Here is a 72,089-nt window from a genome sequence, read left to right as displayed (position 1 = left end):
TTGATCAACTTGCTACATTATGGTGCAATGAGAAATAGCTCCCTAGTCTTAGTGGCTTACAACAGTGAAAGTTCATTTATTGTTCATTTTCCATGTCAGTTGTAAGTAGACTGTGATCTTCTGCCATTTGATTCTTGGATCCAGCCTGAAGGAGGAGGTCTTATCTGGAAATGCCAGTCTTATGACTGAGAAAAAGGAATAATGGCTGAAATATTAATACATGATTTGTATTAATATTCTCAAATATTTGCTAGTGTTTTAATTCATGTTTCCCTTAAAATATTTTTGAATTAGAGGATAATTATTTTACAATATTGTGATGGTTTCTGCCATACATCAACATGAATTGGTTATAGGTATACATATGTCCCCTCCCTCTTGAACCTGCCTCCCACCTTCCTCCCTAATGTTTTAATACATTTTTTTGAAGAATCTGATAGAATAATCAGAAAAACAATAGAATAGTATGTTATACAACAGGTTACTGCAAAGAATATGCAGCATGGAACCATGTGAGTAAAATATCTATGCATAGGAGAAAAAAACTTACGGCAATATCCTATATAAAATTATATTTTGTCATTGTTCAGTCACTAAGTCATGTTTGACTCTTTGCGACCCCATGAATTGCAGCACCCCAGGCTTCATTGTCCTTCACTGTCTCCTGGAGTTTGATAAAACTCATGTCTGTTGAGTTAGTGATGCTATCTAACCATCTTATCCTGTTCTGTCTTCCTGCCCCCAATCTTTCCCAACATCAGGGTCTGTTTCAGTGAGCTGGCTCTTTTCATGAGGTGGGCAAACTTCAGATTTAACATCAGTCCTTCCAGTGAATATTCAGGGTTGATTTCCTTTAGGGCTGACTGGTTTGGTCTCCTTGCTGTCCAAGGGACTCTAAAGTCTTCACCAGCACCACATTGTGAAAGCATCTTTCAGTTCAGTTCAGTTCAGCTCATTTCAGTCGCTCAGTCGTGTCAACTCTTTGTGACCCCATGAATCACAGTACGCCAGGCCTCCCTGTTCATCACCAACTCCCGGAATTCACTCAAACTCATGTCCATCAAGTTGGTGATGGCATCCAGCCATCTCATCCTCTGTCATCCCCTTCTCCTCCTGCCACCAATCCCTCCTAGCATCAGAGTCTTTTCCAATGAGTCAACTCTTCGTGTCTTTCAGTTCAGTTCAGTTGCTCAGTCGTGTCCGACTCTTTGCGACCTCATGAATCGCAGCACGCCAGGCCTCCCTGTCCATCACCAACTCCCGGAGTTCACTCAGACTCACGTCCATTGAGTCCGTGATGCCATCCAGCCATCTCATCCTCTGTCATCCCCTTCTCCTCCTGCTCCCAATCCCTCCCAGCATCAGAGTCTTTTCCCATGAGTCAGCTCTTCGCATGAGGTGGCCAAAGTACTGGAGTTTCAGCTTTAGCATTATTCCCTCCAAAGAAATCCCAGGGCTGATCTCCTTCAGAATGGACTGGTTGGATCTTCTTGCACTCCAAGGCACTCTCAAGAGTCTTCTCCAACACCACAGTTCAAAAGCATCAATTCATCGGCACTCAGCTTTCTTCACAGTCCAACTCTCACTTTCATACATGACCACTGGAAAAACCATAGTCTTTCCTAGACAGACCTTTGTTGGCAAAGTAATGTCTCTGCTTTTGAATATGCTATCTAGGTTGGTCATAACTTTCCTTCAAAGGAGTAAGCATCTTTTAATTTCATGGCTGCAGTCACCATCTGCAGTGATTTTGGAGCTCAAAAAAATAAAGTCTGACACTGTTTCCACTGTTTCCCCATCTATTTCCATCTTTAGGGGTAGGTAAAATTATACTTTTTATGTTACAAAATTTTTAGAAATTAAGATGCCTCACTATTTAAATGGAGGTATAAAAATTAGTCTTTAGTTATTTAATTTCATTCTCTAATATATTTACACTGAGTCTATTCAAGTGTGAATGGGCTTCCCTTGTAGCACAGCTGGTAAAGAATCTGCCTGCAGTTCTTCAATTCCACATTCTTCAATGTGGGAGACCTGGGTTAAATCCCTGGTTCGGGAAGATCCCCTGGAGAAGGGAAAGACTACCACTCCAGGATTCTGACCTGGAGAATTCCATGGATTTTATAATACATGGGGTCACAAAGAGTTGGACATGACTGAGTGACTTTCACTTTCACTTTCATTCAAGTGTGAATGGATGTATGGTGATGATTACCAAGGAAAAAATAGAGATAGGGAACATTTCTCCCAACTTCCAAACAGGAAGGCACAAGAGAAGGTATTATTTTCTTTTTGAATTGAAGTATAGTTGATTTGGGCTTCCCTGGTGGCTCAGATGGTAAAGAATCTGCCTACAATGCAGGAGACCTATGTTCAATCCCTGGGTTGGGAAGATCCCCAGGAGGAGGGTATGGCAATCCACTCCAGTATTCTTTCCTGGAGAATCCCCATGGACAGAGGAGCCTGGTGGGCTACAGTCTATGGGGTCACAAAGAGTCGGACATGACTGAGTGACTAAGCACAGCACACAGTTGATTTACAACGTTGTGTTTGTTTCAGGTATACAACAAACTGATTCAGTTATATGTATGTAGGTATAAGTCTATTCTTTTTCAGATTCTTTTCTTTTATATGTTACTATAAGATATTGAATACAGTTCCCCGTGCTATAAGTAGGCCCCTGTTGGGTATCTATTTTATATATAGTAGTGGGCATACATTGATTCCAAGATCTATATTTATTTTTTTCCCCTGACCTTTACCCTTTGGTAGAGATAAGTTTATCTTCTGTGTCTGTGAGTCTATTTCTGTTTTGTAAATATGCTTATTTGTATAATTTTTTGGATTCCACTATCAGTGATATCATATAATATTTGTCTTTGTGTGACTTACTTCAATTAGTATGGTACCTCCTAAGCTTCTGCTCAAAAGTGACACACATCTCCTTGCTCGCATCCTACTGGCCAAAAAAGTCCTATTCTTAAGCCTGATGGCCAAAGGGCAGGAAGTATTTTCCTCCCACAGAAAACTAATGCAGGTTACATGGTGGTCGGGATGGACATGCATTCCTTCTACAGTGAGAGGAGCAAATAAAGGGGGAAATAATATAACCTAGTGGCACTGGAACCAATGGGGTACATGCAATCAACATGAAACCCAGTACCTGTGAGTGATGTGGTACATGGACACAGTAAACCGTCAAGGTAAGGTAAGCAATAAAGTGGTATTTATTCACATGTGGTACATGTAGGCAACAAGTATCTGCGGCCAACACTTTGAAAATCAAGTCGCTAGTCAATACTCTGAAAAAGCTGGCTTAAAACTCAACATTCAAAAAACTAAGATCATGGCATCTGGTCCCATCACTTCATGGCAAATAGATGGGGAAACAATGGAAACAGTGACAGACTTTATTTTCCTGGGCTTGAAAATCACTGCAGATGGTGACTGCAGCCATGAAATTAAAAGATGCTTGCTCCTTGGAAGAAAAGCTACAACCAACCTTGACAGTATTATTAAAAGGCAGAGACATTACTTTGCCACCAAAGGTTCATCTAGTCAAACCTATGATTTTTCCAGTAGTCATGTATGAATGTGAGTGTTGAACCAAAAAGAAAGCTGAGCACTGAAGAACTGATGCTTTTGAACTGTGGTGTTGGAAAAGACTCTTGAGAGTCCCTTGGACTGCAAGGAGATCATACCAGTCCATCCTAAAGGAAATCAGTCCTGAATATTCATGGGAAGGACTGATGCTGAAGCTGAAGCTCCAATATTTTGGCCACCTGATGTGAAGAACTGACTCACTGGAAAAGACCCTGATGCTGGGAAAGATTGAAGGCAGGAGGAGAAGGGGATGGCAGACAGTGAGATGGTTGAATGGCATCACCGACGTAAAGGACACGAGTTTGAGCAAGCTCTGGGAGTTGGTGATGGACAGGGAAGCCTGACATGCTGCAGTCCATTGGGTGGCAAAGAGTCGGACATGACTGAGCGACTGAACTGAACTGAATCAATACTCTGTAATGGTCTTTATGAGAAAAGTTTCTAAAAAACAGTAGATACATTTATATGTATAACTGATTCACTTTACTATGTACCTGAGACTAACACATTATAAATCAATTATACTCAGATAAAAATTTATATTTAAAAAAAGGAAAATTAAGCCAGTGGTATATGAGACCAAAGTAACCCATGGGTTGGACTTGGTGCATGGATCCAATACAGTTCATGGGGCTGACATGATATATGCATCATCTTGTGGAAGGACACAGAACTTGGCATTAATTGACCTGGGTTCTAGTCCCAACCTTGCTAACTTCTTTTGTTACTTAAGGCAACAAACTTCCTTTCTCTGGATCTCACTTTACGGAACACCTTAAGTCGAAAGGTCTTTAAGACATCTGTGTCTCTAAAATTCTGTCACAGTAGGTGGAGTGACGTGAATTTTCTGTGAATTCACTTATGAATCTTGTGTGATTCTTCTCACAAGAAAAACTTGTGAATCTTCTGTGAACCCTAAAATATATTAGAAAAGCATAGAAGAATAAATGTTATTGCTTGGGTGCAGCCCACTTGGGGCTCTGAGCCGCAGACTTAGCATGGGCATCCAACTTTCTTTCATGCATCATTGGTGACCCAGATTTTGGGATGAGTCAATTTCAGTATTTCTTGAGCATTCATTTAGGGGGATCCAACCGGTACCAGGCCCCATGGAAACCAAGACAGATACATAGAGTGGTTTACAGTCATGAAATTATAATATCACAACTAATGAAGGTGCTGCAGTGACCTGTGGAGACTGATGGCCTCATAGGAGGGAGACTCTCAGTGGGTGCCAGACACTAGGAACCAGGCTACACCTCACCCCACCCCCATCACCACTGCACATCTCTGCACTTTGTGCTCTCCCCAGAGCTTAACATCAGGGAGAGAGGAAGCAAAACCTGAGAAGTCTCTTTTTCTCCCTCAGCAGCTAACCCTGGTTACCCCTTTAAAAAAATTGGAATATAATTGCTCTGAAATGTCATGCCAGTTTCTTTTATTTCTCCAACCAGTGGAATAATAGGTCAAAATAGAAATTAAGCTTAGCTACTGAAAAATGAAGTTGTAGACCTCTTAGGAAACAAATAGTGTTCTATGGATATAGAGAAAATGGAGGAGGGAAACCTACTTACCAATAGCTGACATCTAAGGTCTTGGTCAGGAATTCAGATGTAGCATACTTGAGGATGAGTGTCACCCAAAGAGAGCCAGGAGAAGGGCATTTCTGGCAAGAGGACTCCAGGTACAAAGGCCCCAAGTCTGGAAAGGACTTTGCATTGTCTGCAGCTCTGGAAGAAGGCTCATGTGGTCACAGGCAAGTGAGCAGGAGAGGCAGAGATAACATTGAGAGGTAGGCGAAGGACAGTCTTATAGATCTATATGAGAAGTGTTTCCTAATTTAAAGTGCAGTGGGAATGCTTAGATTCTTACTGGGGGAGTGAAGCAGATTTATGGGTGATCAGCTCTGCTGTGAGTGCGACTTGAGGTGCCTGGAAAGTGGGTGGGAGAAAAGGTCATTGGGTATGAGGTGGTGGTTAGTCGCTAAGTTGTGTCCAACTCTTGCGACCCCATGGACTGTAGCCCACCAGGCTCCTCTGTCCATGGGATTTTCCAGGCAAGAATACTGGAGTGGATTGCCATTTCCTTATCCAGGGGATTTTCCCAACCCAGGAAACAAACCTGGGTCTCTTGCATTGCAGGCAGATTCTTTACCTTCTGAGCTATGAGGGAAGCCCTAAGAGAATGTTTGGGAACTCATAGGTCAGGAGTGAGGAAAAAGAACTTCCTTCTTGGAGAGCTGTAGGGCATGCAGTATCCCAGGGAGAATTCTAGGAAGAGGATGTTGAGAGAGGTGATTGCTGATGGTGGGGTTGATGTTGAGAAGACAGAGAAAACTGGGGAAAGGCAGAAGTAGGGATTTGGGCAGGTGAGGGATGAGTAAAGGTTTTAATGACATGTGGGCATCTAGGAATAATGAATGACTAGAGAGCTGTGAACTTTTGGTGGGATTGAAATTTTGCCTCTAGCACTTAGGCACAAATTTGTGTGGTAGTATGGTTCCAAAGCACTTACTGAGAGCTATAACAGGGCTGGGCTGGGTGTTGATTTGAACGGAAGCCTTCTGCTGCGTCAATGGTGTGGCAAAGTTCCAGACAGCAGTTCCAGAGGGTTTCAGGCAGAAAGTGAAGGGTCCCGTGGGCTGCTGGTGTTCCCTCCATCTGGGGAAAGGATAGGGAGCTATGTGGCTGGTGGAAGGGACTTCCAACTATTGAAAGTTTCCTGCTTTATCTTTGTGGAGAAGGCAGCTGCCTGGATAATGGGGAGGAGGTCTTCCTGGTTTTTGGAGTTCCTTCCAGAAGGTGCAAAGTCTACCTGGTCCCAGGGACCAGGGTAGTGGGGAGATGAGTCTTGTGGCTAAAGTGTGATGAGGTTTTATTTTTCTTTCACTTAGGACAGAGAGTAAGAGAGTTTGTAATTCAGGATGATAGATTTTATCTTAAATAGAAGCAACCTTTATTTTTAAGAATGAGGGATAAGGAACGGAGTAAACAAGAGAGGGTAATACAGTATTTGTAGAGTACCAATGAGGGGGTTGGATTGAAGAGGAACACTCAGTAGAGGAGAGCTAGGCATAATTTCTGAAGGTGCTAGACTTGATGGGGCAGTGAGTGTGGAGATGCTGAAAGATGTTTTGAGGAAAGAAGTAAGAGCATGTGATGGCTTGGCTTGTAGGTGGAAAGAGGAGAAATCAAGGAAGTTATCAACATTTTAAACTACCTGTACCACTGTCTTTGCTTGCAGTCCACTGATGGGTACCATTGATTGTCAACTGTTGTCACCGATCCCTGGCACTGGTGACAGGAAGTTACAGCCCTTGTCCTCATGGAATTTACAGTCCACAAACCAGCCGTTCTTGGGAAGTGTATAGATACTTGGGAGTATATAGTGTATAGAGACTTAAGGTTAAAAATGTTATTAATTAATTCTCTGTTAACTTGGACTTTATGAGAGTTGTTGGCTTTTGTTTTATTTTTATTTTTTACTTTTCCCCCTGTTCCCTTGAACAAAGGAAACAGCAAAGTGGGTCATAACACCATTCTGTCTGGTGGGACTCAGGTCCTCTCTTTGGGGGAAATACTTTGCTGATAAACTGAAATGTCAGCCTCTCCAATTCTTTGCACCTTTGACCCATTTCTACACCAATGATCTCAAGGTTTCTGACATCATTTAATTGGTTGGTAGATTGGTAAATGGGCAGACTGGTAAACTACCACTTTTTTGCTGTCTTTTGCTGTGCAAGAAACTTAAGTCCCACAAATCTGCTTTCTCTGTTTGCTGATCCCTATGCAAATAAAATTGCAGACTAGATGAAATGAACAATTTCTTAGGGAAATGTAGATTACCAAAATTGAAACTTTTAAAGAACAGAATGTTTAAACCAGCTAATTTGCATAGGAAAATAAGAAAACAAGAGAAAGCTATTAAGTAACTACCCCATAACAAGATTCAGACATTGGTGGCGAGAAAGTCTGGGGAGAGGGCAGACGTATGTGGATGAACTTCCAAGTGGACATCAGCTGTGTGTGTTCCCTGTGACTGTTCATGAAGGGGATCAGCTACAGAGGAGATAAATCAGGTGGAAAAAATGACACGCTCTCTGGATGTCATTCAGGCTTTCTCCCCGGACATTTACTGGGTAGGCATGTGAGCCAAATGTCCGTGAAGGCAAGGATGGAAGCTGTCCACGTGAGCTCAGTGCATAGACTTCCCTTTTCTGTGGCTGACTTGGCTACCACTGCTGCTGAGTGCTTCTTCTGCAAATAGCAGAGGTCAGCTCTACGGCACCATTCCCCAGGAGAGCAGGCCGCCACCTGATTATATTGGATCTCTTTCATCATGGAGGGGGCAATGATCTGTCTTCATAAGAACAGGTAGATTCTAGATATGCTTTCCTTCCCCTGATTATAGAACTTTTGCTAGCATCATTATCTATGAAGTCAAAGTGCCCAATCCACTATCAAGGAACCCCCACAGCATTGCATCTGGTCAAAGAACTCATTTTACAGCTTTGGCCTCATAATTATAGACTCAATGGCCTTATGTAACTTCTAACACTTAGAACAAACTGCCCTAACTAAAAGGTGGAATGGCTTATTAAGATTCAGTTATTGCTGTTCATGGCTAACAATGCCTTGAAGGAACAGGCCCCTATCTTACATGCTCCTTTAAAGTGAGCATGGGACTTCCATGGTGGTGCAGTGGGTAAGAATTAGCCTGCCAATGCAGGGGACATAAGTTTGATACCTGGTCTGGGAATTTTCCACATGCCATGATGGGGCAACTAAGCCCGTGAGCCACAACTACCGACCGAGGCCTGCTCTAGAGCCCATGAGCTGCAACTTCTGAGCCTGCATCCCCAACTACTGACACCTGCCAAGCTCTAGGGTCCGAGAGTCACAACTAATGAGCCCCCGTGCTGCAACTGCTGGAGACTGCTCCATGACAGGAGAAGCCTCTGCAATGAAGAGACCATGCACTGCAGTTAGAGGGTAGCCCCTGCTTTCTGCAACTAGAGAAAGCCTGTGCAACAACGAAGACCCGATGCAGCCAGAAATAATATAAATTTAAAAAAGAAGAGTGAGAAATAAAGTGATGAAGTTTATACTTTCAGTCAGTGACTATATGACACTGGTTCTCCCATAGCTAGAATTCATGGACCTGGAAATCAAACAGTGAAATGGGAGTGGATTCTCTTAGTCTTACATCCAATAACTCACAGAATATTTGTTCGCTTTCCCAGGAACTCTGACCTCTGCTAACTTGGAGATCTTCGTACCCTAGTAGAGAGTGTTTCCGCTGATGGACAAAACAATGATCTCATTGAATTGCAATTTGACGTCATCTTGAGACATTTGAATATTAAATGGATTACTGTAAGTAAATCATATAAGAAACAGGACCTGTACGGTTCTGCTAGTATTATTATGGGTTCCCAGGTGGCCCAGAGTGTGAAGAGTCCGCCTGCCAATGAAGGAGATGCAAGAGACACAGGTTAGATCCCTGGGTGAGGAAGATCCCCTGGAGGAGGAAATGGCAACCCACTCCACTATTCTTGCCTGGGGAATTCCATGGACAGAGGAGCCTGGAGGGCTACAGTCCAGGGGATCACAAACAGCCAGACACAACTGAGCATGAATCATTATTATTATAATTATGATCATCATTTTTTGTTGTTGTTCTTATCATTATTATTACTATCCTACTTGCTTGTCTGACCAACATGTACTCTCAGTGGCTAACACAAGATTTATAGTCTTGGGGGATGCAAACCCCAGGAATGAAGATGCTGAGGGCAGGCATGCATGATAAGATGCCTACATTAACTCATTACTGGACAGATGGGCAGGTCTTTCTTAAATTCCTAGAGAGCAAAGGAGAGGAAGGAGCATGGGCTAATGGAATGAGTCCATGGCTGGGAGGCAGGACTTCTAGGTTCTGATTGCCTAAGTTACTCATGCAGGCTGATGACTTTGCTTCTCTGAGCTTTAATTTTCACAGCTGTAAAAGAGAGTAAGGAACTGGACATGTTGACCTTGAAGCCCTTTTATGACTTAGAGAGCAGTGAAATGACCAAAACCAACATCAATGACTCCTTCAGGACTTGGCCCATGGCAAGTCTTCAGTAAGAGTTTGTCATCATCACCATCGTCTGTAAAATGGGGACCATTACGCCTCCCTCCCAGGTGTACTGAGAAGACCTGGTGAGAAAAGGCCTGGTCAGAAAAGCTTTTTCACACATAAAACAAAAAGCTCTGTGTGTGAAGATGTCCCAAAGGACCACTAAGACGCTTTTGATCATTACCACCTCCTGCCATTTCCCTCAGCTCCTGCTGCAGACTTAAATCCAAAGAAGTTTCTGGGGCACTTGTCTTAGCAAAGGAAACTAATTTTCACAGAGTCCCTCCCAGAGGCACTCTCAGCCTGGGGCTAATTACAGAGAGTCCCTGGATATTAGGATTGCCACAGCCCTAGCTTTTCCTCTCTTGCCAGCCCACCCTGGCTCACCTGGCTCAAAATTCAGCAAACAGAGTTTCGTCTTCTCCCTCATTCCAACCCCCAGCTGGCCCAATGCCACCTGTAATCACAACAAACTCTGGGACAGCAGGAAGAATTTCAGTTAGAGTTCAGGTGGAGCCATAGACTCAAGCACTAAAGTCTGTGATATTGTGGTCACAGCCCCAACCCAACAGGCTCACACCGGGCCTGTTCCTGGCTCTCCCATTAGAAAAAAAAGAGGAATGAATTTTCTTTCTTTTTCCTGAGAACAAAGAAGATAAAGAGACCAGTGAGCAAGCCTGAACATTCTTAGATTTTTATTTAACTGCTTCCAACTCTGCATGTCTGTAACTAAGTCTTCGTTTCTGCCCTTCTAACTCCACAGGAGCTGCGTTTCTCACCGATTATCCTTTGACTGCTAAATACCTCCTGTATCTGGTGCTCAGCTTATAGCATCCTTCCTCTTATTTGTTATTGTTCAGTCGCTCAGTTGTGTCTGACTCTTTGTGACCCCATGGGCTGCAGCAGGCCAGCCCTCCCTGTCCTTCACTATCTCCTTTGAAGTGAAAGTCACTCAGTTGTGTCTGACTTCTTGCAACCCCACGGATTATACAGTCCGTGGAATTTTCCAGATCAGAATACTGGGGTGGGTAGCCTTTTCCCTTCTCCAGGGGATCTTCCTAACCCAGGGATCAAACCCAGGTCTCTGGCATTGCTGCTGCTACTTCTAAGTCGCTTTAGTCGTGTCCAACCCTGTGCGACCCCATAGACGGCAGGCCACCAGGCTCCCCCGTCCCTGGGATTCTCCAGGCAAGAACACTGGAGTGGGTTGCCATTTCATTCTCCAGTGCATGAAAGTGAAAAGTGAAAGTGAAGTCGCTCAGTCATGTCCAACTCTTAGTGACCCCATGGACTACAGCCTACCAGGCTCCTCTGTCCATGGGATTTTCCAGGCAAGAGTGGGTTGCCATTGGCATTGCAGGTGGAATCTTTACCAGCTGAGCCACAAGGGAAGCCCAAGCATACTGAGTGGGTAGCCTATCCCTTCTCCAGGGGATCTTCCCATCCTAGGAATCGAACCAGGGTCTCCTGCATTGCAGGCAGATTCTTTACCAACTGAGCTATCAGGCAAGCCCTCACTATCTCCTGGAGTTTGCTCAGATTCATGTCTTTTGAGATGATGATGTCACCCAACCATCTCAAACTCTGTTGTCCCCTTCTCCTCCTGCCCTCAATCTTTCCCAGCATCAGGATTTTTCCCAGGGAGTTGGGTCTTTGCATCAGGTGACCAAACTATTGGAGCTTTAGCTTCAGCATCAGTCCTTCCAATGAATATTCAGGGTTGATTTCCTTTAGAATTAGCTGGTTTGATCTCCTTGCTGTCCAAGGGACTCTCAAGAGTCTTCTCCAGCACCACAGTTGGACAGCCACAATTCTTTGGCACTCAAACTTCCTTATGGTCCAACTCTCACATCTGTACATGAGTACTGTAAAAAACCATAGCGTTGACTATACAGACCTTCGTTGTTAAAGTGATGTCTCTGTATTTTTAATATGCTGTCTAGGTTTGTCATTGCTTCCCTTCCAAGGAGCAAGCATCTTTTAATTTCATGGCTGCAGTCACCATCTAAAAATCTGTCACCTTTTCCATTTTTCCCCCATCTATTTCCTATGAAGTGATGGGACTGGATGCCATGATTTTTGTTTTTTGAATGTTGAGTTTTAAGCCAGCTATTTCACTTTTCTCTTTCACCTTCAACAAGAGGCTCTTTAGTTCCTCTTCACTTTCTGTCTTTAGGGTGGTATCATCTGCATATCTGAGGTTATTGGTATTTCTCCTAGTAATCTTGATTCTGGCTTGCGAATCATCCAGCCAGGCATTTCACATGATGTGCTTTGCATATAAGTTAAATAAGCAGGGTGACAATATACAGCCTTGACGTTTTTCTTTTTAACATGTCAGAAAGGAGGCGACCAGACTGCCAGACTCAATTACTGGGTTACTGTGCCAGCCTATGACTGTTTTTGAAACAATACAAGAAGAAGAAGACAAGACCCTCACACCCCTCTTCCTCATCATTAACTCCTGACTGCAAACTTTTCTCTTATGTAAGCCCTTAGATTTTTTATTGGAGGGGAGTCTTACAAGCAGGAGCCTACTGTGTTCCCCTCTCTGCTGGATGAGAACTAAAACCACCTTTCTATTTCCTCCAATCCCTGTCTCTGTATTTTTTTATTCGGCTTTGGAAGACAAAGCCAAGATTTTGGCCAGAAACATTATCTAGTTGCATGGTTTTAGTCAAATCCCTCATTTCTTCTGCTGGAGAGGAGACTGGCTACCCTCTCTAGTATTCTTCCCAAGTGGCTTAGCTGATAAAGAATCTACCTGCATTGTGGGAGACCTGGGTTTGATCCCTGGGTTGGGAAGTTCCCCTGGAGAAGGGAATGGCTACCCACTTCAGTATTCTGGCCTGGAGAATTCCGTGGACTGCACAGTCCATGGCGTTGCAAAGAGTTGGACATGACTGAGCGACTTTCGCTTTCACTTTCATTTCTTCCAGGTCACATCACTTTACTGGGATATGGAAGGTAGGATGAAGCTTGGCAGTCTTTAAGTAATTCTGTCATTTAAGGAGACAGGATGGCCTGAGTTTCATCTTATCTATGATCTTGGATTGCTTCTGACTTTGGGCAAGTCACTGTACCTCCCTGGACCTCAGTTTCTTCATCCATCCAATGGACAGATAGGTCCTGCCTGGATTACCTCTTCAGAGCTGAAGTGAGGGTCAGTGACATGGGGGAAGAGGAGTTAGGGCATTGGCTCAGGGAAGAGTTGGTTATCATTGCCATTCCTGTTCTGGAGAGAATGATTGACAGGGCAAGTTTTCATCTGTCCTGAGCCCTGGACCCAAATCCCTCTCCTCCCTGAATCTCTGGGCCCATCAGGCTGGAAGATGTATGTGTATGTAGGGGTAGAGGGAGTTGGGGTACAGGAGAAGACTCCCACAGTTTAGTCCTCTGAGACTGTAGCTGAGTCTGAGAAAGAGCTGAGGATTGCAGGGAGCCCTGGGAGCAGGGTCCGACCCTGCCCGGCCCCCGCCCCCCCGCCCATGGAACCTGAAGTACCCGGATGGAATCCTCAGGTACTCCTAACCCCAGGGAGAGTTCATGGGCACACAGTGGATTCAGCTCAGGGATGCCATGAAGGAGGGAATGTGTCCCCTCCCTGTAAGGTGTGGTTCCAGGAAGAAGGAATGGGAAGGGGGATCAGGAAGTAGACACAGGGAGGGGATTAACTTTCATGAAGTGGTTATTCTGTGCTGAGCATCGGGCTCACGTGGGCCATCATTGGAGCTGCATCATCACCTGTGAGAGAAAAAAAGAGTCTTCCGCATTTTAGAGAAATGGAGACTGAATCCTGCTTCAGCAGACAGAGCCAAGCGGGGTAGCAATGGCCTCCATGTGCTTCTGGGCTCCTCCTGTTATCAACCTTTCTGATCTTGTTTGGAGAAGTTCCTTACCCTTTCTGACAGTTTTCTCAACTGTCAAATCCTTGCCTCTCAAGGCCTGTGCAAAGTAGGCTCTGAGTGCGCTTGGCCTTCATCCCTAAAGGTAGGAGCCAGTGGGGCCTGGGAGCTCCCTGAGTGCAGAGCTGGTCTTCCACGTGCTCTGCATAAGAAGGCCTCGACCATGGTCGGCCCTGCTGAGGGCTGTGAGGAGGCTGGCGAGGGTCCAGAGGACCGTGCCAGGCTGTGTCTTGTTGTCTGGGCGCCTCTGTCAGGGCCAGACAAGAGGACTGGGCTGAGAGGGTCTGAGCTGCTGGGCTGGGCTCCTCCTGGATGAGGGTTGCTCATTGCCGGCTCCCCCAACCCCTGCCAATAGCAGAGTGGGAAGCCTCCAGCACTAGGTCACCCTGAGACATCTGGCTTCTTAGGACTCAGGACTGGAAGCAGCAGTGTGCTGGGAAGCATCTAGCAATAAATTCTGGGAGGCGGGGAGGAGTTCTGACTGGTACTGTTTTCTGGTTTCTGTGTTGAGTAGATACACCCCTCATGGTCAGATTTCAAGCAAGCATGATGTCACTGAACTCAGATCTAGGGAGAGATGTTCAGAGCACTCCATGATTAGATTATTTCCAGTGTACAAATCCAGTAGAATCAAACAAGTTTTTGAACACAGAGAACAGATATCTGCATTGTGGTAGAATAATTAGGATGTGAAGAGTTTTCAGTTTATTTTCTTTAAAATTATTTTTCCATATGGACAATTTTTAAAGTCTTTATTGAATTTATTACAATATTGCTTCTTTTTTTTTTTTAGCTTTTTGCCCACAAGACATATCTTATCTCTTCAACCAGTGATCAAACCCAAACCCCATCCATATATTCAAAGGCAAGGTGTTAACCACTGAACCACTGGAGAAGTCCTCCAGCTTTTGTTTCTAACCTCTGGGTTTTTTTTTCCTATAAATTGAATTTCATTTTCTTTTTGCACCCCAAATTATCGAGATTTAATTGACATATAATATTCTGTAAGTTTAAGGTGTACAATGTGATGAACTGATACGTGTATATATTGTGAAACTGTTACCACAATAAAGTTAGTTTATGCATTACTTTGGGCTTTCCTGGTGGCTCAGATGGTGAAGAATCTACCTGCAATGTGGAAGACCTGTGTTTGATCCCTGAGTTGGGACGATCCCCTGGAGGAGGGCATGGCAATGCACTCCAGTGTTCTTGCCAGGAGAATCCCCATGGACAGAGGAGCCTGGAGGGCTACAGTTCATGGGGTTGCAAAGAGTTGGACACAAGTGAGCAACTAAGCATAGCACAGGCATTACCTTACCGCACCACTACCATTTCATTGCTCTTATAGTGAGGACGTTAAAGCTTTATTCTCATAGCAACTTTCCAGTATACAGTACAGTATTGTTAACGATAGTCACCATATTGAGGGTTAGATCCCCAGAACTTATTATCTTATAACTGAGAATTTGTCCCATTTGACCAGCCTCTCTCCAATTTCCTGCCCCCAGCCCCAGGCCACCACACTCTACTCTCTGTTTCTAAGAGTTCCATGTTTTCAGATTCCATGTATAAGTGAGATCATACAATGTTTGTCTTTCTCTGCCTGACTTACTTCACACTGCATTGTGCTTTCAAGGTTCATTGAAGTTTATTTTTAACATACTTGATTTAATTATTGTTTATGTAATTTAGCTTTAATAATGACCTCATTTAATACCATTCCACACACTTCTGAAAAGTCAGTGATTGACTCTGGTGACCTGTGGTTGACTGAGCAGGACCTCTGTATCCAACCTTCTCTTCCTGAATAAATGGAGAACCGAGGCCCAGACAGAAGGCAAGACAGGAGCTCGGTCATGGGAGGCATGGGCAAGGCCTATGCAGGGCTTTCAACATGTTATCTCATTAAATTCTCCTGCAACCCCAGAATGTTAGGGTTATTATGATATTGTTATCATTTTTAGATGTACAAACAGGTTCAGAATAACAGCAGTTTATTAGAATGGGCACTAGGACATGACGGATCCTGACTCAGATTCTGTTTCTGCCCTCAGAAGACGTGAATCCCTGGGCAGCTTCCCGCCTGCACTGGACTCCAACTTCGTTGTATGTAACATGTGACTGATGATACTTTTCAGATGCTGTCTTCCAGGACCTGGTTCAAGATCTGTATAGTTCTTCATGGTCAACTCATAAGTATCATCATGTCCAAGGTGTTGTTCTGGTGGGGAATGGAGGAAGATTTGTTCAAGGTAGTTCAGTAATAAGAGTGTGACTCAGACATGGGCTAATTGACAAGTTGGGACACAGGGGTTTGGGTGAGAAGAGAGAAATCTGCATGAAGCCTTCAGTTCTTGGGATCTCTACAAGTGGACAAGGTACTTGAAAAATATAAAGACAGGTCACTATGCCTCCCCAACCAGGATGTGGTTTTCTCCTGCTCTGTCCCCAAGGGCCTCTTCCTTGTAGGGTTCTCGTTGACAGCATTCAGAGAATTCCATCTTGGCATCCCCACAAGGGATAGGGTGTGTGGTGGCAGGAGGCAGGGGGTGGCCTCCCCTTGCTCTCCCCAGAAAGCCTGGTAAGGAGGCATAAAGCCTCAGCAGCTTGGCCCATTGGGAAGAACTTGGGCTGGCTGGGGCTCCCTCTACATGCACCTGAGGACCCGGCAGGGAAGGCCTTCAGGAGCCAGGGCTGGCCAGGTCAAGTGCAAAGAGCTGAGCAATGGAGAGAAGACAGGGGATTCAGCCTTCCATCTCTCAGAAGCCTAGTGCTTTTCTGGAGACTGGGTTGCTCGGAATCCTGGCTCACTGGACTCAGTTGCCCTGGGCACTTCCTGTTCAGTCTCTTTCCCTTAAGAACAAGTGACAGTCTCTCTGTGACCTGTGAATGCCTGAGGGGTGAGGTGGTCCCTGTGCTTGGGGCTAGGGGTGCGATCCAGGCATCTGTGGGGGCTGGAGGTCAGCGGTAGCCAGGTCATCCAGCCACTGGATCCTCTCTGTGCTTCTGCCCCAACAGCCCTCCAGGCACCTCCCTCATTTCTTACTCTTCTTTCTTCCCCACCTCACATCCCATCCTTTCTTCCTAGACCTCCTTCTTTCTTCCATTTGTTCATGTAGTAAGTATGTATGGATGGTTGGTCTGTTCCAAACCACATTCTAGGAGCTAGAAACAGAAAATGAATAATTTCCTGAGCTTCAGGTCTCCAAGTTCAGCTAAGAGACATTATGAAAGGACAATGATGGTTATGCTGGGAGAAGCCTGCAACAGTGACATCAGGACCACAATGATTAGTTCCCACTCCCCTGTCCCCTAGAGATCTGGGCTGTTGTGAATTAGGACAGAGACTGTTGGCTTAATGGAATCTTAGGAGACTTTTTTTTTTTTTTCACTAGATGTTCCCCTTCCCATGGAAATCAAGGTTGACTAATAAAAATGAGGCTTTTTACAAAGATTTACTAAGTTCTAGTATGGTACTTCATTCCCAAGTCTCTTGCTATGGATGCCTTCTGCGTTCAGTGCGACCCCATAGCTTTCCACATCCAAGTGATGGGAGCAGATGGAGAAAACTTTATCATGAGAGACAGTCTGTGGCTGCACTTTAGCACTTTATCCTAGGAGGGGTCTTATCCTATCTTATCTGGTGGCTGTAACACATAGGCCATGATTCTATAGTATCTCGTTCCAAACCTCAAGAAGCTCAAATTGAGGAGCAATGGGGGCAGTTTGCATTCTTTACCCTTCCCACTTAGAGAGTGTTCACCTGAACCAGGAGAAGATTCCGGTTAAGAGTTGGCTCTGAAACCAAACTGCCTTGATTCAAATCCTGGGTTCATCATACAAATCATATAATTAGGAGTGAATCACTTAGTTTCTCTATGATTTAGTTTTCTTTTCTCTGTAAAAGTGGAGGTACTAGTACTTACCTCAAAGAGTTGGGAGAATTTGATAAAGTTAGTGTAGCAATGCCTGGCACATAGAAAGTGCTCATTAAACATTAGGTATTATTATTACTGAAAGGCACATTATAAACTCACCCCATTATCCATACCTTATTATAGATATTCCAACTCAATGAGTAGGAGTGAAGTTAACATGAAAGGGAGAAATTTTTTCCAAGATATTAGACCTCTAACTTTATATCAGAACCTTCTAGGATTACTAGGGTTATAACTTGCCAATAATCACAATGGATTCTGAGAAATAGAGAAAGCATCCAACCAAGGTTTGGGAGTGGGAGACGGAGTGGGTCTGGGAAGGCTTCTTGGTGGGATGATAAGTGAGTTGAGTCCTAATATGGGAATAAACATTGTGTGTGTAACAGAGTATGTGTGGGCGGCAAGGATGCAGGGGTTGGTGTTCTTCCATGCTTTATAAAGACCTAGGCCAGGGTCTGAAGATGTGATAGAGGTAGAGACATACATGACTCTGGGCATGCTTGTATGGAAAAGATGGGATGAGGGACAGAGTTGGGTGCTGAGGCTAAAGAAGTCTGAAGGGTGTAGGTCATTTAGGAAGGGTTCTACATGGGTGTCAAACATTATCTGGCATTGGGAACCCTTAAAGGGTTTTAAACAGGAGACAGCTAGGTCAGTGTTATATTTTGAACAATAACTTGTAGTAGTCCATATGGAGAATGTACTAAAAGAAAAGAGTCCAGAGGCATGGAGACTAAGGATGGACTTCTGCAGGATTATGGGTGAGAAATGCTGGGCTCCTAATCCAGGGCAAAGGAAGGGATGGCTTTGAGGGATATGTAGGTGGTCCATTGGTCAGGTGAGGAGCTGGGCCTGGGGATAGTGAAGACTGAGGATGGCCTGATGTCTCCTGTGAGGTTTTATCCTCCCAAAAAGTAACCTCTATAGAAACATACTACAGTGCTTTTATCCATTATACTGTTGATTGAAACTTGGTAGTTCCCTATTGGGGGCCTTTTTTCTAGTGTTTTGAACATTTCTGTACATGTCTTCCCAAGAACATGAGCTTCCCTGGTGGGTCAGATGGTAAAGAATCTTCCTGCAATGCAGGAGACCCAAGTTCAATCCCTGGGTTGGGATGATCCCCTGGTGAAGCGAATGGCTACCCACTCCAGCATTCTTGCCTGGAGAATTCCATGGACAGAGGAGCCCAGTGGGCTACAGTCCGTGGGGTTGCAAAGAGTCAGACACAACTAAGGGACTAACAGCTAATGTTTTCCTAGAATATATATGTGTATCTATAAGTATGGAGAAGTATAGTTAGAAATAGAATTGCTAAGCAATACGGAATGCATATGTTCAATTTTAAGAGATACCATCAGATGTTTCCCAGAGGAATAATACAAAGGTAATCTCTCATCAGCAGTGTAAGAAAATTCTGGTTACTGTTGCCAACGCCATGTATTTTTCATCTTAGCCATTCTAGTAGGTGTGTAGTGGTGTTGTGCTGTGGTCTTAATTTTCAGTTCCTGGATGACTAATGATGTTGAGTTTCATTTGATTACTGTCTGTTTAGATAGCCTCATTTGTGAAGTGCCTTTTAAAATATTTTGCTCATTATTATATTTGGTAGCCTTTGTTTATTTTAAAGAATTTTTTATTCTGGATATAAATTTTAAGTTCATTTTAATATAATCTGTGTGTATAATTTATGTAATCATATATATGCAATTATATGTAATTATATATAATGTGGGTATGGTTTCAGTGTGTCTGCCCTCTGATGCCCTCTTGCAACACCTACCATCTTACTTGGGTTTCTCTTACCTTGAGTGTGGGGTATCTCTTCACGGCTGCTCCAGCAAAGTGCAGCTGCTGCTCCTTACCTTGGACGAAGGATATCTCCTCACCGCGACCCTTCATGACCTTCAACGTGGGATAGCTCCTCTAGGCCCTCGGGCGCCCACACAGCCACTGCTCCTTGGACTCGGGGTAGCTCTTCTCGGCCGCCACCCCTGGCCTCAGACGCGGGGTAGCTCCTCTCGGCTGTTCCTGCGCCGTTGCAGCCTGGCACTCTCAGCCACTGCCAATGACCTCGGACGTGGGGTAACTTCTCTTGGCCACCGCCCTTCAGGCATGGGGGTCCTCCTGGCTTCTGCCCCTGACCTCAGATGTGGGGTAGCTTCTCTCGGCCGCGCTTAGTGCACCGGTCGCAGCCACCCGTGCTCTAATCACACTAGGACCACAGCCTTGTCTAACTCAATGAAACTAAGCAATGCCTGTGGGGCAACCCAAGATGGGTGGGTCATGGTGGAGAGGTCTGACAGAATGTGGTCCATTGGAGAAGGGAATGGCAAACCACTTCAGTATTCTTGCCTTGAGAACCCCATGAACAGTATGAAAAGGCAAAATGATAAGATACTGAAAGAAGAACTCCCCAGGTCAGTAGGTGCCCAATATGCTACTGAAGATCAGTGGAGAATAATTCCAGAAAGAATGAAGGGATGGAGCAAAAGCAAAAACAATACCCAGCTGTGGATGTGACTGGTGATAGAAGCAAGGTCCAATGCTGTAAAGAGCAATATTGCATAGGAACCTGGAATGTCAGGTCCATGAATCAAGGCAAATTGGAAGTGGTCAAACAAGAAATGGCAAGAGTGAATGTCGACATTCTAGGAATCAGAGAACTAAAATGGACTGGAATGGGTGAATTTAACTCAGATGACCATTATACCTACTACTGTGGGCAGGAATCCCTCAGAAGAAATGGAGTAGCCATCATGGTCAACAAAAGAGTCCGAAATGCAGTACTTGGATGCAGTCTCAACAACGACAGAATGATCTCTGTTTCCAAGGCAAACCATTCAATATTACAGTAATCCAAGTCTATGCTCCAACCAGTAATGCTGAAGCTGAAGTTGAATGGTTCTATGAAGACCTACAAGACCTTTTAGAACTAACATCCAAAAAAGATGTCCTTTTCATTCTAGGGGACTGGAGTGCAAAAGTAGGAAGTCAAGAAACACCTGGAGTAACAGGCAAATTTGGCCCTAGAATGCAGAATGAAGCAGGGCAAAGACTAATAGAGTTTTGCCAAGAAAATGCACTGGTCATAGCAAACACCCTCTTTCAACAACACAAGGGAAGACTCTACACATGGACATCACCAGATGGTCAACACTGAAATCAGATTGATTATATTCTTTGTAGCCAAAGATGGAGAAGCTCTACACAGTCAACAAAAACAAGACCAGGAGCTGACTGTGGCTCAGATCATGAACTCCTTATTACCAAATTCAGACTCAAATTGAAGAAAGCAGGGAAAACTGCTAGACCATTCAGGTATGACCTAAATCAAATCCCTTATGATTATACAGTGGAAGTGAGAAATAGATTTAAGGGCCTAGATCTGATAGATAGAGTGCCTGATGAACTATGGAATGAGGTTCGTGACATTGTACAGGAGACAAGGATCAAGACCATCCCCATGGAAAAGAAATGCAAAAAAGCAAAATGGCTGTCTGGGGAGGCCTTACAAATAGTTATGAAAAGAAGAGAGGTGAAAAACAAAGGAGAAAAGGAAAGATACAAGCATCTGAATGCAGAGTTCCAAAGAATAGCAAGAAGAGATAAGAAAGCCTTCTTCAGCAATCAATGCAAAGAAATAGAGGAAAACAACAGAATGGGAAAGACTAGAGATCTCTTCAAGAAAATTAGAGATACCAAGGGAACATTTCACGCAAAGATGGGCTTGATAAAGGACAGAAATGGTATGGACCTAACAGAAGCAGAAGATATTAAGAAGAGGTGGCAAGAATACATGGAAGAACTGTACAAAAAAGATCTTCATGACCAAGATAATTATGATGGTGTGATCACTCACCTAGAGCCTGGCATCCTGGAATGTGAAGTCAAGTGGGCCTTAGAAAGCATCACTACGAGCAAAGCTAGTGGAGGTGATGGAATTCCAGTTGAGCTGTTTCAAATCCTGAAAGATGATGCTGTGAAAGTGCTACACTCAATATGCCAACAAATTTTGAAAACTCAGTAGTGGCCACAGGACTGGAAAAGGTCAGTTTTCATTCCAATCCCAAAGAAAGGCAATGCCAAAGAATGCTCAAACTACTGCACAATTGCACTCATCTCACATGTTAGTAAAGTAATGCTCAAAATTCTCCAAGCCAGGCTTCAGCAATATATGAACCGTGAACTCCCTGACATTCAAGCTGGTTTTAGAAAAGGCAGAGGAACCAGAGATCAAATTGCCAACATCTGCTGGATGATGGAAAAAGCAAGAGAGTTCCAGAAAAACATCTATTTCTGCTTTATTGACTATGTCAAAGCCTTTGACTGTGTGGATCACAGTAAACTGTGGAAAATTCTTCAAGAGATGGGAATACCAGACCACCTGACCTGCCTCTTGAGAAATCTGTATGCAGGTCAGGAAGCAGCAGTTAGAACCGGACATGGAACAACAGACTGGTTTCAAATAGGAAAAGGAGTACGTCAAGGCTGTATACTGTCACCCTGCTTACTTAACTTCTATGCAGAGTACATCATGAGAAACGCTGGGCTGGAAGAAGCACAAGCTGGAATCAAGATTGCCAGGAGAAATATCGATCACTCAGATATGCAGATGACACCACCCTTATGGCAGAAAGTGAAGAGGAACTAAAAAGCCTCTTGATGAAAGGAAAAGAGGAGAGTGAAAAAGTTGGCTTAAAGCTCAACATTCAGAAAACAAAGATCATGGCATCCGGTCCCATCACTTCGTGGGTAATAGATGGGGAAACAGTGGAAATAGATGGGGAAACAGTGGAAACAGTGTCAGACTTTATTTTGGGGGGCTCCAAAATCACTGCAGATGGTGACTGCAGCCATGAAATTAAAAGACGCTTACTCCTTGGAAGGAAAGTCATAACCAGCATATTCAAAAGCAGAGACATTACTTTTCCAACTAAGGCCCATCTAGTCAAGGCTATGGTTTTTCCAGTGGTCATGTATGGATGTGACAGTTGGACTGTGAAGAAGGCTGAGCGCCAAAGAATTGATGCTTTTGAACTGTGGTACTGGAGAAGACTCTTGAGAGTCCCTTGGACTGTAAGGAGATCCAACCAGTCCATTCTGAAAGAGATCAGCCCTGGGATTTCTTTGGAAGGAATGATGCTAAAGCTGAAACTCCAATACTTTGGCTACCTCATGCGAAGAGTTGACTCATTGGAAAAGACTTTGATGCTGGGAGGGGTTGGGGGCAGGAGGAGAAGGGGAAGACAGAGGATGAGATGGCTGGATGGCATCACTGACTCGATGGACGTGAGTCTGAGTGAACTCCGGGAGTTGGTGATGGACAGGGAGGCCTGGCATACTGTGATTCATGGGGTCGCAAAGAGTCGGACACAACTGAGTGACTGAACTGAACTGAATGAACTGATCTATAATATAATACATAGAATATATAATTTATCATCTTTTTCTCTATGTGCCCTGTTCAAGAAATTTCTGCCTATTGCAAGATGACATAGATATTTTTCTGCATTTGATTCTAAAAATTTATTATTCTATTTTACCATTTAAGACTATAATATATCAGGATTAATTTTTGAGGTTCAGTTCAGTTAAGTTGCTCAGTTGTGTCCGACTCTTTGCGACCCCATGAACTGCAGCATGCCAGGCCTCCCTGTCCATCACCAACTCCCGAGTTCACCCAAACCCATGTTCACTGAGTTGGTGATGACATCCAGCCATCTCATCCTTGTCGTCCCCTTCTCCTCCTGCCTTCAATCTTTCCCAGCATCAGAGTCTTTTAAAATGAGTCAGCTCTTCGCATCAGGTGGCCGAAGTATTGGGGTTTCAGCTTCAGCATCAATCCTCTCATGAATATTCAGGACAGATCTCCTTTAGGATGGACTGGTTGGATCTCCTTGTAGTCCAAGGGACTCTCAAGAGTCTTCTCCAGCACCACATTTCAAAAGCATCAATTCTTCGGTGCTCAGCTTTCTTTATGGTCCAACTCTCACATCCATACATGACTACTGGAAAAACCATAGCTATGACTAGACAGACCTTTGTTGGCAAAGTAATGTCTCTGCTTTTTAATATGCTGTCTAGGTTGTTCATAACTTTCCTTCCAAGGAGTATGCGTCTTTTAATTTCATGGCTGCAGTCACCATCTGCAGTGATTTTGGAGCCCCAAAAATACAGTCTGACACTGTTTCCACTGCTTCCTCATCTATTTGCCATGAAGTGATGGGACTGGATGCCATGATCTTAGTTTTCTGAATGTTGAGCTTTAAGCCAACCTTTTCACTCTCCACTTTCACTTTCATCAAGAGGCTTTTTAGTTCCTCTTCACTTTCTGCCAAAATGGTGGTGCCATCTGCATATCTGAGGTTATTGATATTTCTCCTGGCAATCTTGATTCCAGCTTGTGTTTCCTCCAGCCCAGCATTTCTCATGATGTACTCTGCATATAGGTTAAATAAGCAGGATGACAATATAATTTTTTAGGTAGGTTTCAACATTTTTTTTCCTGTGTGAATATCTGCATGATCCAGCAGAATTTGTTGAAAAGTCCCCATTGAAATATAGTATCAACTTTATTATAAATTAGGTGACTATATATTCACAGATCTGTTTTGTACCCTGTTCCATCAATCCATTGTTTCTTTTTTATGTCAATTTCTTACTTGCCTAATTATTGCAGCTTTATAGTAAGTCAATATCTGGTAAGTTCTGCAGCTTTGGTTTTTTTCCTTCAAGATTCCATATAAATATTATATTCAGGTTGTCAATTTTCTGTAGGAAAACCTATCAGCGTTAAGACTAGGATTGCATTTAATGCATTAATCAATTTTGTATCTTGTAATGTTGAATTGTCCAATCCATGCATGAATATGGCATATTCCTTCGTAGTTTGAGCATTCTCTGGCATTGCCTTCCTTTGGGATTGGAATGAAAACTGAACTTTTCCAGTCCTTTGGCCATGGCTGAGTTTTCCAAATTTGCTGATATTTTGAGTGCAGCACTTTCACAGCATCATCTTTTAGAATGGCTGTCTCTAGGTGAGTGATCACACTATCATGGTTATCTGGATCATGAAGATCTTTTCATACACTTAGGATAAGGTGGCCTAATTGAAAGGTGGAATGGCTTATTAAGACTCAGTTATTGTTATACGTCAGTAAACATTCCTTGAAAGAATAGGGACTGTCTTACATGTCTTTAAAGTGAACATGATGCTAAGTTTATGCTTGAGTCAGAGACTATATGGCACTGTTTCCTCCTATCCAGGAATGCATCAATATGGGAATCTAGCAGTGAAATGGAAGTGGAATCTGAGACTCTCATACCCAGTAACTCACTCATAGAATATTTTTCCCTATTTCAGGAACTCTGAACTCTGTAGCTTGGAAATTGTAGTGTCCCAGTAGGAAGTTTTTCAAATCAATGTTCCCAGTGAAGTTGAAGATGAGAAGTCATCTCAAGACATTTGGATATAAATGGGTTATTGTAAGTAAAGCACACAAGCAATAAAACCTATAAGGTTTTGCCATTATTATAATAATTTCTGGAGAAGGAAATGACAGCCCACTGTAGTATTCTTGCCTGGAGAATCCTGTGGACAGAGGAGATTGGCAGCTCCAATACATAGGACTACAAAGAGTTGAACACAACTGAAGTGACTTAGCATGCGTGCACCCATAATAATTATCACCACTGTTGTTATTGCTTTGTTGTTTTTTTCTTTATCATTATTATTACTATCCCATTACCTTATCTGAACTTTGTGTACTTTCATTGGCTCAAACAAGATTTACAGCAATCAGGAGATACAAACACCCAGGGATGAAATGTTGAGGGCACCCATGATGAGATGGACAGGTGGACAGTTTTTCTCCAGACTTCTAGAGAATGAAGCAGAGGAAGGAGCCTGTGGTCCACTGAATGGGTCTCTGACTGGGAAAAAGGACTTCTAAGTTGAAATCACCTACACTAACTCCTGCAGGGCGATGACTTTGCTTTTCTCTGAGCTGTAATTTTCATGGCTGTAAAAGAGAGTAAGGAACTGGACATGTTGACTTTGAAGCCCCTTTATCACTTAGAGAGCAGTGAATGACCAAAACCTGTATTGCTGACTCCCTCACTACATGGCCCATCACAAGTGCTCAGTGAATCACCATCATTGTCATCATCTATAAAACCAGGACCATAACACTGCCCTCCCATAATACCTCCCCCCTAAGGAGTACTGGGAGGACCTGGTGAGAAAAGGCACATGAAAGTGCTTTGTGTATGGGGCTGTCCTCAGTTCAGTTCAGTTCAGTCGCTCAGTTGTGCCCGACTCTTTGCGACCCCATGAATCGCAGCACGCCAGGCCTCCCTGTCCGTCACCAATTCCAGAGGACCATTAAGATGCTCTTGATCATTATTACCATCACCATCTCCTGCCATTTCCCTTAGCTCCCTCCCCAGACATAAAATCAGAAAACTTTCTGGAGCACCTGTCTTAGCAAACTAGAGATAATTGCCAGAGTCCTTCCCAGAGGTATTCTCAACCTCCACAGAGAGTCCCCCATTGTTAGGACTGCCCCAGCCCTAGTTTTTTCCCTCTTGCCAGCCCACCCTCATCTGCTTGAGGCCTGTGGCCCACCTGGCTCAGGATTCAGTCCAGTCTTCATCCTCTTACCAATGCCCCAACTGGCCCAACCCTGCTGGTGATCAGAACCAGCTCTGGGACAGCAGGAAGAAATTCAGTTAGAGTTCAGGTAGAGTTGTTATTCTGGTCAGTAACAGAGGAAGACTTTGATTTGCTCAGAATCTCCCACCATAAAGAATAGGAGTATGACTCAGCCATGTTCTAATTGACAAGTTTGGGGCACAGAGGTTTGGGAGTAAGAAGAGAATCAACATGAGGCTTTTAGTTCTTGACATTTCTGCAAGAAGACCAGGTGTAATTTCCTCTCCCCTGGGCTGATCATATTTTACAGAAAGCTTGGAAAAGAAAGGACAGATCACTATGTCTCCCCAATGGGGTGGGTTTTCTCCTGCTCTAACCCCAAAGGACTCTTTTTTGTGGGGTTCTTGTTGACAACATTCAGAGAATTCCATCTTGGCATCCCCACCAGGGACAGAGACAGTGGCGGAAGCAGGAGGATGGCCCTTCCCTCCCTCTCTCAGAAAAGCCTGGTAAGGAGGCAGGACATAAAGCCTCAACAGATTGGTCCATTGAGAGAAGCATGGATGGGCCAAGGCTCCCTCCATTTAACCCTGAGGACATGATAGGAAAGGCCTTCAGGAGCCAGGGCTGGCCGGGTCAAGTGCAAACAGCTGAATCATAGAGAGAAGCCAGGGGGTTCATCCTTCCACCTCTCAGAAGCCTAGTGTTTTTTTTTGGAGACTGGGTTGCCTGGAATCCTGCCTCACTGGACTCAGTTGCCCTGGGCGCTTCCTGTTGAGTCTCTTCCCCTTCAGGACAAGTAACAGTCTCTCCGTGATGTGTGAATGAGTGAGGGGTGAGGTAGTCACTGGGCTGGGGCTATGGGTATGATCCAGGCATCTGTGGGCCTGGGGTTCAGAGGTAGCCATGTCACTCAGCCACTGGGTCCTCTCCGTGCTTGTTCCCCAACATCCCTCTAGCCCCCTCCCTTGTTCCTCATTCTTCTTTCCTCCCCACGTCACATCTTGGTCCCCTCCCCATTCTTTCTTCCTAGGCCTCTTCCTTTTTCCATTTGTTCGTTTAGGAACTATATATGGACAGCTCCTCTTTGCCAAGTCAAGTTCTAGGAGTTAATGCAGGAAATGAATTTCTTGAGTTCCAGATCTCCAAGTCCAGATATGAGACATTATGAAAGGGAAATGATGGTTATGCTGGGAGAAGCCTTCACCAAAGACATCAGCAACCACAATGATTAGTTCCCACTCCCCTCTTCACTAGAGACCTGGGCTTTTGTGAGTTAGGACAGAGACTGTTGGCTTAATGGAATCTTAGGAGACTTTTTATTTTCACTAAATGACTGTCCCCATTCCCTTTGGAAATCAAGGTTGACTAAGAGGGAGGCTTTGACAAAGATTTACCAAGTTCTAGTATGGTAATCAGTTCCCAAGTCTCTTGCTATGGATGCCTTCTGCTTCCAGTACAACCCCAGGTTTCCCACCTCCCAGTGATGGGAGCAGATGGAGGACACTATCATGAGAGATAGTCTGTGGCTGCCACTTTATTCCCTTATCCTAGGAGAGATCTGATTCCTTCTCATCTGGTGGCTGTAACATGTAGGCCATGATTCTATAGTATCATGTGCCAAGCCTCAAGAAGCTCAAATTGAGGAGCAGATGGGGGCAGTTTGCATTCTTTGCCCCTCCCTCTTAGATCCTGTTCACCTGCAGCAGGAGAAATTAATGATTAAGAGTTGGCTCTGAATCCAAACTGCTGCTGCTGCTAAGTCACTTCAGTCGTGTCCGACTCTGTGCGACCCCATAGATGGCAGCCCACCAGGCTCCCCCATCCCTGGGATTCTCCAGGCAAGAGTACTGGAGTGGGGTGCCATTGCCTTCTCCATGAAGCCAAACTGCCTTGGTTCAAATCCCAGGTTGGACCATGCAAACAGTATAATTTGGAGTGAATCACTTACTTTCTCTATGGCTTCATTTTTTCCCATCTTAAAAGTGTAGGTACTAGTACTTACCTCAATGGGTTGCTATGAGGATGAGATCAATTCATGTAGCAATGCCTGACACACAGAAAGTCTTCACTAAACATTAGCTATTAACATTTCTGAAAGAAGTTTATATACTCACTCCCTTGTGCATGCCTGCCCATCGCTTCAGTCATGTCTGACTCTCTGAGACACTATGGACTGTTGCCCACCATGCTCCTCTGTCTATGGGATTCTCCAGGCAAGAATACTGGGTTGGTTGCCACTCCCTTCTCCAGGGGATTTTCCTGACCCAGGGATTGAACTCGTGTCTCCTGCAACTCCTGCCTTGCAGGTAGATTCTTTATGACTGAGCCACAGGGGAGCCTGCCACTCACCCCTTTATCCATATTTTATGATAAATATTCCAACTCACTGAGTGGGAATAAAGTTACCATGAGAGGGAGAAATTTTTCTCAATGTATTAGAACTCAAACTTTATATCAGAACAATCTAGAACATTCTAGGGTTATACCTTGCCAAAAACCACAGGAGTTCTAAGAAATAGAGAAACAATCTAATCAACGTTTGAGAGTGGGAGATGGTGGAACAGATCTGAGAAGAGATTAAGAAGAGGTGGCAAGAATACACAGAAGAACTGTACAAAAATGGTCTTAATAGCCTGGATAACCACAAGGTTTGGTCACTCACCTAGGGTCAGACATACTGGAGCATGAAGTCAGGTGGGCCTTAGGAAGCCCACCTATGAATGAAGCTAGTGGAGTTGATGGAATTCCAGCTAAGCATTTTCAAATCCTAAAAGATGATGCTGTGAAAATGCTGCACTCAATATGCCAGGAAATTTGGAAAACCCAGCAGTGGTCAAAGGACTGGAAAAGGTCAGTTTTCTTCCAGCCTCAAAGAAGGACAATGACAAAGACTGTCCAAACTACTGCAAAATTTCACATGTTAGCTCAAAATCCTTTAAGGCGTACTTCCAGATGTACAGGCTAGATTTAGAAAAGGCAGAGGACTCAGAAACCAAATTGCCAACATCTGTTGGATCATATAAAAAGCAAGAGAATTCCAGAAAAACTTCCACTTCTGCTTCATTGACTAGGCTAAATCCTTTGACTGTGTGGATCTCAACTATTGTGAAAAATTCTTAAAGAGATGGGAATACCAGACGACCTGACCTGCTTCCTGAGAAACCTGAATGCAAGACAAGAAGCAACGTTAGAACTGGACTTGGAACAATGGACTAGTTTCAAATTGGGGAAAGAGTATATCAAGGCTGCATATTGTCATCTTGTTTATTTAACTTGCAGAGTACATCATTTGAAACTCTGGGCTGGATGACTCACAAGCTTGAGTCTCCTGGAATCAAGATTTCCAGGAAAAATATTAAAACCTCAGATATGCAGATGATACTATTCTAATGGCAGAAAGCAAAGATGAACTAAAGAGCCTTTTGATGAGGGTGAAAGAGGAGAGTGAAAAAGCTGGCTTAAAACTCAACATTCAAAAAATGAAGATCATAGCATCTGATCCCATCACTTCATGGCAAATAGAAGGAAAAACAATGAAAACAGTGACAGATTTTATTTTCTTGGGCTTCAAAATCACTGCAGATGGTGACTGCAGCCATGAAATTAAAAGAAACTTGCTCCTTGGAAGAAAAGCTATGATCAATCTAGACAGCATGTTAAAAAGCAGAGACATTACTTTTCCAACAAATGTCTATATAGTCAAAGATATGGCTTTTCCCATAGTCATGTATGGTTGTGAGTGTTGGACCATAAAGAAGGCCGAGCACTGAAGAATTTATGCTTTTGAACTGTGGTGATGGAGAAGACTCTTGAGAGTCCCTTGGACTGCAAGGAGATCAAACCAGTGAATCCTAGGAAATCAACCCTGAATATTCCGTTGGAAGAACTGATGCTGAAGCTGAAACTCCAATACTTTGGCCACCTGAAGCAGAGAAGCGCTCATTGGAAAAGACTCTGATGCTGGAAGAGATTGAGGGCATGAGGAGAAGTGAGTGACAAAGGACGAGATGGTAGGATGGCATCATCAACTCAATGACAGGAGTTTGAGCAAACTCTGGGAGATGATGTAAACAGGGAAGCCTGTCGTGCTGCAGTCCATAGGGTTGCAAAGAGTCAGACACAACTGAGCAGAAAAAAGGCTAGATATTAGTTTTACCATTTTTCCAATTATGCTAAATATTTAGACCCTAACTCCATTTACCCCTTTTGTTGCTGTGTATTGTTGCCATAATCTCCAGTCTTTTGTCTTAAATCTCACAAAACTTGATTATTGATTTATATTCATTATTACTTTATATTTACCCTTTCCTTGAGAGACTCTCCATTCCTTTTTGCATTTTTGTGTTTCTGTCACTTTGGTTCTGCCTGAAGAACTCCCTTTAAATTATTTACTTTATATTTTTCGGAAAGAATTTTTATTTCACATTTAAATTTTTTTCAAAACCTTTTTCTGGAAATAAAAACCCTCAGTTCAGTTCAGTTTAGTCACTCTTTCATTTACAACTCTTTGCGACCCCATGGACTGCAGCACACGAGGCTTCCATGTCCATCATCAACTCCCAGAGGTTGCTCACTCATGTCCATCGAGTCGGTGATGCCATTTAGCCATTTCATCCTCGGTCGTCCCCTTCTCCTCCTGCCTTCGATCTATCCCAGCATCAGGATCTTTTCCAATGAGTCAGTTCTTTGCATCAGGTGGCCAAAGTATTGGAGTTTCAGCTTCAACATCAGTCCTTCCAATGAACACTCAGGACTGATCTCCTTTAGGATGGACTGGTTGGATCTCTTTGCAGTCCAAGGGACTCTCAAGCGTCTTCTCCATCACCACAGTTCAAAAGAATCAATTCTTCAGCACTTTCCCTTTTTTGTAGTCCAGCTCTCACATCCATACATGACTACTGGAAAAACCATAGCTTTGACTAGATGGACCTTTGTTGGCAAAGTAATTAATGTCTCTGCTTTTTAATATGCTGTCTAGGTTGGTCATAGCTTTTCTTTCAAGGAGCAAGCATTTTTTAATTTCATGGCTGCAGTCATTATCTACAGTGATTTTTGAGCCCGAGAAAATAAAATCTGTCACTGTTTCCATTTTATCCCCATCTATTTGTCATGAAGTGATGGGGCCAGGTGCCATAATGTTAATTTTTTGAATGCTGAGTTTTAAACCAGCTTTTTCACTCTCCTCTTTCCAGCTTGTGCTTTATCCAGCCTGGCATTTTGCCTGATGTACTCTGCATAGAAGTTAAATAAGCATAGTGACAATATATACAGCCTTGACGTACTCCTTTCCCAATTTGGAACCAGTCTGCTGTTCTGTGTCTGATTCTAACTGTTCCTTCTTGACCTGCATACAAATTTCTCAGGAGGCAGGTAAGGTGGTCTGGTATTCCCATATCTTGTAGAATTTTCCACAGTTTGTTGTGATCCACACAGTCAAAGGCCTTGGTGTAGTCAATAAAGCAGATTTTTTTCTGGAGCTCTGGTTTTTTTGATGATCCAATGGATGTTTGCAATTTGAACTTTGGTTCCTCTGCCTTTTCTAAATCCAGCTTCAACCTCTGGAGGTTCTCATTTTACGTACGGCTGAAGCCTGGCTTGGAGAATTTTGAGCATTACTTTACTAGTGTGTGAGATGAGTGCAGTTGTGCAGTAGTTTGAACATTCTTTGGAACTGACTGTCTTTGGGATTGGAATGAAAACTTTGGGATTAGAATAAAAACCCTCAGAAAACCTGAAAGAATACTACAAAGAAACCTGTATATCCCATGACAAGATGTGTTAATTTTTTAGCTTGCTGTTACTGTAATTTTCAGAACTAGTTGAGAATAATTTGTAAACATCATGTTCCTTTACCCTTTAATACTTCAGAGAATAGTTTCTAAAATATAAGAGAATGAGGATATTCTCTCACATAGTAGTTCAAACTCAGGCATTTTAACATTGATACTTATCTAAACTAATCTAATTAAAATTCCAGGCTTACCAGTTGTCAAATTAATGTTATTTGTAGTATTCCACTCTTCCGGTTTTACATTTTGCAATAGCTGTTATATATTTTTTAGTCTCCGTGCCTTTATTACAGATTAGAACTTTCTTTGTCTCTCATGATAGATATTTTTTGAAGACTAGGGTGGCTCAGCGAATCCGCCTGCAATGCGGGAGACCTGGGTTCAATCCCTGGGTTAGGAAGATCCCCTAGAGAAGGGAACGGCTACCCACTCCAGTATTCTGGGCTGGAGAATTCCAGGACTGAATTCCTGGAGAAGTCCATGGGGTTGCAAAGAGTCGACACAACTGAGCGACTTTCACGTTCAGAAGCTAGTTATTTTGTAGAATATTTCTCAACTTAGGTTTCTTTGATGTTTTCTCATGCTTAGATTCAGGTTTTGCTTTTTTGGTCTGAAATAATATATAAGTCATTGTTGGTTTTCACATATGGAGACACCAGGTGTCCATCTGTTCCTTATCGGTGTCATTAATTGTAATCACTCAGTTAAGATGTTGTCTAGTTACTCCGCTGATAGCTACCACTTTTTACTTTTGTAATTAATAATTACTTTATGGATAGATAGCTTGTAATTATGTAACAGTCTGTTCCTTATCAAATTCATTCTGCATAGATTTAGCATCTGTATCAGTTCAATCCTGAGAAGAGACAGAACATGCCAGTAATGTGAACAGGGAAAATTTACTATACAGAATTGTTAGCTAGTTAAAGGTCAACAACTGCTAAAAGCCTTAAAAAAGAACTTGAAGCGATCCAGAAGTAGCAATTAAAAAAAGAAAAAGCAGCTACTGCCTTATGGCTAAAGAAGAGTACACAGGGACTAAGGATTTAGGAGTTACTTCCCTCCATCCCCCTGCCCTTGACACCACTATCTATCTTCCCTGATCAGAAAAAAAAAAGACTGAGTTCAGACTATTTCAAAAAGGGTGTGACTGCCACAGGATACAGTCTGCTACTGGGAGTGGAGGTGGAGCCACAGGCCAGAGCTCTCCTAGAAGTGACCACTGGGCAGGGAGAGTGTGTGTGGCCTGAGTATGTGACTGTGGTTGGACACTCCCAACCCAGTGGCTCTCTAGTTGAGCAACTGAGGAAGGAGAATTGAAGCTTCAACCTCAGAGCCTCCCTCCTACCATCACCACGTTGCTAGGCTTCTCTGTCCATGGAATTCTCAGGCAAGAATACCGAAGTGGGTTGCCATTCATTTCTCCAGGAGCTCTTCCTGACCCAGGGATCGAACCCAGGTCTCCTGCATTGCAGGCAAATAGTTTACCTCCTGAGCCAACAAGGAAGCCCCGCCCTCTATTGGTAATGCGTCTTAGCGTCAGCTGTCAAAGAGAAAATTTACAGGGTGAGGAAAGGCTTGTCGCACATCCAGACAAATGATCTCTAAGGTAGAAAGGAAGCTCACATGTGCAGGTTTTGGAGGCTGGAGCAGATACTGTGTAAGTTGATTGTTACTAGACATTTGAGTGACCAATTTTCCCTCTGAGGGGTTGGGAATAAGCCTGGGGAGATTGCAAATGAGCATTTACTACTATTTAGTGTTTTAAGGCATTGTAGGAGATGATTCACACACAACTCCCCAACTCCTCCTAAGCACCCTGAGAGATGAGTATTATTAGCCACATTTTACAGAAGAAGAAACTGAGGCTTAGAAAGTGAAGTAAATATAAAAAGTAGTAGGTAGGTAGTGGGCTGAGAATTAATATTACAGCTGCCTCCCTCCAGATCTTACTAAACTATCATATTTTAGGTGATATTTAAATGCATATCATTCTCCTATAGGTCCACCATGTGGATGCCTCCAGGGCAGAACCAAAGCTGGGTTTCTGAATTTATCCTGCTTGGCTTCTCCAGTGACCCCACAACCAACAGGACCCTCTTTGGTGCCTTCCTTCTTCTTTTCCTGAGCTCAATCCTTGGCAATGGGCTCATCATCACCCTGATATGCCTGGACACGCATCTCCACACTCCCATGTATTTCTTCCTCTGTATCCTCTCCCTGCTGGATATGGGCTGTGTCACCACCACTGTGCCCCAGATGCTGGTTCATCTTCTTTCTCGATCTCAGACCATCTCCTTTGCTGGTTGTTGGCTACAAATGTACATCTTTGGTGCTGTGGGCCTGACTGAGTGCATTTTATTTGTTGTCATGGCCTTTGACCGGTACGTGGCCATCTGCTATCCACTGCGTTATACTGTCATCCTCAGCTGGGGCCTGTGCACACGACTGTCAGCTGGGACCTGGGCCTGTGGTTTCTTCTTCTCTCTGATCCACACTTTTTTCACCATGAGGCTGCCATACTGTGGGCCCAACATGGTCAACCACTACTTCTGTGAAGGCCCTTCAGTACGAAATTTGGCTTGCATGGATACTCATGTCATTGAAATGGTGGACCTAGTCATCAGTGTCTTCATGGTTGTTGCCCCACTCTTGCTCATTGTGGCCTCCTACATCCGTATTGTGCAGGCCATTCTCAAGTTCAAGTCCATGCAGGCCCGCTGCAAGGCTTTCTCCACCTGTGCCTCCCACCTGACTGTGATCACATTCTTCTATGCTCCAGCCACCTACCTCTACATGAGGCCCAATTCAAGCTATTCCCCTGAGCAAGACAAGCAGGTATCACTCTTTTATAATGTCTTCACTGCTCTGCTTAATCCTGTGGTCTACAGTCTGAGGAATAAGGACATGAAGAGGGCTTTTCTCAGAGTGATGGGGAGGTAGACTGGCCTGCTGAGGAGACAGGAGGAGTCTGAGGCAAAGTGTTCCTTGATGAGGAAAAGGACAGCATCTATATCATATGAAACCAACGTTATACAATAGAACCAACACAGTACTTGGTCAGTGGAACAAATGTGGAACATGAAACCAAGGATGGCTGTCTTGATCAACTTTCAACATTGTGGTGCAGTTAGAAACAACTCCATAATCTCATGGGATCACACAGTAAAAGTCCAATTATTTGTCTTGTTCCAATCAGTTGTAAGTAGACTGTGGCCTTCTGCCATTGGATTCTCAGATCCAGCCTGAAGGAGGAGGCCCTATCTGGAACACATCAGACTTATGAGAAAGAGAAAGGAACAATGGCTGAAATACATGACGACTCTTAAAGTTTCTGCTCAGAAGTAACACACATGTCAGTGGACATGAGTTTGAGTAAACTCCAGGAGTTGGTGATGGACAGGGAGGCCTGGTGTGCTGCAGTCCATGTGGTCGCAAAGAATTGGACGCAACTGAGCAAGTGAACTGAACTGAACACACATCTCTTTGCTGACATCTTATTGACCAAAGCAAGTCCTATGTGTAGGCCTTCTGACAAAAGGGCAGGATGTATTTTCTTCCCACAGAAAAGTAATGCGAATCACGTGGCACGGGCATGGATATGTATTCCCTCTACAGTGAGAGGAGCAAACACTAAGGGTGATAATGTAGTCTACAACAGAGGCACTGGGATCAATAGTACGCATGTAGCTAACGTGAAACATGGTACCCGAAAGTGATGTGGTATGTGGACATAGTAGAACGTCGAGTAGTAGGCAATCAGAGTGGTAGAGGAAAATAATAAATATGTGTGACCAACATTGAAAATTAAGCCAATGGTATTCGGAGCCAATGTAACCCATGGACCTGGCCTGATGCATGGAAGCAATATGGTTTATGAGGCTGATACCTGGTACTCTGCATCATCTTGTGGAAGGAACAGAACTTGACCTTAATTGACCTGGGTTCTAGTTCCAACCTTGCTAACTTGTTATGCCACTTTGGGCCATTTACTTCCTTTCTCTGGATCTAACTTTATTCATCTATAGAATGAGCACCTCAAATTGAAAGGTGTCTAAGACCTCTATGTCTCCAAAATTCTGTGTCACAGTAGGTGAAATGCATGAAATCAAATGCTATAAACTAGTGTATTTTCTGTGAACCGTAGGGTGAATTACAAAACCATAGAAGAATTAAAGTTGTTACAGGTACAGTACATTGTAAACAGTGCCTCTGATTTTTTCAAGGGACCTAAATGACATATGAGACTCTATAAGAACCCTGGAACAAGCCTCAGAGTTAGCATGGGAATCCAGCTTTCTTTCAGGCCTCATTGATGGCTCAGATGTCTTGCGGATGAAAGATGTAACAGGGCTGGGCTAAGCAGGGGTTTAGGTAGGTGAGTACCACAGCACCAATGGTGTGGCAAAGTTCCAGACAACTTTTCCAGGAGGTTTCAGGCAGAAAGTGAAGGGTCCCTTGGGCTGTTGGAGCATTCCCTCCATCCAGGGATAGGGTAGAGAGTTTTGTGGCTGGTGGAAGGGACTTAAAACTTTTGAGAACTTTCTGTTTCTGGCTTTGTGGGGAAGGGGGTTGCCTGGATACTGGGGAAGAGGTCTTATTGGCTCTTGGAGTTCCTTCCAGAAGGTGTGGAGTCTACCTGATGGCTCTGCTACAACCGGAGTCAGGAATCAGGATGACGTAGAGGTGAGAGTCTTGTGGCTGAAGTGATGAGGTTTTGTTTGTCTCTCTACTTGGATAGATAGTAACAGAGTTTGTAATTCAAGATAATAGATTTTATCTTAAAGATAGACAACCTCTATTTTTAAGAACCTGGGATGCGGACCAGAGTAGAGGAGAGAGGATGCCTCAGTATTTTCAGAAGCATGGCTTGGGACCATGGATGAGGGGTTGGATTAAAGAGGAACACTTGGTGGGGGTAGACCTTGGAATAATTTCTGAGGCACTAGACTTGATGATGGCAGTGAGTGGGGAAGTGATAAGGAAAGAAGCAAGAGCATGCTATGACTTGGGTGTGGAGGTAAAAAAGGGAGCAATCAAGGAAGCTATCAGGGTTTTAATCCAGCTTTGCCAGTATCTCTGATTCCCTGTAGTTCACTGAAGGGAGCCATTAACTGTCAACTGTCATCACTGATCCCTGGCACTGGTGACAGAGAGTCACAACACCCATCCTCATGGAATTGCAGTCCACAAACCAGCAGTTCTTAGGAAGTGTACAGGTACTAAGGGGTGGAGTTAAAAAAATGTTAATTAATTCTCTGTTAATTTGGTCTCTATGAGGATTGTTGTTTTACTTTTTATTTTTATTTTTTACTCTTTATTTTTATTTTTATTTTATTTTTATTTTTTACTTTTATTTTTATTTTTTACTTTATCCTGTTTCCTTGAACAAAGAAAACGGAGTGGATCATAGCACCTGTCTGGTGGGACTCAGTTCATCTATTGGGGGGAAATATTTTGCTACTAGACTGAAATATCAGCCTCTCCAATTCTTTTCCCTTTTGATGCATTTCTGCACTAATGATCTCAAAGTTTCTGTTTGGGCAGATTGGTACACTACCACTTATCAGCTGTGTATTCCTGTGCAAGAAACTTAAGCCTCCCAACTCTGCTTTCTGTTTGCTGATCCCTATGCAAATATAATTGCAAACTTAGATGGAAAGGATATTTTCCAAGGGAGATATAGATTATCAAAATTAAAATTTTTAAAGATAGAAAGTTTTCACGGATTGATTTCCATAGGAAAATGCAAAAATGAGCAAAAGCTACTAAGTATGCCACAAGATACAAAGATTGGTGGCAAGAAAGTTTGGGGAAAGAAGAGATATGTGGATGGACTTCCTTAGAGTGGACACAGAATCTGTGTGTCCCACGTGAATGTTCATGAAAGGCTATCAGCTTCAGAGGAGACAAATCAGGTGGAAAAAATGACATGCTCCGTGAATGTAAGTCAGGCTTTTTCCTGAGACCCTCATTCAGTGGGTGTATGAGCAAAATGTCCATTAAGCAAGGATGGAGGCTATTCATATGGGCTTTGGACCAGGGTTTCTTTTTTCCACAGTTGACCTGTTTGCCACTACTGATGAGTGCTTAAATCACAAATAGCAGAGATCAGGCTCTATGACACCATGCCTCAGGAGAACAGCTGTCACCTGTGGCAGTTTGATTATACTGGATCTCTTCCATCAGGGAGGGGACAGTGATTTGTCTTCATGGGAACATATACAGATTCTAGATATGAATTTGCTTCCCTTGCCCACAGAGCTTTTGCTAGTATCATTATCTATGAATTCACAGTGTGCCTAATCCACCATCAGAGAATCCCCACAGCATTGCATCTGATCAAGAAACTCATTTCACTTCTGTGGGTTCATAATTATAGAATCAGTGACCTTAACTAGCCTCCAACACTTGGAATAAGCTGGACAAGTTGTAAGATGAAATGACTTATTAAAATTCAGTTATCGCTATTCATAGGGAACAACACTTTGAAAGAATAGGACCCTATCTTACATACTTCTTTAAATTAAACATGATGCTAAGTTTAAGTTTTGAGTCAGAGACTATATGGCATTGTTTCCTCAGTGCCGGAGTGCATGGACATGGGAATCAAGCCATGAAATGGGAGTGGATTCTGTGACTCTTACACCCAGTAACTCACTCACAGAATCTTTGTTTCCTATTTCAGGAACTCTGAGCTCTGCTAGTTTGGAGATGTTAATGTCCCAGTAGGGAATGTTTCCACTGGTGGTCAAAACAATGTTTCCACTGAATTTCAAGATGAGATGTCTTCTTGAGACGTTTGAATATTACATGGATTATTATAAGTAAAGCACATACGAAACAATACCTATAACATTTTACTATTATTATAATAACCAGAGAAGGAAATGGCAGCCAACTCCAGTACTCTTGCTTGGAATATCCCTTGGACAGAGGAGCCTGGCAGGCCATAGCTTACAGCATCACAAAGAGGTGGACACAACAGAAGTGACTTAGCATGCGTGCACACATAATAATTAACATAATTATTGTTATTGTTTTGTTGTTGCTGTTCTTGTCATTATTATTATTATCCTATTACTTCATCTGAACTTTGTGTACTTCATTGGCTCAAACAAGATTTACAGCATTGGGGGATACAAATTCCCAGGGATAAAAATGATGAGGGCATGCCTGATGAGATGGCTGCAATTAACTGATTATCACTGGACACATAGACAGCTTTTTCTGCCAGTTCATAGAGGGGAACATAGGTAGGAGGCAGGATTTCTAAGTCTGAATCACCTACACTGTAACTCATGCAGGGCAGTGACTTTGCTTCTCTGAGCTTTAATTTTCATGGCTGTAAAAGAGAGTAAGGAGATGGACAGGTTGACCTTGAAGGCCCTTAATGACTTAGCAGTGAAGTGACCAAAATGAGCATCACTGACTCCCTCAAGACTTGGCCCAACACGAGCACTCAGTGGGTCACCATCATTGTCATTATCTGTAAAACAAGAATCACAATGCTGCCTCCCAGATGTGCCAGGAGGACCTGACGAGAAAATACACATCAAAGTGCTTTGTGTGTGAGGCTGTCCCAAAGGACCACTAATGTGCTCTTGATCATTAGTACCATCATCACCTCCTGCCATTTCCCTCAGCTTCCTCCCCAGACATAAACCCAGAAATCTTCTAAGTTACTTGTTTTAGCAAACGAGAGCTAATTCCCACAAAAGTCCCTTCCAGAGGCATTCTCAACCTCCCAGAGAGTTCCCGGTTGTTAGGATTGCCACAGCCCTAGCTTTTCCTCTCTTGCCAGCCCACCCTCTTCTTCTTGAGGTCTGCAGGCCCACCTGACTCAAAATTCAGCATCCAGAGTCCAGCCTTCCTGCTCCTACCAATGGCTGGCCCAATTCCACTGGTAATCAGAACCAGCTCTGGGACAGGAGGAAGAATTTCACTTAGAGTTCAGTAGAGTTGTTATTCTGGTCAGGAATAGAGGGAGATTTTGATTTGCTCAAGATTGTTCAGAAGAAATAAGGGTGTGACCCAAACATGTTCTAATTGACAAGTTGGGGCACAGGGATTTTAGAGGTAAGAGGAGAATCAACATGAGGCCTTCGGTCCTTAACATCTCTGTGAGAAGACCAGGTATACCCCAAGGCTGGTCATATCCCTCAGAGGGTTGGAAAAGGAAATAGACAGGTCACTATGCCTCCCCACTGGGGAGGTTTTGTCCTACTCTGTCCACAGGGACCTCTTCCTTGTAGGGTTCTTGTTGACAACATTCAAGGAATTCCAATTGGCATCTTCACTGGGCACAGGGATGGTGGTGGCAGGAGGGAGGGGAATGGCCCTCCCCTTGCTCTCCCAGGAAAGTCTGGTAAGGAAGCAGGACCATAAAGCCTCAGTAGCTTGGCCCTTTAAGAGGAGCTTGGATTGGCTGAGGTTCCCTCCATCTACACCTGAGAACTTGACAGGCAAGGCCTTCAGGAGCCAGGGCTGGCCAGGTCAAGTGCAAGGAGCTGAGCAATGGAGAAAAGGCAAGGAGTTCATCCTTCCACCTCTCAGAATCCTAGTGTTTTTCTGGAGACTGGGTTGCCTGGAATCCTGCCTCGCTGGAATCAGTTGCCCTGAGTGCTTCCTGTTCAATCTCTTTCCCTTAAGAACAAGTGACTGTCTCTCTCTGTGACCTGTTTCTGTGGATTCCAGAGGGGTGAGATGGTCACTGGGCTTGGGGCTATGGATGGAATCCAGACATCTGTGGGGGCTGGTGGTCAGCAGTGGCCAGGTTCACCAGCCACTGGGTCTTCTCTGTGCTTCTGCCCCAGCATCCCTCTAGCCCCTCCCTTGATCTGCACTCTTCCTTCCTCCTCACCTCACACTTCAGTCCCTTCCCCTTCTTTCTTCCTAGACCTTCACCTTCTTCCATTTGTTCATTTAGGAAATATACATGGAAAGGTCCTCTCTGCCAACCCATGTTCTACGAGTTAGAAACTGAAAATGAATTTCCTAAGCTCCAGATCTCCAAGTCCAGCTAAGAGATGTCATGAAAGGACAATGGTGGTTGTGCTGGGGGAAGGCTTTAACAATGATATCAGCGACCACAATGATTAGGACCCACTCCCCTATTCTTTAGAGACCTTGGCTGTTGCAGGTTGTGACAGAGACTGCTGGGCTAACAAAATCTTGGGAGACATTTTTTTTTTTCCCACTAAATAATGTCCTCATTCCTATGGAAATCAAGGTTGACTAAGAGGGAGGCTTTTACAAGGATTTACTAAGCTCTAAATAGATGAGGAAACAGTGGAAACAGTGTCAGACTTTATTTTTGGGGGCTCCAAAATGGTGGCTCAGAGGTTAAAGCGTCTGCCTCCAATGCGGGAGACCCGGGTTTGATCCCTGGGTCGGGAAGATCTCTTGGAGAAGGAAATAGCAACCCACTCCAGTATTCTTGCCTGGAGAATCCCATGGATGGAGAAGCCTAGTACGTAACAGTCCATGGGGTCGCAAAGAGTCAGACATGACTGAGCGACTTCACTTTCACCTTCAAAATCACTGCAGATGGTGATTGCAGCCATGAGATTAAATACGCTTACTCCTTGGAAGAAAAGTTATGACCAACCTAAATAGTATATTCAAAAGCAGAGACATTCCTTTGCTGACTAAGGTCCGTCTAGTCAAAGCTATGGTTTCTCCTATGGTCATGTATGGATGTGAGAGTTGGACTGTGAAGAAGGCAGAGCACCGAGGAATTGATGCTTTTGAAGTGTGGTGTTGGAGAAGACTCTTGAGAGTGCCTTGGACTGCAAGGAGATCCAACCAGTCCATTCTGAAGGAGATCAGCCCTGGGATTTCTTTGAAAGGAATGATGCTAAAGTTGAAACTCCAATACTTTGGCCACCTCATGCGAAGAGTTGACTCATTGGAAAAGACTCTGATGCTGGGAGGGATTGGGGGAAGGAGGATAAGGGGACGACAGAGGATGAGATGGCTGGATGGTATCACAGACTCGATGGACGTGAGTCTGAGTGAACTCCGGGAGATGGTGATGGACAGGGAGGCTGGCGTGCTGCGATTCATGGAGTCGCAAAGAGTCGGACATGACTGAGTGACTGAACTGAACTGAACTGAATCCAGTAGCTGGACTTCCCTGGTGGCTCAGATGGTAAAGCATCTGTCTACAATGTGGGAGACCAGGGTTCGATCCCTGGGTTGGGAAGATCCCCTGGAGAATGAAAAGGCAATTCACCCTAGTACTATTGCCTGGAAAATCCCATGGACAGAGGAGCCTGGTAGGCTACAGTCCATGGGGTCGCAGAGTTGGAGGGAGGCTTTTACAAGGATTTACTAAGCTCCAATCTGGTAATTGACTTCCCAGGTGGCTCAGCAGGTAAAGAAGCTGACTGCAGTGCAGGAGACACAGGAGATATGGTTCAATTCCTGGGCTGGGAAGATCCCCTAGAGAAGGGCATGGCAATCCGTTCCGATATTCTTGCCTGGAGAATCCCAAGGACCGAGAAGCCTGGGGGTCTATATAGTCCATAGGTCACAAAGAGTTGGCCACAACTGAAGTGACTGAGGATAGCATGAAAAGAAAGTGAAAGTGAAATCACTCAGTCGTGTCTGACTCTTTGCGACCCCGTGGACTGTAGCCCTTCAGGCTCCTCTGTCCATGGGATTCTCCAGACAAGAATACTGGAGTGGGTTGCCATTTCCTTCTCCAGGGGATCTTCTCAACCCAGGGATCGAACCTGGGTCTCCTACATTGCAGGCAGATGCTTTATCCTCTGAGCCACCAGGGATGGCATGCAGGATGGTATTTCCCAAGTCTCTTTCTATAGATTCCTTCTGCTTCCAATGTAACCCCATGGCTCCCACATCCAAGTGATGGGGGAGATGGAGGAAGCTTTATCAGGAGAGTCTGTGGCTGCCAGTTTAGCTCTTTGTCCTAGAAGGAGTCTGATTCTGTCTTATCTGGTGGTCATAAATTGTAGGCCATGATTCTGAAGTATCTCATGCCAGACTTCAAGGAACTCAAATGGAGGAGCAGATGGGGCAGTATGCATTCTTTATCCCTCCCAATTAAAGCCTGTTTCCATGCAGCAGGAGAATTTAATGATTAAGAGTTGGCTCTGAAGCCAAAATGCCTTGGTTCAAATCCCAGGTCCATCACGGAAATCCTATAATTTGGAGAGAATCACTTACTTTCTGTATGATTTAGTTTATTTTTTTCCATCTGTAAAAATGGAGGTACTAGTACTTACCTCAATGAGTTGTTATGAGGATAAGTTCATATAGCAATGCCTGGCACATAGAAAGTTTTCTCTAAACATTCAGTTCAATTCAGTTGAGTCGTTCAGTTGTGTCTGACTCTTTGCAACCCCATGAATAACATTAGCTATTACTGTTTCTGAAAGGTTATATACTCACACCTTTATCCATATTTTATAATAGATATTCCAAGTCAATGAGTGAGAACAAAGTTAATATGAGAAGGAAAAGTTTTTTCCCGAGATGCTGGAGCCTAAAACTTTTATCAGAACCTTCTAGGATTACCAGGGTTATAACTTGCCAATAACCACAAGGGGTTCTGAGAAATAGAGAAAGCACCTAATCAAGGTTTGGGAGTGGGAGATGGTGGAATAGGTCTGAAAAGGCCTCCTAGTGGAATAATACTAAGCTGGATCCTTGTTGTTGCTCAGTTGCTAAGTCGTGTCTGACTCTTGGTGACCTCAGGGACTGCAGCACGCCAGACTTCCCTGTCCATCACCAACTCCCGGAGCTTACTCAAACTCTTATCCATTGAGTCGGTGATGCCGTCCAACCATCTCGTCCTCTGTTGTCCACTTCTCCTGCCTTCAATCTTTTCCAGTATCAGGGTCTTTTCAAATGAGTCAGTTCTTTATATCAGGTAGCCAAAGGATTGGAGCTTCAGCTTCAGAATCAGTCCTTCCAATGAACATTCAGGACTGATTTCCTTTAGGATTGCCTGGCTTGATCTGCTTGCAGTCCAGTGGACTCTCAAGAGTCCTCTCCAACACCACAGTTCAATAACATCAGCTTTTCCGTACTCAGTCTTCTTTATGGTCCAGCTCTCACATCCATACACGACTACTGGAAAACCATAGCTTTGACTATATGGACCTTCGCTGGCAAAGTAGTTTCTGCTTTTTAATATGCTGTGTAGGTTTGTCATAGCTTTTCTTCTAAGGAGTAAGCGTCTTTTAATTTCATGGCTGCAGTCACCATCTGCAGTGATTTTGGAGCCCCCAAAAATAAAGTCTGTCACTGTTTCCACTGGATCCTAATGTGGGAATAAAGGTTGGGTGTGTAACAGAGTGTGTGTGGGTGGCGGGGATACAGGGGATGTATTCTTCTATGCTAGAGACCTAGGCAAGTATCTGCAGATGTGATAGAGGTGTCAGTTCAGTTCAGTTCAGTTCAGTTCAGTCATTCAGTCATGTCTGACTCTTTGTGACCCCATGAACCGCAGCATGTCAGGCCTCCCTGTCCATCACCAACAGTGGAGTTTACCCAAACTCATGTCCATTGAGTTGGTGATGCCATCCAGCCATCTCATCCTCTGTCGTCCCCTTCTCCTCCTGCCCCCAATCCTTCCCAGCATCAGGGTCTTTTCCAATGAGTCAGCTCTTCACATGAGGTGGCCAAAGTATTGAAGGTTCAGCCTCAGCGTCAGTCCTTCCAAAGAACACCCAGGACTGATCTCCTTTAGGATGGATCTCCTTGCAGTCCAAGGGACTCTCAAGAGTCTTCTCCAGCATCACAGTTCGAAAGCATCAATTCTTCGGTGCTCAGCTTTCTTTATAGTCCAACTCTCACATCCATACATGACTACTGGAAAAACCATAGCCTTGACTAGACTAGTTAAAGGCAGACAACTGCTAAAAAGCATAAAAAGAAACTTGAAGAAATCCAGAAGTAGCAAATAAGAAAAAAGGAAAAAAAAGCAGCTACTGCCCTATAGCTAAAGAAGAGTTCATAGGGCCTAAGGATTTAGGAATTACTTCCGTCCTTCTTGGACTTCCGTTGTGGCTCAGCTGGTAAAGAATCCACCTGCAATGCAGGAGACTGGGGTTTGATTCCTCAGTTGGGAAGATCCCATGAAGAAGGGAAAGGTTACCCACTCCATTATTCTGGCCTGGAGAATTCCATGGACTGTATTATCCATGGGGTCGCAATGAGTAGGGCAAGATTGAACAACTTTCACTTTCCTTTCTTCTTCCTCCTCCTCTTGAAACCACTATCTTCTCTCACCAGAAAGAAAAAAAAAGAAATTAAGCTCAGACTTTTTCAAAGATGGTGTGACTGCCACAGGAATACACAGTCTGCTACTGGAAGTTAGGGTGGAGTCACAGGCCAGAGTTCTCCTAGAAGTGATCACTGGGTAGGGAGAATGTGTGCGGCCTGAGTATTTGACTGTGGATGGTCCCCACCAACTCACTGGCATTCCAGCTGAGTAACTGAGGAAGGAGAAATTGAAGCCCCAACCTCAGTCTCCTCCTTCCATCATCACATTGCCCCTCTGTCACCCTTTATTGATAAAGTTTCCTATCGTCAGTTGTCAAAGAAATATGTTCTCAGGGTGAGGAGAGGCTTGTAACATATCCAGACGAATGACCTCTAAGGCAGAAGGGAAGACCACTTCTGCAGGTTTGGGGGCTGGAGATGATATTGTGTAAGTTGATTGTTAACTAGACATTTGAGCAAGCAATTTTTCCTCTGAGGGTTGGGGAATAAGCCTGGGAGATTGCAAATGAGTATTTATTGTTATTTAGTACTCTTGCCTGGCAAATCCCATGGACTCAGGAGCCTGGTAGGCTGCAGTCCATGGGGTCGCTAAGAGTCGGACACGACTGAGCAACTTCACTTTCACGCATTGGAGAAGGAAATGGCAACCCACTCCAGTGTTCTTGCCTGGAGAATGCCAGGGACGGGGGAGCCTGGTGGGCTGCCATCTCTGGGATCACACAGAGTCGGACACGACTAAAGCGACTTAGCTGCAGCAGCAGCAGCAGTACTTTAAGGCATTGTTTTAATATGAGATGTTTCATATACATTGCCCCAACCCTTCCTAAACACCCTGAAAGATGAGTGTTATTAGCCATGTTTTACAGATGAGGCTCAGAGAGGTTAAGTAACTGTGCAAGGCTCTAGGTGAGTAGTGGGCTCAAAATTAAAATCATAGCCTGCCTGCCTCCAGTTCTTATTCAATTATCATATTTTAGATGGCATTTAAAGGAATGTGATCCTCTTATAGGCCCATCATGTGGATGCCTCCAGGGCAGAATCAAAGCTGGGTTTCTGAATTTATCCTGCGTGGCTTCTCCAGTGACCCCACGGCCAACAGGACCCTCTTCAGTGCCTTCCTTCTTCTTTTCCTGAGCTCAGTCCTTGGCAATGGGCTCATCATCACCCTGATATGCCTGGACATGCATCTCCACACTCCATCATTGCTGAGAAAGATATATTAGAACCTCCTGTGACTGTAGGTGGTTTATTTTCCTTGTTGTTCTGCCAAAGTTTGCAGGCTATATTTTGAGTCCATGCTATTATATGCATACAAATTTAAAACTGTAATGTCTGCTTGATAAAATGAACCTTTTATAAGTACAAAGTCCTTCTTTTTTATCCTTTTTGCTGCAATATCGACAGTGTATTCATACTGGCTTCATTTATTATTTAAAAACAAAAGCAATGATAAATCTTTACACATAAATGTCTTTGTGCACAGGAGCAGGTACTGCAGTACATTAAATACCTGAAGTACACTTGCTTGCTAAGAAAAAAAAAATGATACAATTTAAATCTGACAGAGACCTCCAAGGTGTTCTCCAAAGAGCCTCAGTTCAGTCATTCAGTCGTGTCTGAGTCTTTGCGACGCCATGGTCTGCAGCACACCAGGCTTCCCTGTCCATCACCAACTCTTGGAGCTTGCTCAAACTCATGTCCACCAAGTTGATGATGCCATTCAAAGAGGCTACAACAATCAGATTCTGGTGTCCCCGAGTCCGGCCCCCTGCAGGTGCTGGAGTGCTCCTCCAAGGACACCGTGAAAATAGAGTTTCTTTTGCTTTGTTATGAAGGGGTGAATGGGCTTATGCTCAGGAACTGGATCAAAATTTGCCCCGTGGTGGCCCGTCCCCAGGCTGGCAGGAAGCGCTGCTGGCGAGACTCACCTTGCTGATCTCCGTCAGGGACATGGTGATGCTGTAGAGCTGGCTCTTGCTGGTGCTGGCGATCAGCGTCTCCTCGGAGGGGCTGAAGCACATGCAGAGCACATCCTGTTTGTCCGACTGACTGGGGTCATTGCTCTGTGGATCCACAGGAATCTGCCCGAGACACAGGACAGCGGTCAGCAGGCCTCTGCATTGTCCGGTGTCCTTGGACTTTAAAATGCTCTCAGATACTTGCAGTTTCCAGACTCCTATCAGCCTTCTTCCTGGGTGCTCCTCAGACATGGAGAAGGCGGGGTTTGAGGTGTCTCAGTTTCTGTGGGTTTCCTACTCACCTTTAAGCGACTAGTGGCTGAATAATGAGCAGCGGCACAGGTGAAACTGATCCATCTGCACATCTGAGGTCCCCCCTCAGAACAAGCGTTAGTCTAGCCCCACGTTCGCCCAGCGGGTGGGAGCTCAGAGCAGGCTCCTATCTGCACCAGGTATGCAGTGCGCTTCAGGGCAGCGGAGGGGAAGGTTGAGGCCTTTTTATCACATGGGTGGGTGACAGGGCAGAGAGAAGAGAAGGGGCCCCGCAGCTCCTGCAGCCGTCTCGGGGGCCTGGAGTTCCCAGTGGACATTATTAAACGAGGTTTCCTTCTCCCTGTTTTTCCTCTCCTCCCGTGAACAACCAAACTTACTGAAATCTGGTCTGCACATACCCCCTTTGCATCCTCACTACCCACTCAGTTCTTAATTCCTTATAACGTGGCTTCCACTGCCTCATTTACTGAAACTGTCCTCCTGAACATCAGAGATTTCCTTATCACCAAAGCCCGACACCCTGCTCAGCCCTCATTTTCTGGGCTTTCCTAGCGCCTGCAGCAGTGACCTGGGCACCTTCCTCCCCTGAACGCCTTGGACTCTTGTGCCGCCCTCCCTCTGCATGGAGTTGTCTTGCTCGGCACCTCCTAGCCCGTCCTCATGAAGTCTACTCCGTCTGCTCTCTCTGGGCAGCAAGGGCCCTGGGAAGCCTTCCCTGACCACCCTGGGCTGCGTGGGCCCTGACAGTCCCTCACTGTGCCCACAGCACCCAGGAGTTCCCTCTGTTGGCCCACGTGTCACACTGCATAGAGTGGAATAGGGCTGTGGACCGGGGACCTTGTCTGTTCCCTCTGTGTCCTCTGAAGCTTGGAGCAGGGCCTGGCACATGGCAGGCGCTCAGTGACTGCACGGTGTGGCCTCGCACCCTCCTCAGTGAGGTCCGTGGGGGAAGTGCCACATCCAATGTGCCCACTGCAGGCCCCACCCTGGAGCCTGGCCCCTGACAGGCGACCGACAGACGTTTGTTGACTGAATGAGTGAACGACCTCGCCTTCTCAGTGTCATGCTGGGCTCTCATCCTGTCTCAGTCTTGAAATTGGGAAACGCTAAGTAGTCATGTATGGATGTGAGAGTTGAAGTATAAAGAAAGCTGAGTGCTGAAGAACTGATGCTTTTGAACTGTGGTATTGGAGAAGACTCTTGAGAGTCCCTTGGACTGCAAGGAGATCCAACCAGTCCTTCCTAAAGGAAGTCAGCCCTGAATATTCATTGGAAGGACTGATGCTGAAGTTGTAACTCCAATACTTTGGCCACGTGATGCAAATAACTGATTCATTTGAAAAGATCCTGATGCTGGAAAAGATTGAAGGTGGGAGGGGAAGGGGACGACAGAGGATGAGATGGCTGGATGGCATCACTGACTCAATGGACATGAGTTTGAGTAAACTTTGGGAGTTGGTGATGGACAGGGAAGCCTAGCGTGCTGCAGTCCATGGGGTCATAAAGATTCAGACACAGCTGAGTGATTGAACTGAACTGAACTGAAGTTTTGTCCTCAGTCCTCTTGTTGGATCTATATTTTCTCTCTCAGTGATTTTACCAAAGATGAGAATCCAATGAAAACAATAATAAATACTTAAAATAGTAAAAATAAACCATTGTCTATGTGCTGGATAGAAGCCAAGCACTATGTGTGTGCACATAGTCGAAAGTGTGTGTGAGCGTGTTTATTTTTATGTACATGTTTGTGTTTATGAGTGTGTATGTGTGTATGTGAGTGTGAAGAGGGGAAAAATACAAACCCCAAACTGGGAGAAATTATTGCAATATGTGTAAATATATATATAATTATTTGAAATATATATATGACAAAGGATGAGCACATAGAATATATTTAGTATGTATATAAATCTGTAAGAGAATTACCAAAAAAATACAGTAGAAAAATAAGTAAAAGACTTAAAACACTTCACAAATGATGAAATAGGAATTGCCCTTAAGCATGTGAAAGGATAGCATTAATCTTCATTAGTATTAACAATAAGATACCCATTCTCAATCACTACATGACCACAAAACTAGGAAGTAGGAGAATAGCAAAAGGGTGGTGAGCTTGTAGAGGCTGGCCCATCTCATACACACCTGGCGGGAGTGTGAATTGTACTACCACATTACCCAGTAATGTTAATCCTGTCAGTGCAGCCGGGAGAATCTCTGTACAAGTGGATGAATACACATGAATGCAAGAATGTTTACAGTGACTTGCTTCGAAATAGCAAAAGCCTTTTGTTTCCCAAATGCCCATCAACAAAAGAATGGGTGCATATCCTTGAGACATTAGATTCATATGATGCAATACTGGAGAGCAATAAAATGAACTCAGTGACCAAGAGATCAAGATGACATGAAAGTCAAAAGCATGATGTGGAACAAAAGCAAGCCACAGAATCCATGCACTATGGTTACATGTACATAAAGTTGGTGAATAGAAGAAACAAAACTATGCTTTACATAAAGCCATACGTGTATGTGGTAAGACTACGTAGAGAAATAAGGAAATAATTACAAAGTCCAGGACAGAGTGAGAGTGTGCGTGTATGAGAGGAATGTATCAGGGGAAACACTGGAACTGGTAATTTTCTATTTGCTCTTCTGTTGGTGGGTTTACAGATCGTCATTTTGTTATAGTTCTTTAAATATTACATACATGGTTGTTACAAGAAAACATACTGCATGCAAAAAAAGAGAAGAAAAAGAGCAGGTAGATAAGTTGTGGAAATAATTTATACCATTAGCAGGACCAAAGCAAACAAAACCAAATGTTACAGCACATGTAAGAATTAAAGATTTTAAAATTTAAAAAAAAGGTATTATAGGAATAGAAAATCTAGACTTACTGAGAATAAATTATGTTATAAATTTGAAAAAAAAAAAAAAGGCTATTTGTGACTTGGGATAAAATCTCCCACCATACATGGATTCAAAGAGTCTGTAGTAACTGGTGTACTCCGGAAAACTGTTAGAGAAGTTAAAAAGTGGCCTTGGTGATGACAAAGACAATGATACTGAAAAAAAATTCTAAAATATTTTAATTAAATAAGAGTAAAAAAAATTAACTTAAAAATTATTTTATTGGGATTTTCCTGGTGGTCCAGTGGTTGAGACTTCCAGTGCAGGAGGTGAGGGTATGATCCTTGATCGGGAAGCTAAGATCCCACATGACTCATGGTCAAAAACCAGAACATAATCAACAGAAGCAGTATTGTGACAAATTCAATAAAGAGTTTAAAAATGGCCACATTAAAAAAAAAACTTCTAAAAATCAAAAAAATCAATTTTATTGAGGGTACACTGATTTATACTATCATATAATTTTCACATATACATTATATTTCCCCTTCTGTGTATCTTACAACATGTTCCCCATCAAAGACTTACCTTCTGTTTGTTACCGTACATTTTAAACCCTTTTACCCATTTCTTCCTCCTCAACCCCAATCCCCACCAACACCTCAATCTGGCAAACATTATTCTGCTCTCTGTATCTATGTGTTTGTTTTGTTTGGTTTGTTCATTTATTTATTGCTTATCAGTTTTTTATAGTGCACATAAGAGTGATTTAAAATCCTAATTACCTTCCCTTTATGATAGATGAAAATTTAATGTACACTCCCCACACTATTCCTCTTTATCATTCTTTCAAATAGTTGTATCATGATCTTAGATAAATCAGCAATTGGTGTTTATGTCATTCAGTTCAGTTCAGTTCAGTCACTCAGTCGTGTCCAACTCTTTGAGACCCCATGAATCACAGATGCCAGGCCTCCCTGTCCATCACCAACTCCTGGAGTTCACTCAAACTCATGTCCATCGAGTCGGTGATGCCATCCAACCATCTCATCCTATGTTGTCCCCTTCTCCTCCTGCCCCCAATCCCTCCCAGCATCAGAGTCTTTTCCAATGAGTCAACTCTTCGCATGAGGTGGCCAAAGTATTGGAGTTTCAGCTTCAGCATCAGTTCCTCCAAAGAACACTTAGGGCTCATCTCCTTTAGAATGGACTGGTTGGATCTCCTTGCAGTCCAAGGGACTCTCAAGAGTCTTCTCCAACACCACGGTTCAAAAACATCAATTCTTTGGTGCTCAGCTTTCTTCACAGTCCAACTCTCACATCCATACATGACTACTGGAAAAACCATAGCCTTGACTAGATGGACCTTTGTTGGCAAAGTTATATCTCTGCTTTTGAATATGCTATCTAGGTTGGTCATAACTTTTCTTCCAAGGAGTAAGCATCTTTTAATTTCATGGCTGCAATCGCCATCTGCAGTGATTTTGGAGCCCCCCAAAATAAAGTCTGCCACTGTTTCCACTGTTTCCCCATCTATCTGCCATGAAGTGGTGGGACCAAATGCCATGATCTTAGTTTTCTGAATGTTGAGCTTTAAGCCAACTTTTTCACTCTCTTCTTTCACTTTCATCAAGAAGCTTTTTAGTTCCTCTTCACTTTCTGCCATAAGGGTGGTGTCATCTGCATATCTGAGGTTATTGATATTTCTCCCGGCAATCTTGGTTCCAGCTTCTGTTTCCTCCAGTCCAGCGTTTCTCATGATGTACTCTGCATATAAGTTAAATAAGCAGGGTGACAATATACAGCCTTGATGTACTCCTTTTCCTATTTGGAACCAGTCTGTTGTTCCATGTCCAGCTTCCTGACCTGCATACAGGTTTCTCAAGAGGCAGGTCAAGTGGTCTGGTATTCCCATCTCTTTCAGAATTTTCCACAGTTTATTGTGATCCACACAGTCAAGGCTTTGGCATAGTCAATAAAGCAGAAATGGATGTTTTTCTGAACTCTCTTGCTTTTTCCATGATCCAGCAGATGTTGGCAATTTGATCTCTGGTTCCTCTGCCTTTTCTAAAACCAGCTTGAACATCAGGAAGTTCATGGTTCACGTATTGCTGAAGCCTGACTTGTAGAATTTTGAGCATTACATTACTAGTGTGTGAGATGAGTGCAATTGTGCAGTATTTTGAGCATTCTTTGGCATTGCCTTTCTTTGGGATTGGAATGAAAACTGACCTTTTCTAGTCCTGTGGCCACTGCTGAGTTTTCCAAATTTGCTGGCATGTTGAGTGTAGCCCTTTCACAGCATCATCTTTCAGGATTTGAAACAGCTCAACTGGAATGCCATCACCTCCACTAGCTTTGTTCGTAGTGATGCTTTCTAAGGCCCACTTGACTTCACATTCCAGGATGTCTGGCTCTATGTGAGTGATCACACCATCATGATTATCCGGGTCGTGAAGCTATTTTTTGTACAGTTCTTCCATGTATTCTTGCCACCTCTTCTTAATATCTTCTGCTTCTGTTAGGTCCATACCATTTCTGTCCTTTATTGAGCCCATCTTTGCATGAAATGTTCCCTTGGTATCTCTAATTTTCTTGAAGAGATCTCTAGTCTTTCCCATTCTGTTGTTTTCCTCTATTTCTTTGCATTGATCGCTGAAGAAGGCTTTCTTATTTCTCCTTGCTATTCTTTGGAACTCTGCATTCAGATGCTTATATCTTGCCTTTTCTCCTTTGCTTTTCACTCCTCTTCTTTTCACAGCTATTTGTAAGGCCTCCTCAGACAGCCATTTTGCTTTTTTGCATTTCTTTTCCATGGGGATGGTCTTGATCCCTGTCTCCTGTACAATGTCATGAACCTCCATCCATAGTTCATCAGGCACTCTATCTATCAGATCTAGCCCCCTTAAATCTATTTCTCACTTCCACTGTATAATCATAAGGGATTTGATTTAGGTCATACCTGAAAGGTCTCGTGGTTTTCTCTACTTTCTTCAATTTAAGTCTGATCTTGTTTTTGTTGACTTCACCATCTTTGGCCGGAAAGAATATAACCAATTTGATTTCGGTGTTGACCATCTGGTGATGTCCATGCGTAGAGTCTTCTCTTGTGTTGTTGGAAGAGGGTGTTTGCTATGACCAGTGCATTTTCTTGGCAAAACTCTATTAGCCTTTGCCCTGCTTCGTTCTGTATTCCAAGGCCAAATTTGCCTGTTACTCCAGGTGTTTCTTGACTTCCTACTTTTGCATTCCTGTCCCCTAGAATGAAAGGGACATCTTTTGGGGGTGTTAGCTCTAAAAGGTCTTGTAGGTTTTCATAGAACCATTCAACTTCAGCTTCTTCAGCGTTACTGGTTGGAGCATAGACTTGGATAACTGTGATATTGAATGGTTTGCCTTGGAAACAAACAGAGATCATTCTGTCATTTTTGAGATTGCATCCAAGTACTGCATTTCAGACTCTTTTGTTGACCATGATGGCTACTCCATTTCTTCTAAGGGATTCCTGCCCACAGTAGTAGATATAATGGTCATCTGAGTTAAACTCACCCATTCCAGTTCATTTTAGTTCGCTGATTCCTAGAATGTCAACATTCACTCTTGCCATCTCCTGTTTGACCACTTCCAATTTGCTTTGATTCATGGACCTAACATTCCAGGTTCCTATGCAATATTGCTCTTCACAGCATCGGATCTTGCTTCTATCACCAGTCACATCCACAGCTGGATATTGTTTTTGCTTTGGCTCCATCCCTTCATTCTTTCTGGAGTTATTTCTCCACTGATCTCCAGTAGCATATTGGACACCTACTGACCTGGCAAGTTCCTCTTTCAGTATCCTATCATTTTACCTTTTCATACTGTTCATGGGGTTCTCAAGGCAAGAATACTGAAGTGATTTGCCATAAGTGAGGTAATATATATACAAAACCCTTAGAACATTGCCTGCCAAATAGCGAGAATATACCCTTGTATAGGATTCTTTTGCTGGATGAGGTGGTTTTTCTTAATGTCTGCTGAACCCTGATGGTACATATTTGAGAGGTTCTCAAATGCTATCTGGAAGCTCCACACAGGTACGACGAGGCGGGCAGGCCCCATTAGCTGTTAGACTTTCCTCTGTGTTGAAGGCAGCTTATCAACTCTCCTTCTGTCCATTCCAGTTTAGAAACCATACTTTTAGGAAGCTAGAGATATCTGAGAACTATATATTCTCAAGCAGAAAAAAATTTTTTTTTGCCTCATTTCCTTTCTTATAGCTTTATGAAAATGACTTTCTAGTGCAAAAAGAGTGAATTTAAATTTCATTTTTGTAAATTAATATCAATGAACAAAATTTTGAGCAAACAGGTCACATTTTCCGAATACCACAGTGTTTTTCCCTGATCTATATTTGACAATCTATACCATATTGAGTGGGCATGTAGGTTACAGTCTACAGGTTGCAATGAGTCAGAGACACAACTGAAGCAACTTAGCACACATAGTAATTAATAAGTAATTAATCAGAGATTTTGGAATGGAATCAATTCACTTAATTTGAGAGGTATACTTCAAAGAACTCATTCACATCACTTCCTCTGTCATTGCAGCCCTTAAATAAAATATAATCAGGGTGTAGGAAGCATTATCCCTCATACTGGTTTAAAATACAATTCCATACATTGAAAGAGAGGCAGGAACCAGCAGTTCCCAATGCCAAATCCAGGGTGTTCTTGTTTTGCATGATTTTAACATGCATAGGGGACTTCCCTTGTGGCTCAGTGGTAAAGAATCTGCCTGCCAATGCAGGAAACATAGGTCCAATCCCAGGGTTGGAAAGATCCCCTGGAGATGGAAATGGAAACCCGTTCCAGTATTCTTGTCTGGAGAACCCCATGGACAGAGGAGCCTGGGAGGCTGAAGCCATGGGATTGCAAGAGGTGGACACAACATACAACTGCAGACATGCATGGACTTCAGCTGTCAAGGTGAAACTGAATAATAGTTTCTCAGCAACACTGTTCACCAAGTAACTGAGGAAATACAGCTTCCTACTAGCTCTTCAGGCCATAAATCACTACATAAATAGCAGATGCATAATGATCAGTTAACAACTATCACTTCTTTCAAAGACTGTGGGTCACTGCACATCTGTTATTCGGTTCACAAACATGTGGCAAAGAGTGCGGTTGTGTTGTCTCCTCATTTCCTAGTGATAAACCCACATTGTGTTTTACAAAAGTAGGCAGTTGAAAGAGAAAATTAAAAAAAAATAATAAAGGAGATATTTTTTATGCTTGGGGCTGGTGCACTGGGATGACCCAGAGAGATGGTATGGGGAGGGAAGAGGGAGGGGGGTTCAGGATTGGGAACTCATGTACACCCGTGGCAGATTCATGTTGATGTATGGCAAAACCAATACAGTGTTGTAAAGTAAAAGAATAAAAAAAAAGAATGAACTTTCCAAAGTCAACTTTCATTTGAAAAGACTCTGATGCTGGGAAAGATTGAAGGTGGGAGAAGAAGGGGATGACAGAGCATGAGATGGCTGGATGGCATCACTGATTCAATGAACATGAGCTTGAGTGAACTCCGGGAGTTGGTGATGGACAGGGAGGCCAGGCGTGCTGCAGTCCATGGGGTTGCAAAGAGTTGAACACGACTGAGTGACTGAACTGAACTGAACTTTCCAAAGCTACTAAAATAGCTTCAGAATTCAGAGAATGCAAGGAAACCAATAGCTAGAAATGTCCAATTCATATTTCTTTAAAAATATATAGTCTCAGCTTACTTGCACCCTGAAAGGTGACCTATAGGTTGCCTAACAACTCCAGACTAACTCTGGCTTGTCTAAATCCGTGAAGTAAGTGTTAGTCGCTCAGTCATGTCCGACCCTCTGTGATCTCATGGACTGTAGCCCACCAGGCTCCTCTGTCCATGGAATTCTCCAGGCAAGAATTCTGGAGTGGGTTGCCATTCCCTTCTCCAGGAGATCTCCCAGACCCAAGGATTGAACCCAAGACTCCCACATTGTGGGCATATTCTTTACCATCTGAGCTACAGGGAAGACCCAGAAGAAATCCGTGAACTCCTTTGCAGTTCAGAGCCTGAACCACACCTTCTCCAATGAGGTCTGAATCCCACCCAGTTCTATTCTTCCTTGGCTACTATCCCTCGGCCCTTGGCTACTATCCCTTGGCCCTTGGATACCACACTGAGTTACTTATACGTTACTTTTATTGTGGTTAACACTCCTTTACATTAAGTTTCCCTTGTGTAACCTTTTGGACCTAAAGAGGTATCTCTTTTTTGGACCTAGAAAACTACAATCTCTCTAAACCTTTCAAAGTAAGTATCATTATCTCCATTTTACTGAAGAGAAAATCTGAAGCTCGAATCACAAATCCTCATTGTGATTAGGAACCACCGCCAAAGTCTCAAAATTAGTAAATGAAGGAGCTGTTTTTCCAAGCCTGTTTGTCTGTTTCATCTTTGGCCAATGTATTGACCCAAAATATGGCCAATACAAAATATCGGCCTACCTAAATATTCAGCCCCTGGGCATCCAGGCATCCCATATGTTCCATCCCATACTGAGCTTCATGTCTTCTCCCTGCAACTTCTCTCTGAAATCCTGTTTCCTAAAATTAAACCACACCCCAAATCTCTTCACTGAATTTGCCTTCTATCTCTTTACCAAAAATCTGAAATTTTCCTAGGAACAATACTCTCAGATGGAAGTATTCATAAACTCTTATTCATAAACTCTTTCAATAGTTCTCACTCTCAATTCTAAATTTTCCACAACCCAGTCTCTTCTTGGTTCTCCCCAACTTCTAATCCTACCATGCTGTTCTCTGGCCTAATCAAACCCTTTTGTCTTCCCATTTCTTCCTGTCATCCCACTAGTATCTTGATGTAGCCTGGATAGCATCATCAACTCCTATCCTTTCTCTGTGTTTGTGATTTGGGGGCTTGATGCATCCTGCCAGTCTTCGTACGTGACTCTTGCTCACTTGCTCTCCCAGTGCCCCAGGATCTCTCCTCAAACCCTGCTCCTTACTACTTTTCAAAACATGGTCAACAAACATCCTAAATCCACATAAGGATGAAGTATACACAAATACCAACCTTTTCAATTGTATTGCTAGCTATCCCTTTCCAGAGAGCAGAACAGCTACTCTCTGTAAGAGGAAACAGTCTCAGTAGTTTGCTTGGTAACTGAGGTGTTAGGAAAAAGAAGTCACCTATAACAAGAAGAATGACAGTGTTTATGTAAAGCAAGCAGTATATCAAGCACTGTTTTGAGAATGTCACCTACGCTGACTTCTCACAACAATCCTACAAAGTGATGGTTTGCTGCAAAGTATGAGCTCTGACCCACTACAATTTCTTTTGGGTGACATTTTACCTGTGTACTGAGAGACTCCCTCAAAGTTTCTCTTCACCATAACCGGGGCACATCATGGAAATACTGGATGGACAGTCACCAACCCTTGAATCCCATTCCAAAACTCACCTTTCCTTTACCCTGAAACTATGTTTCTTTAGATCTGTTCATGCTCTTTATTGAGATAAAATAAAGTTTGCTAATCTGGGTCCTGTGAGCCATCTTGTCCCATCTACCTAGAGTTGATTTAATAGGTCCAATCCTCATGAATTCAGTTACTCAACATTTGCTTTCAGTAAATGCTTTGATTTGTCAGACTCTTTGCTGGGCCCTGGGGAAACAGGAAAGAATTAAATATGGATCTTTCCTCGGCAAGATGTCCATAGTTTAGTCTCTTGATGTTTGAAGAGAGCCCACAGGAGTCATCATCATGTCCCACCCAGGTACTTACTTTCACATATCATCTCCCCTAACAGTCAGTGATTCTTGCCTGTCCATAGGGTCACAGGAGGGGATGGGGTGGAAGAACCACAGAACCTATGGTTTCAGGTCTGGTCATAGCCTTCTGTGTTCCAGGGACCTCATTCTGTGGTCCTGCCCCAGCCTGTTAGCTTGAGGAAAGCTCTCTTTACATCTTTGTTTCTGAGGCTATAGATGATGGGGTTGAGAAAGGCAGAGATGATGTTGTAGAACAGGGCAAGTTTCTTGTCCCGCTCTGGGGAGGCATTGGCCCCAGGGTTCATGTACATAAACATGGCAGGTCCACAGAACATGGTGACCACAGTGATGTGGGAGGCACAGGTGGAGAAGGCCTTGAGCTGACCTTGGGCTGAGCGAATTCTCAATATGGTGGCAAAGATGCAGATGTAAGAAGCCAGAATGAAGGAAAGGGGTACCAGAAGAAGGATGAAACCTAGAATGAAATCTACTTGGTCATTGAGGGATGTATCTGCACAGGCCAGCTTCAGAACAGCAGGAACCTCACAGAAGAAGTGGTTGATCTCATTGGGGCCACAGTAGGGCAAGCGCATAGTGAAGACGGTGTAAACGAGAGAGCAGCTCACCCCCCACAGTCCACAAAAGACCACCATCGCCCCACACAGCCATGGGCTCATGATAACCTTGTACCTGAGTGGGTAGCAGATGGCCACATATCTATCATAGGCCATGACAGAGAACAGCCAGCCCTCAGTGATGCCCAACACCAGAAAGATGTACATCTGGGCCACACACCCAACATAAGAGATAGTTTTCTTCTGACCGACCAGATGCACCAACATCTGGGGCACAGTGGTGGTGACATAGCTCATATCCAGCATGGAGAGGACACAGAGGAAAAAGTACATGGGTGTATGGAGGCGGGAGTCCCGGTGGATTAAGGTGACAATGAGTCCATTGCCCACAAGAGTAGAGACGTAGAGGAAGAGGAAGACATTGAAGAGGATTGCATTAATTTGGGAATCCTTGGAGAAGCCCAGAAGGATGAACTCAGACACGGAGCTCTGGTTCTCCCAGAGGAAATCCTGCATTCTCCTTCAGCTGCAGAAAGAGAAATGAACCAACTATTGTCCCAGCTTAGGATGCATATCAATCACCATGATTGTTCAGTGGTTGGCAAGGTCGATGATTTTATTTAGATATTACTCGGGATTCATATCTGGTCATTGACTGAGGCCTATCTAGGATGAGGCTAAATTAGGGAAGGGGAGGGAAAACTTTATGAGATTTTCATTCTCTCAAGTGTGAATCTTTCATCAAAACTTCCAGTTTCTCATTGTGTTTCCTCTCTTAGTCCTAGCAAGGCCACCTGCTTTCTTGTGCTTCAGGAGCCACCATCACACAGCACATTGCTTGAGGTTCTTCTGCCTTAGTCTTGGTGTAGAGTGTGATGACAAAGATTTGAAGTTTCCTTCTCCCTCCTGCCAAAAAACAAATCACTCAAAACTCTTTCCTTTGGTGCTTTAAACTTCAAATCACTATGTATATATAGGCAGGGCAAGTCAGAAATATGGGCAAGATTATATGACTCCCGAACATGAAAAATTTTTTGAAAATTTTATCCAGGTCTGTGTTTCTTGAAACTTTGGTGTCTCTGGATGCTTCCTCATATCTGATTTTATTTCAGATGGAGTTGCTCACCACTGGGCCTCTTCCTGGCCTTATTCACAACTGAAAAGAAGTCTTCCTGCTTGACCCTCAAACTATAACTGAGGCACAATAAGAGCTGTCTTTTTGGCTTGAAATCAGCTTTGGTGTCTCTGATTCTTTCAGCTTGATGGGAATATCCTCCCAGTGGTAATCTATACTTTGGGGTCTCTTTCTCTCCTAGAGTCGAGATTTATGACAGTCAAGGAGCTCCAGAGTTTAGTTTATATCTCAAAAGTTAGAGCTGATTTTTCATTCTTGGCATCATAGGAAGTGGTTCTAGTGGAGGAACATGGGATTTGGAATCAGAAGACTGACATTCAAGTGTTGGTACTTCAACTGTGGTCTGTTCAAGTAATTTAATCTCCTTGAACCTCATTTCCTTCTCTGTAAAATCTACATAATATCTACCAGAAATAGGAACAGAACCTGTGAGAAGTAATATATGATATGCATGGCACACACAGCACTGTTGCTAGCACAAAGTGGAAGCTCAATGATGTTCATTCCAGTCAAATTATCTTCCTGGTGTTGTTCATCAGATGGTAAACAAAAACTAAAAGAGACCAGAAAAAACATGGTAAATTCCTAATCTTCAAGAAGCTCACAGTCTTTTGGGGGAAATAGGAGAATAAAGACACAAACCACATTTCAATGTATTTAGCACTCTGATAGAAATATGGGCTGGCAGTCAATGCTGTGTTAAGCACTAGGGATACAGAAATAAAAAATTTCTGCCGTCAAAGAGCACACATAGGAAGGAGACAAATAAACAATGAATGGTACTCAAGTGATAAGTGCTATGACAAGCGGAGTATAGAGGGTCATGGGGACCCATTAAGGGAGCTCCTGAATTAGCTTTTGAAAGCTAGACTTCTCCAAGAAGAGGGCCCATGATGTGAATCTTAAAAGATTAGGAATTAGCTAAGCAAAGAAGAGTTAGAAGTTGGAAAACTGGAAAGAGTTTTGCAAGCAAATGGAGTAGTAGTTACAAAGAATCAAACAAAGAGAGAGTTTTGTGCAACCAGGGAACACAGGTGATAAGATCTGAGGGCAGGCTGGTTTGCGAACAATAGGAAGAAAAAAGTATTGTGTACCTTGGTAATGAGCATGGACTCGATCATTTAGGCCATGGCAAGTATCAGATGAGTTTTAAGCAGAGAAGTAATTCACTAAGGCTTAGATTTTAGAAATATCACTAGTTGGGTGGAAGTTAGGAAAAGACATTGGAGAAAGACCAGCTGAGAGGTATGAAGGAAAGACAGGAGAAGGGTAACATTCCAGACAACAAAGAAGAGAAGAGATTAGAGAGAGAGGTGGACAGGACTTGGTAACCGAGCGGTACAGAAGATGAGGAAGAGGGAGGAAATAAGCATGAGTTTGAGGTTTCAGACCTGGGAAGCTAAGTTAACAGTAATACCATTACAGGGCAGGTGGAAGTGAAAGAAAGAGTGTTGGGGTGGGCGAGAAAATGGCCAGAAAGTCACTATTAACTCTATTATAGACAGGCAGAGTTTGAAACATTGAATGTCCTGCAGGAGCTGATCATCAAAGAGTTAGACAGATTGCCTTGGAAAGAGATCTAGGCAAAAAATCAAACTTTAGAAGGTAATTGAGGCACAGAATGGATGAGAACTCTCAGGGATACCTCAGAGAGAGTACAGAGGCTCCAAAGATGCAACCTGGGAGGGGGAACACTGGAGGGGTCAGCAGGAGAAGAGATGGGCTTGAACAAGAGCTTCCAGGGAGGCAGGAGAGCTTGACAGTGTAAGTTCAGGGAACCACCATCTCCAAGAGTGCATATGATGCTAAATGCTATAGAGAGAGCAAGAGGAATTAAAACTGTTCAAATAATGCCAGAGTTATTAGTGGCTTGGATGTGGGAACTTTCTGTGGAGTGATGAAGGCAGAAATCAGGTATCAGTGGGTTATGAGGAGTGCACTTGGCTATAAAGAGGACTGAGATGAGGAGATATCTAAGATTGGGACATAAGGTGGGGGGGGGTGCTTTGTTTCTTTTGTCATTTTCTTAAGGTAAAAGAGTTCAGAATGTGGATTACACTGGGGGAAATCCAAGAGAGGGAAAGAGGGGCTAGTGCGTGGTCTCTGAGGAAGGAGACAGCAACAAAACTCAGAACACAAGTCTTGAGAGGCAGTTTCAATAGAGCAGAAACAAAGGGGGATATGTATGAATGAGGAGGATACAGATCATTTAACTCTCTGTGTGTGTATGCACTCAGTCATGTCTGACATCTAACTGTGAGCATCAGAAAATTCAAGATATATTCCCATGGACCAGTCTCACAGGTTCTTTCTTCATATCTCAAGTAGATGGTGAGGAAGAAGATCTGATCACGTCATTGCAAATCAAATTTCAAGTCTTAAGTAGATAGAACAAGAAGCATATGCCAAAAAAAAAAAATGCTATAGCACCAAAGTAAAATTCCCTGCCCCTCTGCTCACAAAGCTAGCCATACATAGCCAGCTCAGCTGAGAAATAACTGAAGACTGAAAGGGGATCGATGCAAGGATGTTTCTAAAACATCGTAAAGTGACAAAACTGAGAAAAGACGCTGTGAGATCACAGGAGGTGTCATGCAACTGTGTCTGCAGAAGCCAGACCACCTTCTGGGGCCACATTTTAAGGGGACGATAGGTAAGTTGAAAGAGGTTATAAAGAAAAGTCTGGAAACAACATGATGTGAGGAAGAGTTGAGGCAAGTGGGGGTGTTTGTGGAATGAAAGGGTAGGGGAATTCTGGAAGCTGAGGGCCTACTCTCTGAAAGGCTTTCATGTGGAAGATGGATGAGACTTGTTCCAGATCCTAAAAAGTGCATTTGCAAATTATACTAGGGAGGTAAGTTCCAGCAAAATATAACTAACTTACATTAGTGAGGGCAGATCATGGATAAGATCAACTGACCCGGGAGATAGTGAACTTGCTGACCCCATAAGAGGATCAAGCAAAGTGACCCTGGGACTAGTCCTGCTGGCCCGGTGGGAAGGTCTCTGGTTCACTCTCTCTGGAGGAGTTGGGACTTTGTCATCCTTCTGTGCACTTCCTTCAGCTTCATCTGGACCTGATGCCTGAACCACTGTAGTAGTCTCTCAGCAAGCATCCCACTCAGAGTCTTATGGGGCAAAACTGAGGAATAGGCAGAGGGATAGAAAGACCAGGAGCAAGTGAATGGGGAGCTCCAAGCCCACTATGAGCCTTCTTCCCGTCCATCCCAAGGCCTGGCCTAAGGCTGTACCAGAAAAGAGTGCTAGGATACCAATATCTTGTTTAGAAGCAGTTACATCTCTCCCCTTCCCAAATAAGAACTTCACAGATCTTCCCACTTCTAATGTTCCCTTCCAGGTTCTAACTTCTATTAACTTGTCACCAGTACCTTGATCTATCCTTACCAGTGTCTTGACTTGTATCCTCAATGGGCTTCAGAGGAGAGTCAAATGCCTCAGCTCCATTCAACAGCCTTCACTTTCTTCTACTTTTCTCTCCCTCAGCTGAGGAGCTCACTCAGAAAACAAGTAAAGAAGGAAAGAAAATGACAAAGAGACAGACAGATCACTGTACACAGAGAAATCAGTGAACAGAGGAGGACAGAGTTCAGGGAGCAGGCGTGGGTGGCCTGATATGGATGGAAAGGAGGTGGAAGCAGGCAGTCACACAGTCAGACATATGGGGAACACAGGGTTGCCCAGGAGTGGGTGAGCATGGTTCAGTTCCCTGCCTCAGGCACTTCTCCTTACCTGTTGCTGGGCTCAGGGTGGGATGCATTGGGGGCCTGCTGGGTCCTCCTTTAGTATTCTGCTCCTGATCCTCAGGGAGAACAGATCAGATTTTTTAATGAGCCTTTGTGGGATTCTCCAGGCCCCACAGCAACCTTCCCAAGCCCCAAGCTCACTTTTCACCCTCCCATTGTAGCACTCAAGACCAAACACTCAAAAGCCTGATCCTCCCATCCCAATGCTTCCTCTCAGGTGCTCCCTACTCAGCTTCACAGTCCAAAGGGCCAGAAATATGAATATCAGTTAGAGCAAGTGCTTGGACTGAGAAATGGCAGGGGGTTGGGAGGGCTGGGCAGGCAAGCCAGGGATAGTTTCTATGCACCATAAAGAATAGGTTTGGGGGGGCAGGAAAGGGCTACCCTCTGCACTCATCCCCCATCACCCACTTGATTAACCAGACCCGGGATTCATCCTTGACTCCTCTGTCTACCTCACCATTTCCTAATGAGCTACCTTTACCTACCTAGCTAATGAGTCTACCTCAGAAAGACCTCTTATTTAATACCAACCTCTCATGTTCAGTAGCTACTCTTTTATTTAACAGTTCAGTTTCTCATCTGTTCCTGCCTGAGGGAGTGCAGCAGCTGGTATCCTTCTCCTTCAATTTAGTTTCCACATGAGAGCCAGAGGGATCATTCCAGATGTAAATCTAATGTCATGGTTCTTTAATGGATGATGTCGTGCCTTTTATCTATCTCTATTAATGGATGATGTCATGCCTTTTATCTCTATTACTGCAAAATCTACCCTCTGTTTTGAAGGGTATGATAGTTTATGTTTTGTTAATTTATTTCTAAGAATTTGACTTTTATGGAGTTAAAAATAATGTTCATGCATGCTCAGTTGCTCAGTTGTTTCTGACTCTTTGCAGCCCCTATGGACTGTAGACCACCAGGCCCCTCTGTCCATAGGATTATCTCAGCAAGAATACTGGAGTGGGTTGCCATTTCCTTCTCCAGTGGATCTTGCTGACCCAGGGATCGAACCTGCATCTCCTGAGGCTCCTGCATTAGCAAGGAGATTCTTTACCACTGAACTGCCTGGGAAGCCCATCATAAATAATATTATGTATTTAATTCTAGTTTCCAATTGTTCATTGCTAGTATATAGGGATAAAATGGACTTTTACATATTCATCCTGAATCCTATAACGTTACTAAACTAATTAATTATAGGAGTTTTTATGTAGAATCCTTGATTTTTTACATAGACAATTAGGTTATTTGAAAATAGACGCAATTTTACTTCTTCCTTTCCTGTATTCTCTTTCCTAGCCTTATTGTACTGGCTAAAGTTTACTGTGCTATTTTGAATAGGATTGTTGTGAGCAAGCATCCTTATTTTGGTACTGATTTAGGAAGGAAAGCGTTTAATCATTCATCATTTTGTGATGTTAGTTGGAGGTTTTTAATGTAGATTTTTTTCTTTCTGTTAGAATACAGAAATTTCCTTTTATTTCCAGTTCACTGAGATATTTTTTTTCAAATCATCAATGTGGGGAAAGGACATTCATAGTCATAAACATTTGAAATAGCTTTATGCAAATATATCTGAATGATGTATTAGAAGTTCTTGTTGTCAAAGGGACTCAGGGATGAGATGAAAGTTAGACCCTTTGAGATCTCTATGTGTTTCTGAGGCCAAAGTTGAGTGCTTAGTTGGTGGCACTGAGTTTGGGGAGTAGAAAAAAATCTTTCATCCTAGATGAAAGTAGTTAGAAAGCTTCCTGAGAAGAGACCCATACGAGGCCTTGATGAACAAGTAAGGGGGCGGTAGGCAAGAGTGAGGAGGGGACACTCCAGGTGGAGCAGTCTATGCAAAGACCTGGGGACTCAGGACTGGCCCGGAGTAAGGGATCATGCTGGGAGGTGGGGAAATTAGGTGGGCCTGCTGTGGGTTTCTACTGCCCTGAGAGCTCTGAAAAATAAGGTCCAGTCATTTCAGCAGATAATCCTCACACGCCCTTCTTTTTTATTTATTTACTTATTGGCCACGCCATGCAGCATGTAGGATCTTAATTCCCCAACCAGGGATCAAATCTGCACCCTGTGCTTTAGAAGCATGGAGTCCTAACCCCTGGACTGCTGGGGAAGTCCTCTCACATATTCTTTCTAATGGCCCCAGAACAATTTTCTTAATAAGTCCTCAGGAAACACAATCAGAATGTCTTGCTGACAATTTCATTCTTTTTTTCTCCAGAAAATCAAGGCTCCTCTTTCCCCTGGACTTCTCCTCTTAGAGGCTATGGCCTTCAGGCAGGAAACCCTGGGACTAGAGTAGGCTCTTCTCTTCTCACAATCCATCCGTATCACTCTTATGGCCTATGTTCCTTTAATGCTTGGGGATTGCTAAGAGCTCTCTAGGCTGTCAACTCCCCTAAATTTATCTCCTGGAGAAAGTTGCTAATAAGCAAAATGCATTCTTAGCATTTAGTACTCTTGCGCTTTCTCAGCAACCAGACAATCCTTGGTTTACAAATAAAACTTGTTTCTAAGCAACTAAGTGCAATTAGAATATTTTGATAATTGAATCCTATTAGACTTGTAGAGAGTAGCCAATTTACAAGATTTATCTTGTATTGCTTTTTACAAAGCAACTAATATTCATCTGACCCCAAAGTGAGAGAAATTTAAATCTATTTTGATAGCTGAGTTTGCTGCTACTGCTAGGTCGCTTCAGTCGTGTCCGACTCTGTGCGACCCCATAGACGGCAGCCCACCAGGCTTCCCCGTCCCTGGGAGTCTCCAGGCAAGAACACTGGAGTGGGTTGCCATTTCCTTCTCCAATGCATGAAAGTGAAAAGCGAAAGTGAAGTCGCTCAGTCATGTCCGACTCTTAGCGACCCCATGGACTGCAGCCCACCAGGCTCCTCTGTCCATGGGATTTTCCAGGCAAGAGTACTGGAGTGGGTTGCCAGCACGAGTTTAGTTCCTGGTTAATGTGGCAGCTGATGTGATTCAGTTTAGTTCAGTCACTCAGTCGTGTCCGACTCTTTGCCACCCCATGGACTGTAGCACGCCACGCTTCCCTGTCCATCACCAACTCCCGGTGCTTGCTCAAACTCATGTCCATCAACTCGGTGATGCCATCCAACCATCTCATCCCCTATCATTCCCTTCTTCTCCTGCCCTCAATCTTTCTCAGCATCAGGGTCTTTTCCAATGAGTCAGTTCTTTGCATCAGGTGGCCAAAGTATTGGAGCTTCAGCTTCAGCACCAGTCCTTCCAATGAATATTCAGGACTAATTTCCTTTAGGATTGACTGGTTTGATCTCCTTGCAGTTCAAGGGACTCTCAAGAGTCTTCTCCAACACCACAGTTCAAAAGCATTAATTCTTCAGCTCTTGCTTTCTTTATAGTCCAACTCTCACACCCATACATGACTACTGGAAAAACCATAATTTTGACTAGATGGACCTTTGTTGGAAACATAATGTCTCTGCTTTTTAATATGCTGTCTGGGTTGGTCATAACTTTTCTTCCAAGGAGCAAGCATCTTTTAATTTCATGGCTGCAGTCACCATCTGCAGTGATTTTGGAGCCCCAAAAATAAAGTCTCTCACTGTTTTCCATTTTATCCCCATCTATTTCCCATGAAGTGATGGGACCAGATGCCATGATCTTAGTTTTTTGAATGTTGAGTTTTAAGCTAGCTTTTTCACTCTCCTCTTTCACTTTCATCAAGAGGCTTTTTAGTTCCTCTTCACTTTCTGCCATAAGGGTGGTGTCATCTGCATATCTGAGGTTATTGATATTTCTCCCGGCAATCTTGATTCCAGCTTGTGCTTCATCCAGTCCAGCATTTCACATGATGTACTCTGCATATAAGTAATAAGCAGGGTGACAATATACAGCCTTGATGTACTCCTTTCCCAATTTGGAACCAGTCTGTTTTTCCATGTCTGGTTCTAACTGTTGATTCTTGACCTGCATACAGATTTCTCAGGAGGCAGTTAAGGTGGTCTGGTGTTCCCATCTCTTGAAGAATTTTCCACAGTTTGTTGTGATACACAGAGTCAAAGGCTTTGGTGTAATCAATAAAGCATAAAGAAAGAAAGAAAGTGAATTTGCTCAGTCGTGTCTGACTCTTTGCGACCCCATGGACTGTAGCCTATCAGGCTCCTCCATCCATGGAATTTTCCAGACAAGAGTACTGGAGTGGGTTGCCATTTCCTTCTCCAGAGGATCTTCTCAACCCAAGGATCGAACCCGGGTTTCCCGCATTGCAGGCAGATGCTTTACCATCTGAGCCACCAGGGAAGACCCTAGTAAAGCAGAAGTGGATGTTTTTCTCAAATTCCCTTGTTTTCCAATGATCCAACGGGTGTTGGCAATTTGATCTCTGGTTCCTCTGCCTTTTCTAAATCCAGCTTGAACATCTGGAATTTAACAGTTCAGGTACTCTTGAAGCCTGACTTGAAGAATTTTGAGCATTACTTTACTAGTGTGTGAGATGAGTGCAGTTGTGCAGTAGTTTGAACATTCTTCAGCATTGCCCTTCTTTGGGATTGGAATGAAAACTGATGTGATTGCATCCCACTAATTTTGATGTGTGTGTGTGTGTGTGTGTGTGTGTGTGTGTGTGTGTGTTGAAGGTATGATTCTGTGAAAGAGAAAGTATTAGTTGTGCAGTTGTGTCTGCCTCTTTGTGACCCCATGGATTATAGTCCACCAGGATCCTCTGTCCATGGAATTCTCCAAGCAAGAATACTGGAACGGGTTGCCATTCCCTTCTCCAGAGGATCTTCCAGACCCAGGGATCAAACCCAGGTCTCCTGTATTTCAGGCGGATTCTTTACTATCTGAGCCACCAGGGAAGCCCTTATATGCTTTCAGTTACCATCATTAATATCCAACCCATATATTCGGACCTCACAATAAGCCTGATATTAACATTGTAGTTGACAAATAAGGACTTCCCTGGTGGCTCAGATGGTAAAGCATCTGCCTACAATGTGGGAGGCCCGGGTTCAATCCCTGGGTTGGGAAGATTTCCTGGAGAACGAAATGGCAATCCATTCCAGTATTCTTGCTTGGAAAATCCTACTGTTAATAAGGTAATGACTATTTTCTAAGGTATCTGGCTTTGAAGACAATGACTATCGAATGATAACTTATATGATTAAGTTCTAAGGGCTATTTCTACTTGAACCTAAAAATAATATTATGGTATAGTCATTATCCCCATATTAGACTCCATTTTATGGACAGGGGCCTGAGCTCCAGAGAGATTAGGTGGTTTTTCCAAGATCTCAACAAATTAAGTTAAGACTAAAGTTCGGGGCCCTTCCCCTTGTTCTCTAAGGTGGCAGAGGAAATTTAAGGGTAAGTCAGTTATGGAAACCAACATACTCTTTTGTAAATAAAGGTCTGGACTGCTGAAAGCCATGGTGGGGTAGATACAATGGAAATAAGAGAGGGACCCGTGAAAGTAAAGAAGAACTAAAAAAAGAACTGCGGAAGTGGACAGACCAGGGATGGAGACAGGCTAGGAAAGCACTCAGCAAACATTTATTGAGAAGTTACCATTCCACTGCAAGATGCTACTTGCTTAGGCTATGAAACACTGGTGAGGAAGCTCTAAATTAGCTAACAGAGCTCTGACTTGATGGATCTGACCCTATATCTATGACTTAGACTCATAATCCTAAATATTTTGAACTTTCCTCAGTGAGATTCTATCCACTATCTCAGCTGAACCTCAAAAGGCTCTACTGAATCCTTGAGATATGGCATAATATACTAGAGAAGAGCCTGGACTCTGGAACTATACTACCTGGGGTCAAACCTCAATTCTGTTACTTTCCAGCTGAGTGGCCTTTGCAACTTGTTTAATCTTGTGCCTCAGTTTTTTTTTTTTTTTTGGTTGTTGTTGTTGCTGTTTTTAAACTTTATGAAGAAGATCATAATACATATCTCTTGAGTTGTTTTAAGAATTAAAATAAAGTACACATAAAGTACTTAGACAATGCTTGTCATGTAGAAAGTGATCAATAAAGGTAGTTATTATTTAGGCCCAAAGAATATTCTGGAACACATTGTACAGATATAAAAATTAAATCTCAGAGAAATGAGTTGATGTTTTCAAAACCACAGAAAGTCAACAATGTATTTCATCCCTGAACACAATTCTTTTTTTCCTAATGTTTCCAGTAGCCTAATAAAATGCAAAAGTGTTTTTTTTCCTAGATATCTTCCCTATCCTGGGCTCCTTCTTCAGTCCAATGATTTCAGTGAACGTGTGGATGTCATAGACAGAGACCAGAGGCACCGCAGACAGCCCTCACCCGTGGCTTACTGAGTGTCCTCACTTATTCCAACTAACTTGAAGAAAGCCCTCTTCACATCCTTGTTCCGGAGGCTGTAGATGATGGGGTTGAGGAAGGCAGAAATGACACTGTAGAACAGAGCCAGCTTCTTGTCATCCTCTGGGGAGGCTTCGGAGCCAGGCCTCATATACATGACCATGCATGGAATACAAAACATGGTGACCACAGTGATGTGTGAGGCACAGGTGGAGAAGGCCTTGATTTGCCCCTGGGTGGAGCGAATCTTTAGAATAGCAGTGAAGATGCGAACATATGAGGCCAGAATGAGGGACAATGGAATCAGGAGCAAGATAAAGCCCAAGATAAAGTCCACTTGGTCATTGAGGGATGTGTCTGCACAAGCCAACTTCAAGACAGCAGGAATTTCACAAAAGAAGTGGTTGATCTCATTGGGGCCACAGTAGGGCAGATTCATTGCAAAGACTGTGTAGACGAGGGCACAGGTGAGACCACAAAGGGCAGAGCTGACTGCCAGGAGTACACACAGGGTTTGGCTCATCTTGACCCCATAATGGAGTGGGTAGCATATGGCAACGTATCTGTCATAGGCCATAGCTGCAAAAACCCAGGTCTCAGTGATGCCTAAGGTTAGGAAAACGTACATCTGGATCACACACCCAACATAAGAGATAGTTTTACTCTCGCTTACTAGATGGATCAACATCTGGGGCACTGTGGTGGTAGCATAGCTGAGATCCAGCAGAGAGAGGAGGCTCAGGAAGAAGTACATGGGGGTGTGGAGGCGTGCATCTACTCTGATCAAAGTAACAATGAGACCATTGCCCAGGACTGTAAATAGGTAAAGGAAGAGGAAGAGGAAGAAAAGGATCCAGTTGGTTCTGGGATTTCTGGAGAAGCCCAGGAGGATAAACTTGGTTACAGAGCTTTGATTTTTCCAACTTTGCCTATGGGTGGCCTTCCTTCTGGGGAAAGAAAAGGACATATTCCTAAATACCTCGCAGTCTTAGTGAGAGAATGCCATGTAAGATCCACAGCTGCAGGGACTGAAGGCATCTCAGAACTAAGCAAGCAATCAAACCAAGATCTCCTCCTCCATGCCAGGGAACATTCTATCCAAATTGGCTTCACATTGCTCTAGGCACTCGGTAGGGATTATAGAAGTGATTTTGATCTGTCTAACTAGCTTTAATAAAGTTTCAAGGGCCCAGTGGAAAAACTGTACATGGCATAAATCTTATTTTGAAGAACACACACACATACCCATCCCATAAATCAAAGGAAGGAGGCTAGGGAAATGTAAAATGTTTTATGGTAAACCAAAAAGTTGTAGAGCACTCTATAGTTCTTAAAGTCATTCTTTCAAATGTCAAGACAAGCTGGTGCTACCAAGGACAGTGTAAATGTGAAACAAATAAAAACCCTTGCTTCTTGCCTTTGTCTTCCTCTCTGATGCTGTACCTTTGAAAACCCACATACCATTAATTTTCAGAAAAAGGGGGAGTTTCAAGGAAGCTTTTTTGGGAAAATAAATCTTTCCTCTAGAACTTTTATTTCCCTCACCCCCACCATTCCAGCATTACCTGCAGTGGTTACAACTATAAAGATAAGTTGACATATAAAGACAGCCAGAGACTCAAGAATTGAAACCTAGAGAACATGTCTGTGCTCCTGGCATTTCTCAAGAAAATGAAACTTATTTACCTGGAAATTAGGTGCCTGTGTGTCTCAGAGCTTTTCTTGAACACTAGTAAGGACTCCTCCACAGCCATGTTGCTCACAGGAGAGCGCTGAGTATTGGGTGGGAATGGATCCTCAGTGTGATTTGAACTCAATCCTAGACCTCACCTTGGCAAGCCTAGGCATCAGAACACAATACTGACCGGTCCTTTTTTCTTAGTCCTTTTACAACAGAACCATGACTGCTAGATACACACCTTTTCCAGACACCAAAGAAGGGAATCGTCTTTTATGAAATGGCATTCTATGAAAATGTTTTAATAAATGTGATCTCATTTGATTATCACCACAACCCACTGAAGTCAGTATCACTACTTCCTGGTTGGACAGAGTAAATGATGGAGCCAGGACTCAAAGTCCAAGTCCCAAATGTGTCCCTCACACCAATTTCATGCAGGGTTT

At 43.5% G+C, this 72,089-nt stretch overlaps 3 protein-coding genes across 3 annotated transcripts; 1 reads left to right on the top strand and 2 right to left on the bottom strand.

Annotated features, from left to right (window-relative positions):
* The first annotated feature begins 34,024 nt into the window (after nt 1–34,024).
* Nucleotides 34,025–34,957, top strand: LOC138073629 (olfactory receptor 2A12-like). Its single transcript, XM_068965464.1, has one exon. It carries the CDS (start codon nt 34,025–34,027, stop codon nt 34,955–34,957), a length of 933 nt encoding a protein of 310 aa, XP_068821565.1.
* Nucleotides 34,958–58,305: 23,348 nt separating this feature from the next.
* Nucleotides 58,306–59,253, bottom strand: LOC138073775 (olfactory receptor 2G3-like). Its single transcript, XM_068965683.1, has one exon. The coding sequence runs from the start codon at nt 59,251–59,253 to the stop codon at nt 58,306–58,308; it is 948 nt and encodes a 315-aa protein (XP_068821784.1).
* Nucleotides 59,254–69,954: 10,701 nt separating this feature from the next.
* Nucleotides 69,955–70,932, bottom strand: LOC138073774 (olfactory receptor 2A5-like). The gene has a single exon (XM_068965682.1). The coding sequence runs from the start codon at nt 70,930–70,932 to the stop codon at nt 69,955–69,957; it is 978 nt and encodes a 325-aa protein (XP_068821783.1).
* Nucleotides 70,933–72,089: the final 1,157 nt, after the last annotated feature.

The sequence above is a fragment of the Capricornis sumatraensis genome, chromosome 2 (assembly GCF_032405125.1).
Source record: "Capricornis sumatraensis isolate serow.1 chromosome 2, serow.2, whole genome shotgun sequence".
In the NCBI taxonomy this organism is placed as follows: Eukaryota; Metazoa; Chordata; class Mammalia; order Artiodactyla; family Bovidae; genus Capricornis; species Capricornis sumatraensis.
The sequence above is the reverse complement of the archived record's forward strand: the minus strand, read 5'-3'. Positions and strand labels throughout refer to the sequence as shown.

Bases quoted from the DNA above. Each gene is read 5' to 3' on its own strand.
- LOC138073774 (XM_068965682.1), bottom strand. From the start codon at position 70,932: ATGTCCTTTTCTTTCCCCAGAAGGAAGGCCACCCATAGGCAAAGTTGG.
- LOC138073629 (XM_068965464.1), top strand. From the start codon at position 34,025: ATGTGGATGCCTCCAGGGCAGAACCAAAGCTGGGTTTCTGAATTTATC.
- LOC138073775 (XM_068965683.1), bottom strand. From the start codon at position 59,253: ATGCAGGATTTCCTCTGGGAGAACCAGAGCTCCGTGTCTGAGTTCATC.